The sequence below is a fragment of the Phragmites australis genome, chromosome 11 (genome assembly GCF_958298935.1).
Source record: "Phragmites australis chromosome 11, lpPhrAust1.1, whole genome shotgun sequence".
Taxonomy (NCBI): Eukaryota; Viridiplantae; Streptophyta; class Magnoliopsida; order Poales; family Poaceae; genus Phragmites; species Phragmites australis.
In genome coordinates, this window is record NC_084931.1 from 15,387,955 (window position 1) to 15,460,043 (window position 72,089).

Genomic DNA, 72,089 nt, shown 5'->3' on the forward strand with positions numbered 1-72,089 from the left:
AATTAGAAGAGAACGTGCACGATAATTAGACTATCAGGTGAACTCATTTTTCGCTGTTCATGCTTCATTGGATGGATTCCTATTAAATTCTTGTGATTTTTTATTACTTAGGAATGTGGAAAAAGCACCACAACCTTACCCGAACGTCACCACTTGAAGGCCAAGTCTACTCGGACTCGAGGCCGAGCTCTAGTAGTGGTCGTGGTCGAAGTCATGGTTGTGGTCGTGCTCAAGTCGCACGACAGCACGTCAGTAAAACAGGCATAACTCTCTCATACGAAGTCCGTTTTAGACAATCCTGGACATTCTAGAAAGCTTATGATGAGCCATTTCCAATGGATAAGGGCTCGACCAAATATTCCTTATAGTTTAGTTAGAGTCAAAAAAATAATGTGATGCACCACCATTTTGAACCTAGTTAGATCTTGTAATCGTGTCGGGGTTGGAGTCCAGGTTGTGCATACCTCTTTCCATGGTTGCACAACCCTAGGTTGACGTCCTCACGTCCTTCCTATATATACACAGTAGCCGTTGTAGTTTAGGCTTGGGTTTAGCTTAGATTATTCTGTTTAGACAGTTTCACCGTTTATCGGTTTGTTGAACCCCAACTCAAGCACTTTGTTGGTAATTAGCATAGATTGCATATACCCGTTCTTACTTGTGTTCTCGATTCACTTGCAGAAAAATCTTCTTGGCGAGGTCAACCGCGTCTTGGAACGGTTGATAACTACGGAGTAGTGGTGTAGTGGTTGCGAGGGTTCTTGATCGATCCTCGTTTGAGCCTTTGGATCATCAACGTCAAAACTCCACCAATCGACTTATCATATTACCTTCGAAAGATCGGGCAAATGCGCATCACTTGTTATATTATACTATCTTCCATTCTTATATTAAATATGTTCTCTTGTGCATTGTAGTCGGACACGTGTAGGTACATCGGCACGGAGCTATTTGACTTTTTAGACCACTGGGAGTTAGTCCCACCTCGGGTTGACCCGCCCGAGCTAATGGCCGGCCTACGTTGGCTCATGATGTGGGTTTGTTTGATCTTCTGAACGTAGTATGATAAGTTGATTTGGTGGAGTTTCGACGTTGATGATCCAAATGCTCCTAGAACAGATCGAGAACCCTCGCAACATCTACCCCACTACTTCGTGGTTATCAACCGTACCAAGATACGGTTGACCTCGCCAAGAAGACTTTTCCTGCAAGCGAATTGATAGCACAAGCAAGAACGGTAGATGCAATCTATATATTGCTGATTACCAATGAAGTGCTCGAGTTTGAGGTTCTACAAACCGATATAGGGCAAAACTGTTGAAAATAGAATAATCTAAATAAAACCCAAGCCTAAACTATGATGGCTATTGTGTATATATAGGGGGCAATATATGGAGGTCGACCTAGGGTTATGCAGCCGTGGATAGAGACGTACACAACATGGACTCTGACCTTGGCATGATTACAAGACCCAACAAGGTCTAAAATAGTGATGCAGCACCTTATTCCTTCTACTATGACTAAACTATCAGTAATATTTGGTTGAGACCAGATCCATTGAAAAGAGCTCATCATAAGCTTTCCAGAAAGTCTAAGAACGCCTCAACGGATTTCGCATGCGAGAGTTATGCCCATTTTACTAACGTGATGTCCTGGTACTCGAGTAGACTTTGGAGTTCGAGTAGAACTCAACATTGACTCTAAGTAGGCTTGGAACTCAAGTGATGATGTCTAGGTGAGTTTTTGGTGTGTCCAAATAAGGTTGTGGTGCTTCTCTCAAGTTTCTAAGCAACAAAATAACACAAAAACTTAGTAGCATGCTATTCTTTATGAAAAAAATATGAACAATGAGAAACGAATTAACCTTGTGTGTATCCGAGGGAGCCATGCCCTTATCATTCTCCCATTCTTTACAACAAATCATCCTCGATTTGCGTACATCATTGTCTTGTCCATAAACTTCTACACAAAGTAACATACGTAAGGAACTCTTGTTATGTAATATTATAAGTTCTTTATAAAACAATTATAATTTTCTTTGAAAGATTGTACCTGATTATAATTGGCCATAATAGATAACATTGGTATAATGTATAAACATATCAGTTCTTGCTCCCCTTCTTTAAAAGAAGTGATATTGCATTGCAACCTGGTATCAATTTGTATCTTCTGTACAGATGAAGTTGAAGCGATGGTTTGGTGTATAGTAGCAGCCAACAACTCTCTCATTCTTGTGAACTATTCAGTGAGTTTGAAATAGAACTATAAAAACTTGACATGATATTAATATTTCTACTGCAGTTCTCTAAATGATCACTTTGTGGTATAGAATTGAAGGTTTCAAATCTGAACAACTATAAACTCAATGCACTATATACTCTAATTTATCATTGTATTTGCCAATAACATGAAAAGTATTATGTGACTAGCATGGCAAATCAGAATTAAAATTTAATTTTTCCTCTAAACTATCCAGATCACAAAGAATATAAAATTCAATGTAACCTAAAGTATTTAAAGAAAATACCAATTTCAGCTCTTTGCTCACTAGAAATGCATTGAACATGTTTAATTTCAAAACAAGTATTCATTTGTAAAATAGAATTAACACCTTCATTCACAAGTTGTGGTTGTGATATTAGTGAAGCATTACCACACAACTCTTTGTTGTCACAAGAAATAGCAAGCAAATCATCTTTTGACAATGATAAATCAAGAATTGGTTCCATTAACATTTGTTATATATTAGAATCATTGGTGGATAATTTTTGGATATCAAAACAATTCTCACTTTGAGTGATTATATAGGTAGGTCTAATTTGTATGCATTGTCATTGATTGAGTGATTGTATAGGTAGGTCTAATTTGTATGCATTGTCATTAATTTTCTCAATTATCTTAAATGGTCCATCAGCTCTAGACATCAACTTTGATTTTCTTCGTTCTGGAAACCTATCCTTCCTCAAATGCAACTAAACTAAATCACTCGGTTCAAAATTTATTTCCTTCTTACCTTTACTTCCAACAATCCTATACTTTTCAGTCATGCTCTCTGTATTCTTTTTAGTTGTTTCATGCAACTTAAGAATACATTTAAACACGTTTCTTAGATCTAAATTAAGTCTTTCAAAAGTAGGCAAAGGTAGTAAATCAATAGGAGCATGGGGATTAAATCCATACACTACCTGGAACGAACTTACCTTGGTGTTGGAGAGTGTACTAACATATTATAAGCAAATTCAATATATGGTAAACACTCTTCTCATATCCTCAAATTTTTCTTTAGAACAGTTCATAACATGGTTAACATGGTCGATAATCTACGGTTGACAACCTCTGTTTTACCGTTAGTCTAGGGATGACATGTAGTAGAAAACAATAGCTTCATCCACAATTTATTCCAAAGTGATCTCCAAAAGTGACTCAAAAACTTTGTGTCACGATATGAGACGATAGTATTTGGCACTTCATGTAATCGAACGATTTCTCTGAAAAACAAATCAGTTATGTTTGTAGCATCATCGCTCTTATAATAAGGTATCCACAACTACAAATATCCTATCCCTTCCCCTCATTGTCCTAGGCAGTCCTAAAATAAAATTCATAGAAATTTCCTCCCATGGTGCACTAGGAATAGGAAGAGGCATATAAAGACCATGTGAATTTAAGCGAGACTTAGCTTTGTTGCAAGTGGTACAATGTAAAACATAGCGCTCGACGTGATGTCTCATCTTTGGCCAAAAGAAGTGGGCGGCCAGCATATCTTTAGTCTTCTTTGCTCCAAAATGTACCATCAATCCTCCTCCATACGCCTCCTGTAACAACAAAAGACGAAAGGAGCTAGCTGGAATGCATAGCTTGTTAGCATGATAGAGAAATCCTTTATTTAGCACATATTTATTCCATATTTTCTCTTATTTATAATGTTCAAGCACTTCTTTAAACGTCTAAATCAGCAGCATATAAGTCCTTAATAGTCTCTAAATAAAAAATCTTATGATCAAGTTGAGATAACATGGTATAACGCCTAGAAAGTGCATCGGCAATCATATTGTCCTTTGCTTTCTTATGCTTTATGATATATGGAAAAGACTCAATAAATTTGACCCATTTAATATTTTATTTATTCAATTTAGCTTGACTCTTAATATATTTCAGCGATTGATGATCAGAATGTATAACAAATTCTTTGGGTCATAGATAATATTGTCAAGTTTCAAGCACAACAATTAAAGCATACAATTCTTTATCAGAGGTAGAATAATTCAGACTTGATCCACTTAATTTCTCACTAAAATAAACAACATGTGTACCTTCTTAAATTAACACACCTCCAATTCCAATCTCGCTAGCATCACACTTTAACTCAAAGGTCTTACCAAAATCAGGGAGTTCGAGTAAAGGAGCATAGATAAGTTTCTCTTTTAACAACTTGAATGCCATTTCTTGTGCAAGTCCCTATCTGAAAACCACTCCTTTCTTCGTTAATTCATTCAATGGAGCAGCAATGGTTCTGAAATCCCGCACAAAGCGCCGATAGAAATCCACAAGACCATGAAAGCTTCTCACTTGAGTAACAGTTTCAGGGGTTGGTCAACTCTTTATGGCTTCAATTTTTGCTTCATCCACTTCTATTCCCTATGGAGTAACAACATAGCCAAGAAAAGAGACTCGATTCGTGCAAAAGATGTACTTTTCGAGGTTATCGAACAAATATGCATCCCTCAAAGCATTAAAAATGGCACGTAGATGATCAAAGTGTGACTCATGTGACTTACTATAAATCAAGATATCATCAAAGTATGCCACCACAAATCTCCAATAAAAGTACGTAAAACTTCGTTCATCAATTGCATAAAAGTACTAGATGCATAAGTTAACCCAAATGTCATTACTAACCACTCATACAAGCCAAACTTAGTTTTAAACGTAGTTTTCCATTCATCTCTAAGTTTCATTCTAATCTGGTGGTAACCACTTCACAAATCAATTTTAGTGAAAATTATAGAACCACTTAACTCATCAAACATTCCATCTAACCTAGGAATAGGATAAAGATATCTTATAGTAATACTATTGATAGCTCTACAATCAACACACATACGCTAAATACCATCTTTCTTAGGAACCAAAACAACAGAAACAACACAAGGACTATAGCTTTCTCGTACGTACCTATGATCCAAAAGGTTTTAGACTTGTTACTGAATTTTCTTAGTCTCTTCCGGGTTGGTCATATATGCAGCACGGTTTAGAAAAGTTGCTCCCAAAATTAAATCAATTTGATGTTCTATTTCTCGAATTGGTGGTAATCCCAGAGGTACTTCAGTTGAAAAAATATCCACAAACTCCTTCAAAAGGTTAGAAACAGTATGAGACAAAGAGTTAGATATATCATCGAGTAAAACTAAATCATGTTTGCATATCAAAGCATAGCATGACAGCTCATTGTCATAAATTTTAGCAAGGTCAAATTTTGTAGCAAGCATAACACACCCTTTCAATTTAATTCTATTGAACTTAGAAGTTGTTGTCACCTTCTCCTTTTTGGGTGGAAAAAATTGTTTTGCTACTTGTTGATTTTCATATTCATGCTTATGCTCTTTTATCTTATTTTCAGTTATCTCTTTTTCACATTTCACAATTTCAGCAGGGGTTAAATGTAGAAAGGTTATTTTCTTTCCTTTATACATAAGGGTATACTTATTACTTCTACCATGATGTGTTGCATCTGTATCAAACTCCCATGGTTAACCTAGCAAAAGAGAGCATACTTGCATGGATACTACATTAAAATCAATATGATCATGGTATGAACCAATAAAAAAATGCACCCTAGCCATTTGCATTACATTCACCTTATTGTTGTTATTGAACCATTGAATATGGTAAGGGTGAGGATGAGTTCTTGTCAATAAGGCTAGCTTCTCGATCAAATCTAAACTTACCAAATGGTTACCGCTCCCTCTATCAATAATGACACAAACATGGTAATCCTTGACTATGACGAACATCTGAAATAGATTGTAGCGTTGTAGCTATTCCACTTACTTCATTTGAGTGCTTAACACTCATTGCACAATGAGGGTCCTATAATTCTCCATGGCAACAACACCGAATTCTTCCTCATGGTCGATATCCATCTCGTGTTCGTCCTCTTCACCTACAAGGTTAGCCGCAAGAGCATATTCATCCTCAACATCACTAGCACTTACATATCCATCGTCCTCTGCTGCAATGTATGCTTGCTGACTTGGGCAATCCTTTGTGACATGGCTCATTCCCTTATATCGGTGGCAAATAATCCCAATTGTGTGACTAGTCGAAGCAACCAAAGAAGAGCTCTTCGTTGGAGCCTACACACTAGCAGATTTGCTTACCTCAGTAGCATGTAATGATATCGAGGATACTGCTGAACGCGCCATACTCAAGAAGAGGGTAGTAGACCGTGAAGCTGAACATGGAGCTATTTTGTCTAGACCCGACATTGACTTTGAAGTAGTCGAGCTTCCAAAATTATTCCTTGGCCTATGTTATCGCCTCCGCAATTCTTTTTCTGTCAAACATGCAAGTTGGAATAATCTAAGAATGCTATCATATTCTTTGTAATCGACTGTGTCTTAAATTTCACACCTTAACCCTCCATAAAAACATGCAATTGCAACCTCTTCATCCTCAATAATATCATAATGCAGCATGCTAATTTAAAGTCCCTTCCGTCTGATATGTGGACAAACATCGTTCTAAGAGGTGAAAGGAAAGCTCTGCTTCCCTTATTATGTCAGAAGCAAAACCAGCTTCTAATAATACTCTTCCACGTAACTATCACCTTAGTTTAAACGCTATAATTTCTTACGCAAATCATGTTTAAAAGAAGGTGAAACAAATCTGTTACACATAGCAACTTTTAAAGCACTTCATGTAGTAGGTGCTAATCCGTCAATGCATACCCTATTCCACCAGATAATTACAAAATTTTTAAATTCACTAGTAGCTTACCTAACTCTATGCACTTAAAGAACTAAATGAGCATTAAACTTATATCCTATAGTCATCTCCCAATCTAAATACCTTTTAGCATCATAAGCACCCTCAAAAGATAGTATAGTAAACTTAACCTTAGCAAATAGATTATCATTAATACGTTTGTTATGTTGCTGAAATTTTTTACCTCTTATACCTTGATGGTTGAAGTTCAATCGGTTCCTTTGTCGTTCACCAAAGACGTTACGTTCCTGCCTCAAAATTTCATCATCTGCGACGGACTCCTCTTGTTCATGAGTTACACCATGAGGATCCACCTGACCATTGTTCGGTGGCGGATTAACCAATCGATCAAAGCGTGTATTTAGCATTGCAATGCTTTCATTGTCACTGTAATGCGGTATTGATTCCTGCAAGCTTCTTATCAATGTCGTCATTAATAGTTTGGTAATGATCATTTAACAGTATTGTGAGTTCTTCCCTTAAAACACTCTTTCGCATTCGATATTTCACCTGCCATGGTTAGTAGGAGATAGAAGATAACAAAAGACATTATCCCTATTGACTACTAGGTGGTGAAAAATGAAGTGGAGTCACACACTCTCAAGCATCTTACCATGCTCTTTCAAGTGTTCTTACCAATCATAACAGTTGGCACTACCGGTGGCTGATTCCTGATACCTTATCGGGTGCGAGTGAGGTAGTTGCAAGGGAAGAAACCATTCTGATCGAGAGAAGGTGTAGCTTGGACATGCAGTATTTGGTAGCAAGGAATAGTAATAATTGAAATTATGTTAGCAAAGCTGAATAAGAGTCCATAGTACTCATCACAATTGTTGGTCTGAACACGTTCCTAGAACTAGCTTAAGCAAGCTGGAAACTATAATAGATACAAGCACAATGGAATAAATTCGCAATGAAGACTAATTTTTTTGAATTCTCTCTCTTTTTTTGAAACTCTTTGCTTCTTGCTTTTTTTGAATATGACACAAACTCAAAACTCTTCTACTGCATTTTTCTAAGACCAGTGAGAGACATGGGTCACAAAGTTTTTCCAGAGAGCAGGGGTATAAAGGTAATAAAAAGATATTATCTCTCTAAACTTTGGCTATCTCTATTTTGGCTATGGTGGTCAGATTCGAGAAGGTGGGCGACTCCGACTAAGTGGCTACGGTGATTAGATGGTCGGACCCCGAGTGAGTGGTCAGAGTGACTGGTCGAATCCCGAGTGGATGGTCGAAGTGACTGCTCGGCTATAACAGATAAGAACTCAACGTTAAAAAAAAAAGACATGATGACTTGACCAGCAACAAAGATACCGACGATGGACTTGAACTCAACAACGTGAAAATTGAAAAAAATTATGAATGGCACATAGTGGTTTGGACATCGGAATAACTATGATTTAAATCTTTTTATGGGGCAATTTTATGGACTCTAGGTAATGGAACAAAACTAAAGAAAAGGGATAAATGAGATTACCTAACGGGCAACCGAAGCTCTGATACCACTTAATGCGGGGATGCCTGATCTTCTGTAGGTAATATGATAAGTCCATTTGGTGGAGTTTCGATGTTGATAATCCAAAGGCTCCAATCAGAACAGATCAAGAACCCTTGCAAGCACTACACAACTACTTCATGGTTATCAACCGTGTCAAGACGTGGTTGACCTCACCAAGAAGGCTTTTCCTATCAGCGAATCAAGAACACAAGTAAGAACACGTAGATGCAATCTGAATATTACTGATTACCAATGAAGTACTCGAGTTGGGGTTCAACAAACCGATAAACGACAAAACTGTCTAAAACAGAATAATTTAAGCTAAACCTGAACCTAAACTATAATGGTTACTATATATTTATAGGGGGACGTGAGGAGATTGACCTAGGGTTGTGCAGCCATGGAAAGAGGCATACACAACCTGGAGTTTGACCTCGACAAGATTACAAGACCCAACTAGGTCCAAAACAGTAGCGCAATACCTTGTTTCTTTGACTCTGACTAAACTATAAGGAATATTTGGTCAAGCTTATATCCATTGAAAAGAGCTCATCGTAAGCTTTCCAGAATGTCTAAAATCGGCTAAAATAGACTTCGTATGAGAGAGTTATGCTCGTTTTACTAACGTGTTGCTTTGAGACTCAACTACAACCATGACTTCGACCACGACCATGATTAGAGCTCAGCCTCGAGTCCGAGTAGACTTGGCCTTCGAGGGGTGACGTCCGGGTAAGGATATGGTGCTTCTCCCACATTCCCAAGCAATAAAACATCACAAGAATTTAGTAGTAATCCATCCAAGGAAGCATGAACAACGAGAAACGAGTTCATCTAGTGGTCTAATTGTTGTGCACGTGCTCTTGTAATTGGACCGTGTATGATTTGAGGATTATTGGAGGTATTGATCATATCCGAAGGAGCCATGGGCTCATCATCAGAGGGGGAGTGAATTATAACACTTAGAAACCTAAATGGCTCCAAAAACTTCACATGATAAATCTATATCAATTTCTATCTAAATATAATATTGGTTTATCTTATGTGTCTATTCTACCGCTCAAAAGAAATTGCAACCTATTTATGAAGGTAAATTGTAAGTATGTAAATGCGGAAACGTAATTTGGGTAGAGAGAACAAACCTCGGCACAAGGGATTTTTATCCTGTGGTGTCGATGGTACAAACGACACCTAGTCCACGTTGGAGCTTCACCAAGGATATGCTCCTGGTCACCAAGACTCTTCAGGTCACATCTCTTGAGCCAACAAGCCATAAAGGCAAGGCTTACACCAAGTCTCTCTTCTGGTCACTTATCATCATCTTCACTTCAGAGCTCTAGCCATCAAACCAAGGGTCTTCGCGTCCCTGTACAAGCTTCTTGCCACCACTCTACACTAAGTCGGAGGATCAACAAGCTTGAGCCACCAATGACCTAAGATGTTGACGAGTCACCAAGACTCTAAGGTGTTGGCGTATCACTTAGTACAATATAAGATCAATCTTTGATCCCATCTCTAGGCAACAAACACCTAACACTAACTCTCTCTAGGCCTATAAGCACTCACTCACTAATCATGTGCTTAATTGCTTTAAATAATTACTTTAAGTACTATGGTGGCTTTGATATTTTCATAAATGTCTATGAGCTTCCTCTAGACTCCAGCACATTACCACACATTTAAATGATCGAGTGGATGGGTATTTACAGCCTCAATCCTACAAACTAGCCATTGCCCCAACGGTTCAACTTTACTATATACACTGGATGATCCGATGTAAACAATATTGTACTCACTGGACTATCTGGCGTGTACATCTTTCAAAAACTAGCCATTGGATCTCCACTCAAACCTTCTATGAACATTGTATGTTCCGACATGTTCACCAGCTCTATCGTCAGATCATCTGGCGTATACACTTGAGCTAGATCGAGCCACTTCTTCTCTATACAAAATACTCTGACGTGTTGATCTTCAAGGCATCAGATCATCCGGCGTGTTGATCTTTATTCTTCTTTGCATAGAATACTCCGGCATGTTGACTTTTAGAGCGCTAGACCATCCGATATGTTGATCTTCGCTCTTCAACACTTGTAGCCTTCTCTGCAAGAAATACTCCAATGTATTCAATTTCATATTGCCGGCCCTTCAGGCGTGTTCTTCGATTTTCTTCCCTCTGACAGAAATACTCCGGCGTTGCCAACTTCAAGTGCCGGACCATCTGGTGTGTACAAGTCTCATGACCTGAAAAGCTCCGACGGGCACATTTTTCCTGTGACTTCTCTAATTCAACTAATTTTTGTTCCTGCTCCAGTAGATTCTTCATATATCATAGCTATGAGACCTACTAAAGCATATACTTGACAAACATATTAGTCCCATTGACTATATTATCATTAATCACCAAAATCATATATATACTTAAGGACCATGTTCGTTACACGTGTAACTAGCCATAAGATACATAATTGGTTTCTTTATCAATACCAATAGACCTCAATAATAACATGTGCTAACTTATTTTGTTTGGATGCACTGTTCATCATACATTCAAGCACCAAGCCCACTACATACATCGTATTTGCACATATCTAGCCCTCGTGTATAAGCTAGTGCTAGGACTTGGGTCGTGCCATGCCGGCACATCTCCGTCGTATCTCATGCCACGTTGTGTCATGTTCACTAGGCGTGATCGACTCATTGTGTCATGCCGGCATGAGTCAACTCCAGGAAGATCCAAGCACAACCCTCGGCGCCTGTCGTTGTGAGGTACGGCCCTGCTCTATATCACGTGAGAATACTTACATGTTTATCTCTTATCATCTAACACATGTATCTCTCATGCTCACACATGCTTCATGCCACGTGACAATGCTTACATATTTATCTCTTACTATCTCACACTTGTGTCTCTCATGCTCACACATTTCTCTTAGTGTCTCACGCTTTATATCAGGAAGATTAAAAGATAAGCATAAAAAAATAGTTATACAGATTATGACGTGTCCTTTTCATATCGTGACGGCACTTGAAAAACCAAGCTATCGTATCGTGCCGACACACTTACCATGTCAAGGTCCTAAGCATGACACGACTCTCATATTCGTGGTGTACCATACTTTATGCCGTACTAAAGCTGGTATCGTGAACAACAAAAAATGACATTTCATAAGTCCCAGCTTTAGTCTAAGCAAATGGAGAAAGAATAAAAGTCTAAGCAAATGGAGAAAGAATAAAAGGATGTGATATTTGCAAATACCTTTCTAGTTTTTTATTTTTTGCAAGGATGTCACTCGAACGATAATTTTAATGGTATTTTTTAATTTTTTAATGACAAATTTACAATAACACCAGAAGTAATGATTTTTTTTACAATTATTCCTAAAAGGATACAACTTATAGTGACGTGTGTAACTAGCCATAAGATATATAATTTGTTTCTTTACCGGTGTTACCTTGAGCGATAAAGTTTATAATCATCGCTTCTCATTAAAATTGGTATATCTATTACCGACAACCAACACGTCGTACGTCTGTTGCAAACGTTATACAAACCACAACATATGTGTTTCCTTTCTCGGTTCACACATGCCACTGGTCATACACCTCCTTGCTACACCTAGCCCGATGTGCATGACACCTTGCGCACCTGGTCTGACGCGTGCCCACTTGCTCACACGCTCGTTCATGTATCTCGGACACCTAGCTCTTCACATGTGATACAATTTGCAACCCTTTGCTTGCTGCATGTCCATATACAAAAACGTGCCTTCGTCCCTCCCTCGAGCCTGAAAAAAACTATTCTAGTTTCCATAATATTTTTCAGGCTGGATGCCTGGATGGCTCATCCTGCCGTCCATCATATTTTAACTCCAAATTCCAAGTACAAAAAAAAAAAAATCCAATCTCCCCTAACCTCGCCCATCCCCGACTCGCCGACGGCAGCGCCCCGCAAACCCTCGCCGCCGCCGCCGCCGTCCGAACAGCAGAATTCCTCATCTACCCCGCGGGATTCCATCGAACCCAGCCGGTGGAACCTTGGCGGGATTCCCGAGCCGACCCCTCGGGGCCTCCAGGCCGGCATCGGCTGGCAGCGTGATGGGGGCGAACGCCGACCCCTCCGGGTCCCTGGGCGGGCCCCACCGCCACCTCCCCTCCCCGGTGCCCGCGCCGCAGCATCAGGGCGTGGCGGCGAACACCGTGGCCGCACTGCGGCACGACCCAGGGCTCGCCGTCCGGTGGTCGCCCGAGGAGCAGATCCTGCTCGACAACGGGCTAGCCAGGTGAGTTGCCTGTGCTTCTCTTTTTTTTCTTTTCTTTCTTTTTGTTGGGTTAAGTAGTGTGACGTATGATTGGAACTCGGACGAGCGTTAAAGTCAAGACGTTCTTGGAGCTGTTCTTGTAGTGTGGAAGTGGCGGCTAGTTTAACTATTTGACTTGTTGGTATTAGGCTTCATTTACTGCATGTTTTTCTGACTAAGGGATTAGTTATAGGTGAATGGTTGTTCTTGGTTAGATTACTTCTAGGATTACTTTTCTTCAATGAGTGTAACTGTGTAAGACAACAAGGTATTTTTTCTCATTTATGGACTAGTGCCTTGAGATGATTTTCTGTCCTTTTATGATAATCTATACTTTTGGATTTTGTAGCTGCTACTCTGTCATGCTCACATCTAGGATTGTGTCCCTTTTGTCATAAATGGCTATGTTCTGGGCTTCAGCTCGTGCTAGATGCTGCATAATTGTGAAAGCCACGGGTAAATTGGTAGGTTGAAAGGAAAAAATTAACGCCCCAATTCACATTGTAGTGGGTCCTGTACTTGCACACAACTAGTGGCTTGTATTTAATTACCATGTCATTAGATTTTACGACTTGTTATGTAATGTGTAATGGTAGTATGATTTGGAAAACAGAAAGGAAATTAACACCATGATAGGTATTTCCTAGTCTCTTGCTGGAATATGTAGGCTTGCATTTAATATCATGCTGTCAAGGTTTTTGCCTCATTAGAAGACTTGTGAAACGGCGCAAAATCTGGAATATGAAAGGAAAAATAAGCATCCCCATGTGCGTGTGTGCAAGTGCGTACTACTTACTCGAGTGCACAGGTTCACATTTAATATTAACTTGCACATGAATTGTCCTGAGTATAAATGTGCTGGCTAGTTCTGCATTATGTTTTACTTGGAGCAAATTAGTAAATGCTCGCTAGTCATTGCAGTAGTTGTAATAAGATTATATAATTAGTGAATTTGCGATGTTGTGCTTTACTAGTTCCTAAACTAACTCAAATCTTCCAATTGAAGGAAATGGTAGCAAAATTAATGAATCCATCTCATTTTGTAACTGCACTCTGTTGTAGGTATGCGGGTGACGCAGCTATAGTTCGCTATGCCAAAATTGCTATGAGTCTGCCTGACAAGACAGTGCGAGATGTGGCACTGCGTTGCAGATGGATGGCTGTGAGTTGGATGCTGAGCATGTCCTGTGTTTCTTGTTAATACATTTAATGTTTTCATGAACCTGACAAATCTAAGAATGCAGCTTTCATCTTCTTGTGGATATGTAGGAAACTGAATAGCCATTGAATTTGTTTGCACTCTATTTTGGGTTAGTTCATCATTATACAGATTACGCTTGCTTAGAGGATGAGCTTATCTTTTGTTTCATCAAATAATACGTCTAGTGTTCTTAGCATTGTGCTTTTACATGAAGCAAGTGTTGTCTGTTGATGAAGCATATTGATATTCTTTATTGAGTAGTTAATGCTGAATTGCTGATCTGTCAGATTGCTATGCTCACTGTACTGGTACCCCTTTACTTTTGTAACTTGCTTTCTCTAACCATAAAATTTACTTTTGGCAACATCACCACAACACCACCACCAATGACATTCCCTGTTTCAAAAATTGTTCTTCTCTAGCAAATGAATTTGAAGTAATTGCATCGTAGTTGTTCTGAATTAGTTGAATCAGAAGTAGTAGCCAGGCAAAGCGATCGGCAATTGTGTCAAGAAACAATGTCTGATGGAACTTTTCTAATATCTCTTGCTTTCCAAAGTTCTTTGTGATCTACACACTGGATTTCTGCTGCCTAAAAAACTAACTGTGATGTCTCCACCAACATTTGTTTCCTGCAGAAAAAGGAGAGTAGCAAGAAAAAGGAGGAATTATCTAAGAAAAGCAAAGAAAAGAAGGTTATCATCTTTTTCTCCTACCTTTTCTTCTAATTCTTAACTTTTATCTAGGTTATTTCTTTTTCCTTGATAATTCACATGAAATAAGGTGCATTACATGAATTTTTTCAAGAACAAATTTGGTGTTTGTTAACTTAGTTCTAAGAGAATTTAGAGAGGTACAGTTGGATATCAGCGTTTCATTTGTAGTAAACTCTCCAAAGGTAAATCAAATTGGTGTTTACCAGATTTCAGTGGTAGTTTTGACCATCTCTTCAAATCTAAGTGCCGAAGAAAGTCACTAGTTTACATTTGCAAATACTTTGACTTTAGATCATCTTTGTCTTTGTTTGTGATTGTCATTTTTTTTTCATGACTGTTAGGAAAGAGTTGGTGACTCTTCATCAAAAGGTCCGGTGCAATTGGTAGCACGACCTAATGCCCCACCATATACTCTTCCTGTTCTTCCTATGGATGATGATGATGTTTCATACAAAGGTAACATATTGTTGAGATTAGAAATCATACCTTTTGTTTTTATGTTAATATTTCCGTTTTTGGTGAGTTTTTTTGGCTGTTTGATGTTGTGGGCTCTTATGATCATTGATTATACCTTTTTTTTTTGTTTTACTGCAAATCTTCAGATCATACTTTGTACTGCTTTATTATGTATAATCAAGATAATAAGTAGCAGATAGCGGGGTGGTAGCGGATTGCGGATAGCAGGTGATATTGCGGACACTAAGTTCCAATAGCGGAATTTTAAAAATACTCATAATTTTGAGTATAGATCATGATATTTGACTTAATAATATGGTAAAATAGCAATTAGCAACTAGAAAACAAATAAGTACGAAGTTACGAACATATAAGTATATAACTTAAAAGAAGAAATGGAATTACGAACATATAAGTATATAACATCAAGTTTCCCTCATAAGTCTCAGTAATGGAATTGCTAAGTCCTAAATCCAAAGCTGTAAAGACAAAGCAAATCAACGGCATCCAGAGGCTGGAGCTGACCTGACGAGCAAGGCTAATTGCTATTGCAGCCTGCAATAGCAGCCTGCTAAATGCTATTGCAGCTGCTAAGTTACAAACCGCTATATTTGGCCCTCTACCTTGACACGCTAGTGGCAGAGGTCCACTACCGCAATAGCGGGCGCTATAGCGGCCGCTACAAACGCTATTTGTTACCTTATGTCTCAGGTCTCTTGTTTAGTTATATCAAAGAATTGATTTATTGACAGCTGAAGTTGCTCCAGAACATCTATCAAATCAAAAAGGTAGCATAGGAAGATAACATCAAAGTTTAAATTGCTAGAGCTTGCCAAATGGCTCTGTAGTATCATAAAGTTGTTTTTATTGTTTCTATACATCACATTCTTTTTTTTCATGTGTACAAAGAAAAGATCCGTAACTTTTCTAGACATCTTCAATAAAACATGCTACCATTCTGTTGACATCTTAAAGTTTGGACTAAGCAAGTAGTTCTGTTATTTTTTTATGGCATAGTTAATGTTTTTCTTTGTTTTCTTTTATTGCAGCAATTGGAGGTCCAACTGGACAACTTCTAGAGCACAATGCGCAGATCTTAAACCAAATCTATACAAATATTTCAAACATGCAGGTTTGTCCTGTCTTCTGTGTCGACTTTCCAGCATTCAGCTCTCACATAACAAGATAGTTCTTATTACTATGCCCCTTTTAATTTATTGGTTGTGGCTTAAATTGCAAGGTCATCAAAGTTATGACATTTCAGCTGTGCCTTGTTGCCTTGAAGTTGTTATATTATACTGATACTATATTTCAAACATAGTAGGAATCATGTTTGGTAATAGAACATGTAGGGGAAAAATCAATGCTAGTTTCCAAGGGAATTAATTAGGTATGTTTTTCAGAAAGGTCCAAGTTTTGTTCCTCGATTCATTGCGGAGTCTACATTTCACCTCCAACTCCAAAACCTTTTACACAAGTGTCAATTCATTATCAAATAATTCACTGTGCTTAGTCCATTATTTTATCTGACATGGCATCTTCTGGGATTCTCCTTAGCATGAGGTCAGCTCGGTAGTGGTAAGGGAAATTTGTCTCTCTCTCTCCCCCTCCCCCCCCCCCCCCTCCACACCAAGGTTATTAAAGTTATGGTGTAATGGGGAAAAGACGATGTTCGAGCAAATGGTGTGGATGTGGAAGAGAGAACATGAGGAGGATGCGGAGGTTTTTTTCCTCGTAATCTTGCATTGGCACAAGGAGTGCCTGGTTAAAATATGTGTTATCTTACTTGTATTCATTACATATTCCTTGTGAAGCTTGTTGGTTTTTTTAATTCTGTAAAGTAGGCCTGCCATACTGCCATATTTGTTTTATACTTTTGTGTTTCTGATATTCACTCACTACATTTTATTTTTGTAGGTACAAGATAACCTTTCTCTTTTATGCCAAACAAGGGACAATATACTTACAGTGCTGAAAGAGTAAGTTTCTCCATTTTACCTTTTTTTCTAAGAGCTTTAATTGACATGGATGTGAGTGAAATTCCTGAATGCCTGTCTATAAATGTGTTTCCTCTACCTGTAAAACACAGAAACTTAAAGAAGATTGCGACCAAGTTTAGTCTTCCCTTCGCTATTGTTTGTTGATTTTTCTTTTCTTCTTGGTAACCTATGGAACCAAACACATCCAGTCTATATTTTAACACGGTGCATGGCATGGCATGTCATTATGCCCCTTGGTTTAGGATATGTAGTTGTATCCATGCAATTTCTGTTTTCGTTGGGGTGCATTTTGCAATTATCCCTCGTTATGTCAAGCTTGTTTTCTGTTAAACCATTCTTAATAGTTAAACACCTTATGTTCTATCATCTTAAAATACTATATATTATTTCTTGAAAATTCGTTGCTTCCCTGCAATGACCTTGTGCTTATCCAGTGAAATTGCAGGAATATAACAACTGGATTCTTTTTGAATTGCAGGGTAAGTGATGTTCCTGAAATAATGAGGCAGATGCCACCCCTTCCTGTAAAGTTAAATGAAGATCTGGCCAACTCTATGTTGCCAAGGCCTCCGGGCACATGATGTGTTCTGCAACCAGCTGGCTCAATCAGCCTTGCTTGAAGATCAGTGTAGAAAGCTTGGCCGTTCGCTTCTGGAAAGTCGCTATAGATACAAGATACCTGTGTCTGCAGTATACCTTTGTTCTATTTGTTCAGCTGATCATAGATGTTCGATGTAAAAAGCCGTCAGTTCCAGTTAAACAAGTTTGTTACCCCTTAATTAGTCCTTGTAGAGAAAAATAAATAGGGTTAAAGTTCTGTACAGTGAACCTAAAGAATAGCAGTTTTTTTTTTCGTTTCAGTAATGTGTAGCGTTGTTCCATTCAGCAAAGATGCAGATATCGTGGGCACCTAAAACTATACAAAATTTGTTGAATCGCACAAACTGTTGCGCTTTGCTCCATTCGGCAACACCTGATCTTTCCACTTTGATTTCGTCAGAAATCGGTCTATAACATATACCAGTGCGCCTCCACCCTCGAACAATATTTTGTATGGGGTCAATCTGGGGTTTTGCCTTTTTTCTTCTTTTTTTTTTGTAGATTAGGATTCAGGTATGTCACGCGTTGCTACATCTGATGATATTCTGCCCACTGACATGGACCTTGCGAGCAGCAGAAGTACAGCGAAGAGAACTTCTACGTTAATTTGCAAGCGATACATGCGAATGCGATGCAACTAATCTACATTACTCCTTCCTATATATCTTAATAGATTCGTAAATACCAGCAAGGCAGCAACACATATTCTATATGCCATCTATTAATTATTATCGTGTATCCAGAATAATTATTGGCCACAGCGTTCGCAGATTGGTGTTCAAATTTTTAGTTTGCTGACATCCAAATCTTGAGTTGTATCCTTCAAAACCAAATCCTCAGCTGGTAGCTTAATATGAACAAGGGTTCCCGATCTTCCGAAAGGTTCTGGTAACTCTCGATTTGGTGGAAACGAGACACAAGTCGATCCGGCTTCCGAACAACACGATCCGAAACCCCGCAATCGCAGCACCACGTCTCCTCTGGTTATCAACCGGCGTTGCACGGTTGACCTCGCCAAGAAGGCTAAAATCCTTGCCTGCGAATCGAAGAACACAAGCAAGAACAAGGAAGAATGCAACCAAATTGCAGATGAATGATTAATCTCACGAGTTGGGGTCTCACAAACCGACGAAACGGCGAAACTGTTCTTGACAGAATAATCTAAACAAAACCCAATCCTAATTAGGGCGTCGGCTACTGTATATAAAGGATTAGGGTCGGCCAAGGACCCCTGGACGTGTCCCTAATGGACTCCAACACGATACATGGCCCAACGGACCAAAAACGGTGACGCAGCACCGGGACAGATTCTGGACGCTGACTTGTTTCGACGTTTCCCGTTGACTCAGAAGGAATTTGGACCTCAAACCAACGCCATTGGTTTCCTTATGAAATTATCTTTCCAACCATATGTGAATTGTCGAAAACCGAGTCCGGATGCGTCCTGGACGTCCGTTTTACTGCTCGCTGGTCCTGGAGGTCGAGGCTGATTCGGACTCGAGTTGGGCTGGACCTCCTGCTGTTGTTGGACGTCCTAGCTGCTCCTTCACACCTCCAAGCCTTCCTCTATGTGTCTCCTTGTCCTCTTCATGATTTCTAACCAACACATAATCATTAGGTAGTAATCTATTCTCAAAATTATATAAAGAGTTGCTTAGGAACGAGCTCACCTCTAAATTTAATTGTCGTGCGCGAGCTCTTGTGATTGGACCTTGAAAGTTCAATGGAGGATCATTGTATGTATCCGAGGGAGTGATGTCCTCATCATCCTCCCCCTCTTGAATTGGAGTCGTCCTCGACTCAAGCTCATCATCGGCTCCCAAGTAAGGTTTCAAATCTGCAATGTTAAAAGAAGGACTAACCCCGAACTCGGATGGCAACTCAAGTTTATATGCATTATCATTTATTTTTTCAATTATCTTATAAGGACTAGCAGCTCTTGGCATTAATTTAGACTTACACAGCTCTGGAAACCTATCTTTTCTTAAATGTAACCACACTAAATCACCTGATTCAAGTTTGACTTCTTTCCTACCTTCACTACCAGCAATTCTATACTTTTCATTCATCTTTTCGATATTTATTTTAGTTGTTTCATGCAACTTACGAATAAAATCAGCACGTGCACTAGCATCACTATGTGTTCTTTCAGTGGTAGGTAAAGGCAAAAGATCAATAGGAGCGCGAGGGGTAAAACCATACACTACCTGAAAAGGACTTACCTTGGTGGTAGAATGTGTTGCCCGATTATAAGCAAACTCCACGTGAGGCAAACATTCTTCCCACATCTTCAAAATTTTCTTCAAAATAGCTCTCAACATGGTACCCAAAGTGCGGTTCACTACCTCCGTTTGGCCATCAGTTTGTGGGTGGCAAGTAGTAGAAAACAATAGTTTTGTACCCAACTTATTCCATAGAGTGCGCCAAAAGTGACTCAAAAATTTAGCGTCGCGATCTGAAACAATAGTAGAAGGCATACCATGCAAGCGAACAATCTCTTTGAAAAAGAGGTCAGCAATATAAACGGCATCATCACTTTTATGACAAGGTATAAAATGTGCCATCTTAGAAAAACGATCCACAACAACAAAAATGCTATCCCTCCCTCTCTTAGTCCTAGGCAATCCCAAAACAAAGTCCATCGAAATATCTGCCCAAGGAATAGAAGGAACAGGAAGAGGCATATACAAACCATGTGGATTCAAGCGAGACTTAGCCTTTTGACATGTGGTACAGCGTGCCACGAACCGCTCAACATCTCTCCTCATCTTTGGCCAAAAGAAATGTGTGGCCAACATAGCCTCCGTCTTCTTAGCACCAAAATGTCCCATCAATCCTCCTCCATGTGCTTCCTGCAACAACAAAAGACGAACGGAACCAACTGGAATGCATAGACGGTTAGCTCTAAACACAAATCCATCATTGATCACAAACTTGTTCCATGTACGTCCCTCTTTACAGTTCAGCAATACATCTTTAAAATCAGGATCAAGCACATATTGTTCTTTTATTGAGTTAAGTCCAAAAATTCTATAATCAAGTTGGGACAACAAAGCATATCGTCTAGACAAAGCATCAGCAATTATATTATCCTTCCCTTTCTTGTGTTTGATAACATAAGGAAAAGATTCAATAAATTCAACCCACTTAGCATGTCTACGATTCAGATTATTTTGAGAACGAAGATACTTAAGCGATTCATGATCTGAATGTATAACAAATTCTTTAGGCCACAAATAATGACGCCACGTCTCTAAAGAACGTACAAGTGCATACAATTCCTTATCATACGTAGAGTAATTAAGAATAGGGCCATGCAATTTTTCGCTAAAGTATGCAACGGGCTTACCTTCTTGCATCAAAACACCTCCAATGCCAACTCCACTAGCATCACATTCTAGCTCAAAGGTCTTACCAAAATTTGGAAGTTGCAGCAATGGCGCGTGCGTAAGCTTGTCCTTCAAAGTGTCAAAGGATTCCTCTTGTGCCTTACCCCAATGGAACACCACACCTTTCTTTGTCAACTCGTGTAAGGGGGCAGCAATGGCGCTGAAATCCTTCACGAAACGACGATAAAAACCTGCAAGTCCAAGAAAACTTCTCACCTGTTTGATGTTTTGGGGCACCGGCCAACTCTTTATGGCTTCAATTTTCATCTCATCCACCTCAATTCCCTGTGAAGTAATAACATAGCCAAGAAAAGAGACTCGATCCGTGCAAAAGATGCACTTCTCAAGGTTACCAAATAAACGTGCATCATGTAAAGCATTAAAAACAGCACGTAAGTGATCCATATGTTCATCCAAAGACTTGCTATAAATCAATATGTCATCAAAGTAAACCACCACAAATCGTCCAATAAAAGTTCTTAAAACCTCATTCATCAAACGCATGAAAGTGCTAGGTGCATTAGTTAAACCAAAAGGCATTACTAACCACTCATATAATCCGAATTTAGTTTTGAAAGCTGTTTTCCATTCATCTCCAAGTTTCATTCTAATTTGGTGGTAACCACTACGCAAGTCGATCTTTGTAAAAATTACAGAGCCACACAACTCATCAAGCATATCATCAAGTCTAGGAATAGGATGGCGATATCGAATAGTAATGTTATTGATGGCTCTACAATCAACACACATACGCCAAGTACCATCTTTCTTAGGAACCAAAATCACAGGAACAGCACAAGGACTAAGGCTCTCACGTACATACCCGCGGTCCAAAAGCTCTTGAACTTGCCGCTGAATTTCCTTAGTCTCCTCGGGATTGGCTCGATACGCAGCACAATTTGGCAATGTTGCTCCCGGGATCAAATCAATTTGATGCTCTATCCCTCTCATAGGTGGCAGTCCCGGGGGTATCTCAGCTGGGAAAACATCCTCATACTCCTGCAAAAGGTTAGTGACAGCAGGAGGTATCGAACTAATAACATCATCAAGCGAATACAAAACTCGTTTGCAAACCAAGGTGTAGCAAATATCATTATTAGAAATTTCAGCAAGGTCACTTTTTAGTGTAAGCATAACACCACCCTTCAATTTTATGCCCTGTACCTTAGAACTAGGTGCAGACTTATCCTTTTTAGGTGGGTAAAGAGAATTAGCAACTTGCTGATTTTCAGATTTAGTATCACGCAAATTAGTAGCTCGTTCTTTATCAGCTTGTACAATTTCAGCAGGGGTCATAGGAACCAAAGTAATTTTCTTTCCTTTATGCATAAAAGTATATGTATTACTTCTACCATGGTGTATAGCATCATTATCAAATTCCCAAGGTCGACCCAATAAAAGTGAGCAAGCTTCCATAGGTACCACATCACAGTCAACATAATCAGCATAGGAACCAATGGAAAAAGAAACTCTGCAAGTTTGTGTTACCTTAGCTTTTCCAGCATCATTAAACCACTGAAGATTATATGGATGGGGGTGTTGGCGTGTGGTCAAGCCAAGCTTCTTGACCAAATCTGAACTCACCAAATTATTACAACTACCTCCATCGATGATGACACGTGCTCGCCGATTTTGGATGACGAAGAAAATCTGGAACAAGTTATGGCGTTGCAGCTTCTCTGGTTGTTGTACCTTTGTGCTGAGCGCCCGCTGCACAATGATGCTCCTATAGGTCGCTGTGTCATCACTGCCCAAGATTTCGTTGCTCTCCTCAACAACTGGTTCTTCTTCTTCTTCAATGTCAGAGGCGCTGATGTACCCATCTTCCGTTGCAATGTATGCCCGCTGACTTGGGCAATCCTTCTGCACATGACCGAATCCATGGCAGCGACGGCATTGAATGCCAGAGGTGCGTCCCGTTGATGCAACAGAGGAAGCACTCTTGGAAGGTCCCTGCAAAACAGAATTTTTACCTGAGCCCGAAGGTCGTGTAGTGACAGGATTTGGTGCCGTAGCTGCTTGTTGCTTGCTCGCTGGTGAGGGAGCCCTGTAAGTGGATGGTTTGGACAGTCCAAATGATGGTCCTGTGCGCGGCGTGTATGTGGTGCTGGCCTTGTACTTGCCCTGCTGCTCACGCCCCTGCAACTCCTTCTCTGCAAGCATAGCAAATTGAAACAACTGGTTGACATTGTTAAATTCTTTATAATCAATAATATCCTGGATTTCACGTCTCAAACCTGAATAAAATCGACAAATAGAATCTTCGTTTCCCTCTACTATGCCACAACGCATCAAGCCCTTTTGAAGCTCACCATAATAATCCTGCACAGATTTATCTCACTGTTCTAAGCGCATCAATTTCTTACGCAAGTCTCTATGATAAGATGGGGGAACAAATCTATCACGCATAGCAACCTTAAGCTCTTCCCATGTACGAGGTGTGGCACCATCTGCAGCTAAACCAGTCCACCAAATAATAGCAAAATCTTTAAACTCACTAGTGGCTTGTCTAACTCTATGTTGTTCAGGTACTTGATGGGCACTAAATTTTTGCTCTACTGTCATCTCCCAATCAAGATATCCCTCAGCATCATAATGTCCCGAAAAAGAAGGTATAGTAAATTTAACCTTAGCATAAGGATCTTCAGGAGCTCGATTATACATACCTCGATGGTGGTGGTGATGTGGAACGCCACCCATACCTGTGGTGTTAGTGCGAAGACGACGCCGTAATCTGTTTTGCAATGTCGCCGCTGGATCAACATTAACATCGTCATCATACAACTCATCACCGGTGTTGCTTCCATTCACATCTTCGTTGTGCACAGGACGGTTTTCCAAAGCATTTACCCTGTCGGTGAGCTCGGATAACCGTTTGTCCACCCGCTCAACCGCGTTTGCGAGTTTCATCTCAATTATCGCTTCAGTGACAGCCTTGATGACTGTCTCCCTCATCTCCTTCTGAGCATTGTCTACAATAGCTTGTAGCTGCTCTTGGCTGACACACTCCTTGAAGTCCTTTGGCGTTTTATCTCCTTCAACTGACATTGTGGAAACAAACACAACAACAAACAGTGAAGGTTATCCCTAATAATCGTACTACAAAGATGGAGTGGTGCATCTCAATCAAGATCAGCAAAGGTAAACACCTTACCAAGCTCTTACCAGGGTTCTTACCAGCAAAGCAAAGGATACCTGGAAGGCGTGCGAGCGATTGCAGGGATGCAAACCAGTGCTGTTCAGAAGAATCTGTGGGGCTTGGAAGGCACACAAAGAGAACAAATATGTATATGTGGAACACAAATCAGAAACAGATAGTAATGCTGAATTATAGTCCCAAGTACTTGTTCTCGTTGCTGGCCTAAAGTGTTGCAAGTACCAAGTATGTGTGTTAAACAAGGTGGAGAAACAAGTATGATGGATAGCAAGAGCAACAGAAACAAAGAACTAAACAGCACACGCTAACACAGCTCACTTTGCCCTTCTCTATGTGCTCCTCTAGATATTGTTCCTCTTTTGCCCCTCTCTTTTTTCTATTTTTTTGGGCTGTCGTTGTTTTTTTTGGGAAAATTTGACTTTTTCTTTTTATTTTTTTGATATTTTTTTCCACTTAGGAGCACACAAGAGGGAACCACAGAAAATTTGAGCTTAAACAAGTGAAAGACGTGGCCTGTAGAATTTTCTGAAGTTCAGCCGAAAAAAGAGAAAAATATTTGGAAATTGAAAACTCAAACTTCGGAGGCGAATTTGGGAACTCTGATTTCGCCGAACCCGGCAAAGCCGGGGACGAACGGATCCAAAATGCCGTTTCGATGCGAAAAACTCTGTGACTTTTCTGAAAACGGAGTTCGTACGCGAAAGTTATGCCCAATTTGAGAAATGACTCCGAATAGAGGACAAAACGGGAAGAAAGTGGGGAAAATATGCGACAGAGGCTAGGGTTTGATGGAAACGGTGGGGGAAAACACACGAACTGGACTCTAACACGACCTAACCAGCAACAAGACCTTGACCAGGACACAAACTCAACACGACGAACTCTGAAACTGAAATATGCAAAAGCTAAAGGCGCGGAAGGGTTGTAGGACAGGAAAAAAAAACGATATGGCAGTGGACTATGGAACGAAGGCGAAAACACTCGAAACTAAGGGTAGATATGAACCTGACGGTATACCTGAAGCTCTGATACCACTTAATATGAACAAGGGTTCCCGATCTTCCGAAAGGTTCTGGTAACTCTCGATTTGGTGGAAACGAGACACAAGTCGATCTGGCTTCCGAACAACACGATCCGAAACCCCGCAATCGTAGCACCACGTCTCCTCTGGTTATCAACCGGCGTTGCACGGTTGACCTCGCCAAGAAGGCTAAAATCCTTGCCTGCGAATCGAAGAACACAAGCAAGAACAAGGAAGAATGCAACCAAATTGCAGATGAATGATTAATCTCACGAGTTGGGGTCTCACAAACCGACGAAACGGCGAAACTGTTCTTGACAGAATAATCTAAGCAAAACCCAATCCTAATTAGGGCGGCGGCTACTGTATATAAAGGATTATGGTCGGCCAAGGACCCTTGGACGTGTCCCTAATGGACTCCAACACGATACATGGCCCAACGGACCAAAAACGGTGACGCAGCACCGGGACAGATTCTGGACGCTAACTTGTTTCGACGTTTCCCGTTGACTCAAAAGGAATTTGGACCTCAAACCAACGCCATTGGTTTCCTTATGAAATTATCTTTCCAACCATATGTGAATCGTCGAAAACGGAGTCCGGATGCGTCCTGGACGTCCGTTTTACTGCTCGCTGGTCCTGGAGGTCAAGGCTGATTCGGACTCGAGTTGGGCTGGACCTCCTGCTGTTGTTGGACGTCCTAGCTGCTCCTCCACGCCTCCAAGCCTTCCTCTATGTGTCTTCTTGTCCTCTCCATGATTCCTAACCAACACATAATCATTAGGTAGTAATCTATTCTCAAAATTATATAAAGAGTTGCTTAGGAACGAGCTCACCTCTAAATTTAATTGTCGTGCGCGAGCTCTTGTGATTGGACCTTGAAAGTTCAATGGAGGATCATTGTATGTATCCGAGGGAGTGATGTCCTCATCATAGCTATCAAATCTTGTCAGTTCAGTTCTATCCGGCCAGATTATAAATAGCCTTGAGCCTAACCAACCTCCACTCCATCGTCTCATGCTCACCTCCACCGCAACCTATCACAGTTGGGGCAGTGATGGCAGTGGCAATGGTAGATGTTTTACTATAAGAGCATGTACAATAGGGTATTTAGAGGAGATGCTTATGATTTTTTTCATAACTGTACTGACAGAGGTGCTTAGACAGAGGGCAAGGTGTTTACTTAAGCACTGTTGTTTATATTAGTGCTGACAAAATAGTTAATTATATTTAAGTACATATAGTCTTTGTTTGCATTGAAAATTATAATTTTTATGTAGGCGTTTAACACTCTATTTTCTTAAGCACCTAGTATTGTTCATGAACTAATGGGGGTGTTCGGATCAGGGGTTATTTCATCAGAATTTTTTTAATAAGTTCATATTAGGACTCGACCCAAATGCTTATCACGGCCTAACCATTACACATCAACTCACTATATGATAATTATGTAGATATTCCCTTAGTCCCCATTTCAAACATTACAATTTTACATGGACTTTTACGGTGCAGTACAATCCCAAGAAAAATTAGGATATTCTCTCGTTCAAATAGAGAATTCACATAGAAATTTTGATGAGAACTGTATTGTTTCATATAAAGTCATTGTGGGATTCTAGGGTTCCGAATGGACCCTCAAATTGAGTTTAAAAACGGAACATTATTGTGATGTGAGTTCGGTGCATAATAGACGGGTGAGTGCAGTGTATTGGATTGGATTTTAACGATCACGTACAACCCCAACAAAAAAATTGGGAAAACTCTAATTCAAATAGGGAATTCGCATAGAAATTTTGATGGGGATTGTATAGTTTCGCACAAAATCATTGTGGGGTTCTGGGTTTCCAAATGGAACCTTAAATTTATATTAAAAGTAGAGTATTATTGTGAGCTGAGTTTAGTGCAAAGTAGATTGTTGAGTTCGGTGCGTAGAAATGTACTTTTAAGATCTAATGCAACCCCAACAAGTTTGGGAAATTCTCTTTCAAATAGAGAATTTGTATAAAAACTTTGATGGGATCGTATTGTCTAGTACAAAACCGTAATGGGAGTCTAGGGTTGCAAATGGATCCTGAAATTGAGTTTAAAATAGAACATTATTATGAGGTGAGTCCATTGCATAATAGATAGGTTGTGTGCTCACATGTAACGTCCTAACTGGATTGTTGTGTTAATGAATATAATGGTGTAATTAATTTTTATAGGAGTTTTTTTTAATTACAACACACGTGCTATACTTACCCGTGCGCACCCGCATCCCTCTAAAACTCGAACACGGGCGGGTCACATGGTGCCACGCGACGCGACCAACCGAGCTGTTAGCTTTTTAGAGGAGTTTTTGATCCACGTAGAAGCAAGGATGGGAGGAAGGAGGTGTAAGTTGTAACCCGTGGTTCTAGAAAAATAGTAAATTGCAAGTTGGCTTGACCCCAACTCAGAAACGGCGCAGCGAACCAGCGCTAGCCCTACCGAGCAGCCAGCAGCAGCAGGACTGCGGGTGGTGCAAGGCAGCAAGCCGGAAGCGACTGACCGCCAGCGGCAAAGGACGCCGCTACCCGCTAGGTATTGTCCTGCTCCTCTTGGGATCCGGATCCCTGATTTTATCGCTAACACATGGGCTCTTCGTCGCTGACGCGTGGGCTCATGTGTCAATGACGGTACGCGTCGTGAGGGCATCCTTGTTCTCCTCTTGGCCTCTTCATCTCGGCCTCTGATGGCTTGATACAATGTTCGTCTTTTGATTTGGGGATTAAGATTTAGGAATTTGGCCTTTTAATTAGAGTTCTAGAATTAAACTAAACAAAATCGATGTGATTGTAGATCTGTGATATGAGGGGGAGGGGGGATATCCTGTCATACAAGCTGAGAAATCATATATGGGCGATCAACTCTTGAACACTATTGTTTGGTGACATCTATAGAGGACATAATCAATCGCTTACAAAATATGAGAGAGCACATTTTCTTAAGGGTAAGCTCGATGAAATGCCCAGCCAGTGCCTTGTCACATTGACATGCAGGTGCTCAGCTCCATGACGCACCCAATTAGTGCCTTGCCTCGGAGCCTTCTCCTTACCAAATTTATGCCCTTTTGGTGCCCGTGTCTAATTCCAGGCTCTCGGTGTGCGATACCAAAGGATGAGGGAGTTTCCACCGTTACTCCTTACCTGGGTTCCACTAGATCAAAGTAAATAACTAATGGTTTTTTAGTAGTACAGTGATCAAATCCAACTAAACTACTTTTCAAATTAGTGAGTCTCAATTTTTAAAGATGAAATAATTGGATGAGCAGACTGGACCAATTTTTGCTGCTTATCAAGAGTAAGTACTTCATTTTTTTTACATGTTCCTTTCCTTGTATTATTGTTGGAGCAAAAGTTTCATCGCGTTGTATAGAAATTGATGGAGAATTGCTATAATGCATAAATTCACAACTTTCAACTGCTTCCTTTGCATTGTTTGCGGAAGATCACATATTTCTCATGGGCTATGAACGTGTTAGTATATACTAAGAACGATTAGGTTTGCATTTTTGGTAATTAGTGGATAGTGCGCCTTTTCTCCTTCCTTAATGAAATCATGTTAATATTGGTATGCGAATACAAATGTTGTCAAACGTGCTGCTTGGCCTAGTATTTCTGTTACTTTTTTCCGTGACACTTGAAATTAGAAAAAGAAATGGGCATTTACAGTCGCACAAACTCATTAGGATGGGGTTAGAGTAGACACTCTGACAGGACCAGTTACAAACATTACTGATGCTTGAGTGCCATACAGAAAGAGCTTTGAGCATGGAAAATAACACCCTTCAAAAGCATTACAGTTATTTATTTAAATTTGTGTTTCAGGGCTGAGAGGGAGAAAAATCAAATAACTGAACTTATCTGTAACAAAACGACAGGATATGAGCTGAATCAGATCATGATGGGGTATTGATCTTCTATGATGTTAGATCCCAATGCAGTAATGATCCATATTGGAAATATATCACATCATGGTAGGATACTATTTGATCATAACTCTGCAACCTTGATGGAGATCTTATTCATAATTGTGGTCTTTGATTTTATTGATTTTATTATTTATTTTTTGCCTTACAGTGTCTTCCAGTAGTTGAAGCACAGTGTGTATGATACTTCTTTCTAATTGGGTTCTGTTTGTTTGATGATACAGTGATGCCATGGCTTTTCTTTTGGATTTAGTGTGCATGATGATATTCAGGTGTCATTCTGCTCTTCAACTTGCCAAAGGCAGCAAAACCAATTGTAGTACGGTTCCTCTCAGTTGCAAGTGCAGAATGCTTTGGTCGAGATGTCTCTCCTATGCATTTTGCATCCCTGTTAAAGGGATGCAAGTCTGTGAATACAGTTCGTCAAATTCACCAGAAGATAATTGCTTCTGGTCTTCTTTCTTGTCCAACATCATTGCTGTCAGTCTCACTTCCACCATTGCCATCTCAACCATATTTATCACCAAAATCTTTGGGTACTGGTGTCGTAGCTTCCTCTCTTGCTTGTGGTGCTACGAACGATGCTCTCTCAGTGTTGGAACGTGTGACACCATCACCAGCCGTATATTGCAATGGATTCGATTCTAATGTCTTTTTATGCAATGCATTGGTGGCAATGTATGCCCGCTGTGGTTCTTTGAAGGAAGCCAGTCTGGTGTTTGATGAAATAACTCAGAGGGGAATTGATGATGTTATCTCATGGAATTCAATTGTTTCTGCTCATGTTAAAGGTAGAAGTCCGTGGACTGCATTAGATCTGTGTTCAAAGATGACAACGATTGTCCATGAAAAGGCTACAGATGAAAGGTCAGACATCATTAGTATTGTCAACGTCCTTCCTGCATGTGCTTCCTTAAAGTCATTGCCTCAAACTAAAGAAATTCACGGCCATGCCATTCGGAATGGTACATTTCCTGATGCTTTTGTATGTAATGCCCTGATTGATACCTATGCAAAGTGCGGGTCAATGGAGGATGCGGTAAAGGTTTTCAACATGATGGAATTCAAAGATTTGATTTCTTGGAATGCAATGGTGACTGGGTACACCCAAAGTGGGAAATTTGAGGTAGCCTTCAAGCTTTTCGAGAATATGCGCAATGAAAATATCCCATTAGACGTGATAACATGGAGTGCTGTAATTGCCGGGTATGCTCAGAGGGGATGCGGCCAAGAGGCCCTTGATGCCTTCCGACAAATGTTTCTTTATGGAGCAGAGCCAAATTCTGTTACAATCATCTCTCTGTTGTCTGCCTGCGCTTCCTTGGGAGCATTCTCTGAGGGTATGGAAACTCATGCCTACTCCTTGAAGAAATGCCTTCTATCCTTGGATAACAATTTTGATGGTGATAGTGGTGGTGAGGATCTGATGGTTTACAATGCATTAATAGGTATGTACTCAAAGTGCAGAAGCTTCAAAGCTGCACGTTCCATATTTGATTCCATACCTCGAAAGCAATGTGGTGACTTGGACTGTCATATGTATGCCCAATACAGGGACTCAAATGATGCCCTCAAGCTTTTCTTGGAGATGAATTCGAAACCATATGCAGTTGCCCCAAATGCTTATACAGTTTCCTGCATTTTGATGTCCTGTGCACACTTGGCAGCGCTTCGTCTGGGTAAGCAGATTCATGCATATGTCATTCGGCACTATAGATACGAAGCATCTGCCGATACAGCTAGGAATGTGTTTGATAGCATGCCTAAAAGAAATGATGTATCTTGGACTTCGATGATGTCAGGATATGGAATGCATGGTCGTGGTAATGAGGCCCTGGGCATATTTGATGAGATGCAAAAGGCAGGCTTTGTTCCTGATGGTATTTCCTTCCTGGTTTTTCTTTACGCTTGCAGCCATTCTGGCATGGTTGATCAAGGTCTGGATTACTTTGACAGCATAAGTAGAGATTATGGTATATGTGCCAGTGCAGAGCATTATGCGTGTGTTATTGACTTGCTGGCTCGCTCTGGGTGATTAGATAAGGCGTGGAAAATAGTTGAGGAGATGCCAATGGAGCCTACTGCAGTAATCTGGGTCGCATTACTTAGTGCCTGCAGACTACATTCAAATGTGGAACTTGCTGAATATGCTCCGAACAAACTGGTTGAGATGAAAGCAGAGAACGATGGATCCTACACGCTTATCTCCAACATATACGCTAATGCAAGGCGGTGGAAGGATGTTGCAAGAATCAAGCAATTGATGAAGAATTTGGGGATTAAGAAGAGGCCAGGATGCAGCTGGGTCCAGGGAAAGAAAGGCACTGCATCTTTCTTTGTTGGAGATCGATCACAGCCTCTATCTCGAGATATTTATGCTCTTTTAGAGAGACTAATCGACCGCATCAAGGCTATGGCTTATGTCCCTGAGACAAACTTTGCATTGCACGATGTTGATGATGAGGAGAAAAAATAACCTTCTTGCTGAACACAGTGAGAAGCTTGCTCTGGCATATGGCCTCCTCACGACTTCCCCTGGCTGTCCTATAAGAATCACAAAGAACCTGCGTGTTTGTGGTGATTATCACTGTAATACCGAATTTTTGGAGAAAAAATAAAAAGAGATTTGACCGAATTTTGACTTTTTGATCCGTGGCTCGTATAGACTATCGGAGATAGTGGTTGCGTTTATCTCGTCGAGACGAACCCATTTTGCTATTCATATGTCCGTTCTTAGCACTTTGTGACCCGTAGCAAGTCCAATAAATTTAGATCTTTAGTTGTTTTGAAAAAAAAAGAGATAAGTACTGAATGGATCGGTCCTCAATCCGATCCATCCAGACTCTTCAGCGCTCACGCGTTTCTCTCTCTTGCGCGCGTCTCTCTATCTGTGTGTGTAGCGCGCCGAGCCGTGCTGCGCGCCGGTCCGCCGCCGTCGAGCCGGGCGCCGCCGCCGTGCACGGGCCGCCGCGCCTGCTACGTGCGCCGCGCGTTGCCGAGCCACCGTCGCCACTGCTGCTGCTGCCGCCGGCGCCGCCGCTGCTCCGCGCCCGCCTGCCGTGCGCCGCCGCCGGTCGCCGTGCCTCTGTGGCCTGGCCGAAGCAGCCATAGCCGATAGGAGCAAGCAGCAGCCATCGCCGAGCGAAGGAAGCCAAGAAGAAGAAGGAAGAAAAGAAAAGGAAGAAAGAGAAAAGAAAAGAAAAGAGAAGAAAAAAAAAGAAAGAAGGAGAAAAGGAAAAAAGGAAAAAAAAAAGAGATGAAAAAGGTGGAAATTTCGGAATTTCGTCGGATTCGTCGTCAATCTTTCGAAGGTGAATTCTCGGTAATTTCTCGACGTTTGTGGTTGGATTAAATCAAATCAAGCAATTCGTGTCGTATTATTTCATGTGATCAATAGTTTGATTTGTTTTGATAATCGTTGTTGATTCGAAGATACGACATCCGAGTCAAAGTATTCTTTTCGTTCATCAGAGCGAAGTCTAATTAGTGAGAAGTTTAGTTCGACTCTGAATTGGAATTAGTGTATCATTTCATGTGATACAGTTTCTGTTCGGTTTTTCGAAATATAGGCGTATACGCGACGTTTTCTGACGTAGGGTTGATGCTTCATATTTTATGTGTTTTAAATGTGCTTTAGTGCTAATAGCATACCTGTACAGGTGGTACCACTTCTGAGCGTTCTTGATCGAATTTTCTTCGTCGCTTTTGGTAAAAAGCAAGTAACATGGGGGTGTGGTTCCGTGCTATGTTTATATTCATGTCTTACTTCTTTTGCAAATAAAATTGAAGTATGTGGTTTTCTTTTCTAATCCATTTAAATCATGGATGACGTTGTGTTTGATTATTTAAATCAATGCTTTTCTTATTGATTTGGATTGTACCTTTGTCTTCATGAATCAGTTTGCCTTCATGAATCAGTTGTGGTTTTTATCATGAGCTATTCAAAAAGGAATAAAGAATTGATGTCAATTCACATGCATACATATGCATTTATGCACTTCATATGGTGATAAAGGCCGATCATTGCCATCGCGCGTGATTCGTACCGGTACATGGAGTTGCATGAGATGTTAGCGTCGTCTAGCTCTCAAATGGAGTTGCATCATGGTATTCATACATTTCTTTTTATGATATTCGGAGAATACAGAATTCTGGAAGTTGAATGCTATATTTTGTGAAAGACTGGGTTGAAGTTTGTCATTATTTTCTCGATAAATATTTTGAAATGATAATCTCTTTAAAACCATGTGTTTTTCTTGATGATGTGAGAAGAATGTTTATTTTCCAAATACTTTTGAACGAAGTGAGGTATGTTTATATTCATAGCTGTTACTTGCTGAGCTCGTCTCACCCCCTGTTAAATCTTTTACAGGTATGTTTAGATACTGACGTGCATTTTTGGGGATGGATCTGGGTAGTTGCACACACTACCTCCTCACAATGTCGATAGCTCACCCGGTGCTTAGAAGTTGTGCTTTTGATAGTTTGTCGTTTGCTTGGTTCATGTTGTGGTACGACGCTGGTAGCGTCATGACGGTTTCTATATATATGCTGGTTATATCTGTTTCTGTCTGCGTGTGATATTTCTTTTGATCAGTTATATCTCTTTATAGAGAAAATGTTGTCAAAATTTTCTATTTTTTTTAATTAGACTTAGTTGTAAAATAGGGTGTTACAATCACAGTGCATTCACTTACATCTGGAAGATTTTTGACCATGAGATCATAGTGCGAGACTGCAGTCGCTTCCATCATTTCAAGAATGGCTCTTGCTCCTGCGGTAGCTATTGGTGATGGCTTGTCTCACGAAAGCAGCAGTGGCAGAAGCATAAGCTAACTGTACTGCAATATGTATCCCCACAGAAAGGAATACTAATGTACTCATGATTATGTTCTACTGATTAATTTCTTACAAATAAACAGTCACAGTTGTACCGTTGTATTCCTTGTTTTGTAGTGCTTCTGGGATATCACCTGATGAGACCAAAGATGCAATACATTTTCTATACAGCTTGGTTCATTTTCTTTTGAGGTGAAACAAGGCGAGTTGAAGGAGAACGAAAAGGTTGCTGCTGTGGATGTTCTGCCGAGCAAGAAATTATTTGCCGGAGCTAACTTGCACAAGGAGAAGAAACTGAAGCCATGCATTCAGATTGACTCCATGCATATTGAATAATATTCGAACAGTTTTTTTTCTCTCGAATATATAAGAGAGCTATATATCATTATATTAAAAAGAGGAACTTAAGACCAATTACAACAACCCGACAAAAGAGAAAGCGAAAACCAAACCCAAACAGAAAGAAAGGAAAGGAAAATCAAGAAAAGAACAGCGGGCAAGCCCCGGTACACACGCACAGATCACAAAGGAAAACTACAGCAACCAGCATGCATCCTGCAGCGACCTCAGGCCCTTAGCACCAGCCGTGGACCACAAAATGGCTTCATCCAAGATGGAGCACTGGACGACCTGCAAAATGGGGGTGATACTATTGAACACGCAATCATTATGATGTTTTCATATCCACCAAGCACCTAGAATCACCAAAAAGTCGAAACCATCTCGCCTTTGCTTGTCTACTCTCCTGACAGCCTTATGCCACAAGAACTGAAACCAATACCAAGATGCAAGGGTGCGACTTGCTACAAACCCACCGTGCTGAGCAAAGAGAGCCAAATTTGACAGGAGAACACACATCCGGTTAAAAGGTGGTTAAGTGTCTCTTCTTGATCACAGAGGCTGACCAAAGTGCTGCAGAACGACATCGTCATGAACATGGGCACAATGTCCAACTCCAACGTCATCTTCCATAGGATGGCTATGCATGCCAAGGAAGCTCAAATTTCAGTGTCTATCAACAGCTACCATGTGAACGTCCTCGTCTGCTCAGGAGACAGATGTCATGTATGTGCTGACCTACACCTTCCTTTGTATCGTGCCCAAACACGTCGCGTTGGCGTTACAATCGTTCACCAACATGGGGATTTCTAGAGCTGCAACCATAGCCACTACCCTGCAGCTCGAGAACGAGTTGCTCAAAAGGAGCGGTGTAATATCATGTGCGAGAGTTAAGTAAGGTAGGAGATAAGTCGGTTTAGATAAATTAGGAAATAAATAGATTAGAATTAGAAGTCCAGATTGAGATAAGTTAGGGAGTTCGGATTAGTTAAGACTGGAAAGAGTTAGATTTAGTTCGGAATTGAGAAGGAGATAAGTAGAGTTAGATTAGGATTGGGACTCTATTAGTTAGCTGGCTATATATAGTTAGGAATAGCTGTGTATTAGGAATCAAACAATGAGAATTAATATATGTTTGATCCAATATTCTAAGTCTCCCTCATATATAGCATAAATATCTCGTTCGTAGCAGCTGACACCGCCCGGTTATTCTCTTGACAGATGTTTGTTCTCATTATGATCTAGGATCATGATACTTCGGTTTCCACAAATGCTAATTGACTCTCTGTACCATAGCAGTAGCATTAGTAATTCAGCTTCGTATGTAAGAATCTGTTGGAAATACTTCGTAAGGTTATGTAAGAAATCGCTTTCCTATTCGCAATGGAATATCACTTTTTGTGGCAATGGCTGTATCATTTTGAGGCAGATACGGATGCTCTCCTACACTAGCATGAACAAAGCACAGGTAACATGATTTCCACTTCTGCAGATAGTGCAGTAAAAAAATACATATGTGCCTCCACATAGTGCATACAAGCAATTAATCATCCATATGTTGCACATTACCACTTCTGTGCCCTTTCCAGTATGCACTCTAGCGCTCCATGTCATTTTTAAAAAGTAATAGTTTTTATATCCTTCTCAAGCATATCGAATTTTCAGATTTGGATATGTTATCTCATTTCTATCAGTGTTTGATCATGTTTTGGTTAGACAATTTTGTCCAGTTATGGTATCACCAATTTATTTAACAAATCACAGCTTCTAAGTCGGTGGCAATGGGATACAAAAGCAAGCATGCCCTTCTGCTCTACTTATTGGCCGCTCTCATTTTTCTCTTTGCAGAAATTCTTGCTTTCCTTAGTTTCTGCCCATAGCATCAATAGGATGGTGATCTAAAGTATCAATCAAGAAAGTCATTCTAAACTATTTCTTTTTTTTTCTTTTTGCAACATTGCAGGTCTACTTAAAACAAGTAATAGAGGTTTCTTTCAGTAGCTCTTATGTTCGAATTCTGCACGAGAAGATGTGAATGGCCATAAAAAAACCTTGTTTATGTTCTGAGAAGCTCACTCACACAGTGCTGTCAAGGTAATATCTACGTGCAAATTACATTTTCTTAGACGAGCCCTTCAACAATGAGTAAGCTTGAAAAGCCTTTTTTTTTTTATCTCGAATACGCATAAGAGAGGCATATCATTGCATTAAGAAAGAGAATTCGAGTACAACACACCCCACACAAACACACTCACACCCTAAAGGTTTATATTACGCGTCACATACGCCAAAAGAAACAACCACAAAATCTATTCATGACTCTATGCTCAACTCACTGCTAGTAGAGACAGCATCACACTAGACCCGTGCCTCTTCACCGGCCAAGCTCAGAACCCTCTGAACAATTGGCGTCGTGCTGTTGAACATGCAATTGTTACGATGTTTCCAGATTAGCCAGGCACCCAGGATCACCAGCGAATGGAAGCTAAGCTTCATTGGTTTGGAGATCCTGCTGCTTGTCCTAATCCACCAGTCGGTGAACACCATGTCGCCGAGCTGTGGTGAGACATCATGTAAGCCGAAACGCCTGAACAAGAAGAACCACACCTGCCTCGCGAAGACACATGAGGTTAGGATGGGTTGGAAAGTTTCGTCACCTGATCACAAAGCAGACAGCTCTCTGGGTGTGGCAGTCCCCTTCGGTTCAGCCCGTCCGCCATCCAACATCGGTTGTACACTGCCAGCCAGAGGAAGAGTTGGCAGTGCTTCGGAGCCCATGACTTCCACATGTGCCTCCACGGCTCAAAGCGGGTGGCACCAATGAAAAAAGCCCTGTGCCGACTTGGCCAAATACTGTTATGTAGCCGATAGCTTCCATTGGTGCTCATCCTGCAGCGAGGTCGACGATCGACTGTCCATGTAGCCATCTGTCAGCCTAGAACAAAGTGTTGCTCCTATGACACCAGAGTAACCACCGTGACGGAGAAGAGAGCCTTGACACTAGCATGAACCGGCACGGTGAGCGCCACCCATGGCTTGTCAGGTTGTGTCTTTAGCAGCCATAGCCATCTCATCCTCCATGCCCATCCAAGAGTCATGAGGTCATGTATGCCGAGTCCACCGAGCTGGCGTGGCCGGCACACTTTTGGCTAGGCAATCAAACAGTGATCTCCGATGGCCTGCTCCTTCCCCTAGAGAAATGCATGACTTATCTTGTCAATTGCCCCGAGTGCCCAGTTCGGTAGGTCCATAGGAATTGCATGATAGACTGACATGGACGTCAGGACAACCTGCACCAAGATCATCCTACCAGCACGGGTCATTAGTTCTGCCTTCCAAACTGGCAGCTGGTCTGCGATTTTGTCAATGATCGGTTGTAGCTGAGCCTTTGTCAGTTTCTTGATTGATAGCGGCAGGCTGAGATACTTGCACGAGAATTCTTTGATCTCACATGGGAGGCAATCTTGGATCAAGTTGAGCTCATTCTCTGTAGATCAAGAAGCTTGAAAAGCTTCTTGCACCAAAAGAACGAATCAACCCGGAGATGTAGTTCAGAAATTAAGGATTTCAAAATTTCAACTGACATATGCCCTGAAGAGGTCCGATTTTAGCTGTTGATTCCGTTATTTTACATATTATTGGCAATCATCAAATTCTACCTTCTACCCATTTATTTATGTGTTGGTTAGAACTTCAGAACTAGTTTCCACATGTGTATGTTATAAATTGCCATTTCAGAGTTCGTTACCTACTTTATACATTTATCTGAAACTTTCTTTTATCATACTCTTCCAAACAGGATTTGTGAGGTGTACGTTCTGGTGCTTTGGCTTGTACTGGTTTTCACTGAAACAAACTCTTCCATAGAGAAAAAAATTAGTTTCATCAGTTAAGGGAAGGATGTCCTCTAAACATAAAATCAAATCATTTATACTTTTACTCCTTATGTTTTTGTATGGAAAAGAACTGCTACGGCACCAATTGCCCTTCAGGTGGTTCCAGAAGATTGAGTTCATAACTTAAGAGGCTATCATGTTCAAATGCCAATTATATCAGCTGCACAAGTTCTTTGAACACTTTAATGGATCCGTTTCTGGTGTGCAACATCGAAAACACTACTTGGATACAAATAGGCTGGAATCTCAATCATCTGTTGCATTTGTAAATTCAAGGATTTGTCCAATGCAGTCTACGAAACGGCCTATTCAAGTATGCTCTATACAGCTAGAGATGCATCTGGCCCTCTGTTCACTTCAAATAGGTTATTTCCATTCGTAATTAGTACAACCATTCCTTTTTTCTTTCTCTTGCAATTTTCTGGCAATTTTTCCCTCAGCTTCGAGAAAATACGGTTGTATTATTCAAAAATATGCAATCTTAAGAAATATCTTGGTCTCTGGTTGCAGCTGCTGTAACACGCCAGATTCCAACGAATCTGGATGCTACCAACTCCAGTCTAAACACCTAATCAGTTCGAAAAATATTAGAAATTTTGGCAAAATTTTACCTGAAATTATCGTTTCCTTGCACAAGTAAAAATACAAATACACCACAGACATAATATTCATAAGCGGAAAGTAAGCATAATGTCTCAAACTAGGACCCGATACATTTGACAAAACAACTACAAATTGTTTAACTGAGCAATAGCCAGTTACGGTACTAAGGTATTATGGAGACAACTAGGTAATGATTTGAGTGTGATCAGTTGCAACTACGTGATGCTAATTCTCCTTTCGAACATGCCATGACCAATGGTACCTAAAAATTAAATGAAACACAAGAGTGAGTAAATATACTCAGCAAGTACGGTGTGGAACTAGAAGAATAGACGCATCAACAATATCAATGAAGAACGATAAAGAGTGAGGTTTTTCTTTGTCCTTGAATATAACAATGAACCAATAGTATCCGTTTGAAACGAACAATCTTGAATACATTCTTAGCATTCACCGGTAAAAATGAGCAAGTGGGACCATCACTTACTCATAAGAACATGAATATAAGAACCAAATTGCACATCCAATTTCCTCGGAACATGAATGGAATTTAAAGAAAATAATTGAAACTTGATCACACGACATGATCATAATCGTGAACTTGAATCATATGAACACAGGAAACTACGAATAATTGAGAGAATTGTTAGAGTTTATCTCTTTCCCTGTTTAGGTGATCCCCTTCTCTATTTAGATGGCTGGCGGTTGAGTCTTTCCCGCCTAGCCTTTCCTTATGTGCCTGATCTCCCGGATCTCGTCCCTGATCTTGTTTCTATAAATCAGGTAGAGGAAGATCCTCGGTAGAGGTCTATATATATTGTACTCCTGTTATTCAGTTGAATGCAAGCAATATTTGCGCTATCATGGTATCAAGAGACCGTCACGATCCCGTGACAACTCGCTTCCGCTAAACCTCACCTGCCTGCGCCGCCTCCCTGGTGCCCAGCAGCGCGCCGAGGACGCGGCCGCGCGGGAGAAGGCCCGCCAGGACCTGGTTGGCGCCGCCGATGAGGCTACCAAGGCCGCCGCCGCCGCTCAGGATCGCGTCTGCACCGCCCAGGACGTTCTCGCGACGGAACGCCAGGCCGCTGCCGATCTCGAGTGCGCCGCGGCCGCTGCTCGCGGCGCTGCCTTCCCACCTGGCGACGGCGGCACCCACGACGACGCCAGCGCCATCGACGACCTCGACGTCCACAATTACGAGGCCGCCACCATCACCAATCTCCACGCGCAGGCGGCGGGCGTCCAGAACATCCGTGCCCTCGTGCCCGTGGTTCTGGACCCCCTCTCCTCCCACTACAACCGCTGGCGCGACCTCGTCCTCCTCACCCTCGAGCGGTACGCCCTCGCCGACCACGTCCTCTCCGACGCCGCCTTCCCCGCCGTGCCGTCCTGGCGGCGCATGGACGCCGTCGTCCTATCGTGGGTGCTGGGCATGCTCTCCCCCGAGCTGATGGAGTCTGCCCGCACCCGCAACGGCACAGCACGCCACGCCTGGATCACCGTCGAGGCGCAATTCCTCGGCAACCGCGAAGCTCGCGCCCTTCGCCTCGACGCCGAATTTTGTGTCTTTATGCAGGGCGACCTCTCGATCGACGACTACTGCCGCAAGATGAAGGGGATGGCCGACGCTCTCGGCGACCTCGGCGAGGTCATCCGTGACCGCACCCTCGTCCTCAATGTGCTGCGCGGCCTAAACGAGAAATTCGCCCACATGAAGGCCCACTTCAAGCGCTCCAAGCCGTTCCCCTCCTTCGATGAGGTTCGCAACGACCTCATCCTCGAGGAGATCGACTCCAGCACGCCAACACCACCTCCGACGACCGCCCTCGTCGCTGCTCCGGCGTGGCCTTCCGGCGGCTCTGCTCCCCCCGGCATCCCCTCCACTAGTGGCCCGGCGGCGCCCCATGGCGGATCCACCAGCTCCACGGTGCCCTCCGGCAGCACTGGCGGTGGCTCTGCCGGTGGAGGTCGCCGGCGCCGTCGTGGCAACGGCTGCGGCGGCGGCAAGGCCACGGCGCCATGGCCCTCGATCTATAACCCGTGGACCGGGCAAAGCAACATGTGGCCCGGTCCGCAGCAGCGCGGTGGCCAGGCGCCGCGTGCGCCCGCGCCCCAGGCCGCATACCAACAGGCCCTGCTGGTTGTCTCGGCCCACTACGCGCCTCCGCCGGTCCACTTCGCCCAGCTCGCCCCTGGGCCATTCCTGCCGACGCCGTTCGGGCAGGCCCAGTAGTAGCTTGGGCCACCTCCGTAGCCCACCACGGTGCCTGCTGCCTCGGCTCACCAGGCCTCACCGTGGACACCGTGGTCCGGATCTTGGGATCAGCAGTCCCTCGCCAGCAACTTCAGCACCATGACCCTCAATCCTCCCGGTGCAACTGATTGGGTCATGGACTCCGGCGCCTCCAGTCATATGACTCCCGACACTGGTAACATCTCCTTGTTTCGCCCACCACGCTCCTCCTCCATTGTAGTTGGCAATGGATCTACTTTACCTGTTACAGCGTCTGGCCACTCTGTCCTACCGGGTCCCTTTTATCTCAATAATATCCTTGTTGCCCCTGATATCATTAAAAACCTCATCTCTGTTCGTCAGTTCACTATTGATAATAATTGTTATGTCGAATTTGACCCGTTTGGCCTCTCTGTGAAGGATCTCAATTCCAAGAGCGTGATCGCCAGGTGCAATAGTTCCGGGCCCCTCTACACTCTCACCGCCCCAGTGCATTCCACGGAGTCATGCGCCCTTATTGCAGCACCCCCCTTCACCACTTGGCATCGTCGTCTTGGGCATCCTGGGCATGAGGCTCTGTCCAAACTCGCTAGTACCTCCGCCATCAGTTGGAATAAAAATACTAGTGATTCTCTTTGTCATGCATGCCAAGTTGGGCGTCACATTAGATTACCTTTTGGAACCTCCTCCTCGCGAGCTCTTAAGAATTTTGATTTGATTCATTGTGATCTGTGGACCTCCCCTGTTACCAGTGTATCCGGTTACAAATATTATCTTGTTATTCTTGATGACTGCTCGCACTTCCTTTGGACGTTCCCGCTTCGGCTCAAATCCGAGACGTTTCCCGCCTTGGCTAATTTTTTCTCTTATGTGAAGACGCAGTTCGGTTGCACCATTCGGAGCGTTCAGTGTGACAACGGCCGCGAGTTTGATAACTTCTCAACTCGCACCTTCTTTCTCACCAATGGCGTCTTGCTTCGGATGTCGTGCCCCTACACGTCCTCTCAAAACGGTGAAGCCGAGCGTATGATTCGTTCCATTAATAACATCATACGTTCCATGCTCTTTCAGGCCTCCCTTGCTCCGTCATATTGGGTCGAAGGCCTTCACATCGCCACATACCTCATCAATCGACTACCCATCACAACACTGGCACTCGGCACCCCCCACTTTGCCCTATTTGGTTCCCATCCCTCCTACGACCACCTCCGTGTGTTCGGCTGCGCATGTTACCCCAACATGTCCGCCACCGCGCCTCACAAGCTTGCTCCCCAGTCGAGTCTTTGCGTCTTTCTTGGCTACTCCAGTAACCACAAGGGTTACCGCTGCTTGGACCTCTCGTCCAACAGAATCATCACTTCCCGCCATGTGGTCTTTGATGAGACATGCTTTCCCCTCGCTGGCTCTCGAGCATCGTCCACTGACCTTGACTTCTTGTCTAAGTTTGAGGTTTCGGTCTTTCCGATCGGTCCCTCCCCTGCAGGTACTCGCCTCGCCTTGCCTGGCACCTCGCCCGCCGCAGTTGCTGCGACCAACGTCGCACCCGCTACGGCTGCTGACGCCCCGGGCCTGCAGCGTCTGGTGCCGCACCTACCCACCGCGCCTCCCACGGTCTCGACCTCGACGACAGCGTCCGCGCCACCCACGGCCACGGTGACATCGCCCGCGCCACGCGCGGCCACGGTGTCGCCTTCACCCGTCGCGCCACGCGCGGCCCCGGCGGCCCCGTCATCCCCCACGCCACGCACGGCCCATGGCCCCGACATCCCCCACGCCACGCGCGGCCCCGACGGCTCCCGCACCACGCGCGGCCTCGTCACCTGCGCCCCGCGCGGCCTCATCACCGACGGCGCTGGCGCCTGCTGCCCCCCGTGCGCGCGCGACGACTGCGCCCCTGCTGGTGTACAGCCGCCGTCCACGCCCTGTCACTGCTACGCCCGTCCCGGTGGCACCCTCTCCTTCACCGCCCGTGGCTCCTGCACCTGCCCGGCTTCCACCTGGTGCTGTCCCCATCGCCCCGGTGGTTAACCAGCACGGGATGGCCACCCGCGGCAAGTCTGGCTTTCGTCTGCCAGCCGCGTTCAGTGCCATGGCCCTCTCGCCCATTCCGAAGACCTATCGCAGCGCCCTCGCCGATCCACATTGGCGACGCGCGATGGAAGAGGAGTACGGCGCCTTGCTCTCCAACAACACGTGGGATCTCGTCCCGCATCCTTTCGGCGCCAACATCGTCACCGGCAAGTGGATTTTCCGCCACAAGTTCCATGCCGATGGTTCCCTCGACAGATATAAGGCACGTTGGGTCCTCCGTGGCTTCACCCAGCGCCCCGGTGTGGATTATGACGAGACTTTCAGTCCGGTGGTCAAACCTGCGACTGTTCGTACTGTTATGTCCTTGGCGCTCTCTCTGCACTGGCCGGTTCACCAGCTCGACGTCAAGAATGCCTTCTTGCATGGCACTCTCACTGAGACGGTCTACTGCTCACAGCCCACAGGTTTTGTTGATCCTACTCAGCCACATGCTGTTTGTCATCTCAATAAGTCCCTGTATGGTCTGAAGCAGGCGCCTCGTGCCTGGTATAGTCGCTTTGCTGCGCACTTGCTCACTTTGGGATTCACTGAGGCCAAGTCTGACACCTCCTTGTTCATCTATCTCCACGGGACCGACAGGGCATACTTACTGCTATATGTGGATGACATTGTCCTCACTGCCTCCAGCCAGGATCTCCTTCATCGCATCATCACTGCACTTCAGAAGGAATTCTCCATGAAGGATCTCGGTGTCCTCCATCACTTCCTGGGTGTGGCTGTTCAGCAGTGTTCTGAGGGCCTCTTTCTTTCACAACGGCAGTACACTCTGGATGTGCTTGAGCGAGCTGGCATGACCAACTGCAAGCCGTGCAGTACCCCCGTCGACACTCATGCCAAGGTCTCCTCCACAGTCGGTGCACCTGTCAGCGACCCCACTCAGTACCGCAGTTTGGTTGGTGCATTGCAGTACCTCACCTTCACTCGGCCCGATATCTCTTATGCTGTTCAGCAGGTGTGTCTCCACATGCATGATCCTCGTGACGTTCACCTCTCTGCAGTTAAACGCATCCTGCGCTATCTGCAAGGGACAATTGGTCATGGCCTTCTTCTGCGACTGTCAACGACCTCTGCTATGCTTGTCTACACCGATGCTGATTGGGCCGATTGTCCGGACACACGCAAGTCTACTTCAGGCTACGCTGTGTTCCTTGGTGACAACCTGGTTTCCTGGTCCTCCAAGCGGCAGAACACGGTGTCCCGCTCCAGTGCCGAGGCTGAGTATCGGGCGGTCGCCAATGGCGTGGCCGAGGCTTGCTGGCTTCGACAGTTGCTACAGGAACTCCACAGTCCCCTGACGAAGAGCACCTTGGTCTATTGTGATAATGTCAGTGCTGTCTACTTATCAACCAACCCTGTTCAGCATCAGCGAACGAAGCATGTCGAGATCGATCTCCACTTCGTCCGCGAGCGTGTTGCTATTGGAGATGTTCGCGTTCTCCATGTCCCGACGACATCCCAGTTTGCTGACATCTTCACCAAGGGGCTTCCCACTTCTGTTTTTTGTGAGTTTCGCTCCAGTCTTAACGTCTGTCCTGTGGACGTTCCGACTGCAGGGGGGTGTTAGAGTTTATCTCTTTCCCTGTTTAGGTGATCCCCTTCTCTATTTAGATGGCTGGCGGTTGAGTCTTTCCCGCCTAGCCTTTCCTTATGCGCCTGATCTCCCGGATCTCGTCCCTGATCTTGTTTCTATAAATCAGGTAGAGGAAGATCCTCGGTAGAGGTCTATATATATTGTACTCCTGTTATTCAGTTGAATGCAAGCAATATTTGCGCTATCAAGAATTAGTAAAACATTTGTGGAGCACAATTCGCCATAGTATGGGTTTGTCATGCACTTGCCTTGACTATGGCGGGAAGTCGGCTTCGTACCGTTGGAACCGACACTCCCGAACCCTGAGAAACAAGATCGTACTCCCAAAATATCCACGTGACTAAATAGTGGATGTCTAAACTACTCTCTCTAGCTGAACTGCAAAACCCTCGATTTCGTCATTTTCTGAAAACTCGACCAAGGTTCTGAGTTGCTTGTTGATCGAGTCATAACTTTTATTCTTCTTAATCTAGGATGGCAAATAAATACCTCTAAAGCATCTACGGGAAATACACTACAACTTTTGCTTTAATCACATAGCAGAATCTGGCTCCAATTATTTCTAGCTTTCTAGTGTTCTCTTGCTACTAAACGATCAAGCTTCCAATCACGCGTCCAACGACAAAATCGACCACCAAATTATCTATAAGCATCTCGAGGATGTTACCCTTAATGCGTAGACAACGAACTGACCCTCGATGCATAGACCACGAACTGATGACGAAATCCTTCAGACCTCTCCTTCCTTCTTTTCCTTTCTTTTTCTTTTCTCTCTTTTTCTTTATTTTCTTCTTTCCTTTCTTTCCTTCTGTTCTTCCTCCTGGTGCTTGCTTCTACTCGGCAACACGACAACAGCCGGAGGCGATGGCTCTGATGGCCCAGTCATGACGGCACCAAGTGGTGCGATGGCAACAGGGATGGCGACTGGCAGCCAGGCGCGACGGGGATGGCGCTGGTTTGGCAACAGCGCGGCTAGGCGACTGAGCAACGGCGCGATGCAGGTAGGATGGTGACCGACCAGTGCGACAGGAGATGGCGCAATGGAGCCGAGCCACAGCAAGAATGGTGGCAACTTGCAGTGTGACTGGCCGGGCGAATCACGGTGCGACGATGGTGTCACAGGCGACGACGGCGTCACAGGCGACAGAAGGCGGCGATGCAGAGAAGGCGACGATGCTAGGGTTAGGGTTAGGGTGTGTGTGGCCTTTTGCGACGGCCAGGTCCGGCCCGAGGCCCTTTTATGCGGCAATAGACCAACTGATCAAGTTGGTTGGTTGGGATATTTTTTTTCTTTTTATCCAATAGTCTAAATTTATTAGACTCGTTATGGATCCACTGGGTATCCAAACGGGACATTTGAATAGTCAAATAGATTTGTTTTGACAAAGCTACAGATAAAAAAAAATAATCACTTTTCGCCCATTTAAATAACGCGCGGTCAACACCCTTTCTTTCATAATTTCTGTACTAAACTGTTCTCATTATATTTCCCAAAACTCGGGGTATTACAGCTGCAGGATCACTTTTACCCTAGACAATGGGAAAACTCTTCGGGCCATGAGAAAGTGGAGTCAGTTGATTTCAGGACGAAGTCATCTAGTTGATGAACAGAAGCCACCAGTGATGATGCAGTTGACCTCTTAGTTGATGAATGACAGAATCCTTCTTTGTAAATTAGCTGCATGTAACTTCTGTGTTTGTAACTCACCTTAACTTTAGATGTGTAGTTCTATTATTATTTTCCTGTAATGCTTTCACTATTGTATGCCTTCTAATTATGAAGCAACCAGAAATTGTAGACAAACACCTTTTATCAACCAATGTTGCTATATTTTACTGCAACAGAGACACCAATAGTGCTGTGCACAGCTTTCCCTTACAGCAGTGGACCTTTTGCACTTTTGAACACTATATTGCATCTTTGCTGTTTTTACATTGAATCCAGCTGACAACAATAACAAATTTCTGATCAATTTCATACAGTGCACAAAAGAGTAGGTTCGTGAATTTGTTTTTAGAGCATGATTATTAACGAATCCAATTATTCTGATAATTCCTTGTCAAAAGTAAATTTTTTGACCATTCAATCTCATTGCTTCAATATTTTCTTGTGCGAGGCTTGAATCTATTTTACTTAACATCGCTCAAGTCCTGAAAATCTGAAATAATTTCCTCTATCTTATTCTATAATATGAAAAAAGAGGAGCTGCAAGGAAACAACAGCTCGCTTGAAATATGACAAAAAAGTTTAGGTGTTTATACAAAATTGCAGGGATATAGTCGTACAATAGGAGCAAAATATACATACTGAAAAGCTAAATTGTTTGTGAGCAAAAACATAGTAAATAAAGAAGAGCCGTGTAGAACAAAAGCAGAATTTTGCACTTCTGTATATATTGTGATAGAACAAATAAAGCAGAACTTTGTATTCTTTTCTGTATACTGTGAGTAGTAGCAACTCTTCAAAAATGTCAATGATGATCATGAACTTTCAGCTGTATAAAAGATCCTTCACTCAACTCTGCTCACCTTTCATCTTCGCTTCGAGATCCTTCACAACATTAGTAAGAGATCTTGTATCCCGAGCTTTAGCCAGTTTACCAAGGTCATCATTCTGCAAAAGTAGACAGTTCATTTAAGCAATCAAATTATTTTTTGCGGGGAGTAATCAGATCAGATTGGCCTATGCATCTAATACATTCACAACTGACAATAAATAAGAATGCAGATATTTCAAATGAATAGCATATGATGTAAGTTAGAAAGATTAAAAGCCTAACCTTTTCCAGCAGTAGAGCACACTCCTTCAGCTCTTCTGCTGTAAGGCCTTTCTTGTTAATCACCTTAAGGACCTTAAGCAAATGTGGTTGAAGAAATTCCAAACAGTGGTCCTCAAGATTACGCTCTGGGAATGAGGAATCACAACCAAAAGGGCACTTCATGGGCCTCATGGGACAGACGGTGACACAGTGCCTATCCATATCACGCCTCAAGAGGTGCTTCTCGCAGTTCTGCTCGCAGAGAAGGACCTTGAATGGGCAACCTGAATCATGATTTTGCATGCAACAGACAGAAACTGTCGCCCGGCATCCATCATTTGGGCAAGTAACTGGTCTGAAGCTACATTGTCCCTTATGATCAGCAAGCCGCTCTTCATTTTCATACTTCTCAGGGCAGTGAAACTTGGTCTTCAGGTCCACATTCTTGAGGAGGACCTCAGCGATAACTTCCCTCCTCTCCAGCGGCCAGAATCGGGTCATCTCCATCTCCTGAACAAAGTCATCGATCTTGTCCTCACGGCTGTCGCTCAACAGCCACCCAGAGACATGGCCAATGATGTTCCTCTTCATGCTGCTGAAATCATCCATAAATATCGAAATGATCTCAAAAGGGTCCTCCGGCATCTCGTTCTTGGGGTCCTGATTCGCCTCTGATTCAATCAGAGCGTCGGAAATGAACGTCTCGCTCCTCTGCATGACATAGTCCACCATCTCCTTCCTTAGGTCGACAGCGACAATGGACGGCTTCCTGAACAGATCACCCGTCGTGTTGTCGACGCACACAGCAGCCAGGCCGGGTAGCAAGATCTGTGCCAGCTTGTGCATTGCCTCCGAATCGCAGTAGGGGCATTGGAGGAGCGAACCTTCACCTCTTTCTGGTCCCGGATCCGCAACTGGGAACTCCATTATGCCTTACGATCACAACCTGCAAACAGAAGCTGTCAGGCAACTTAGCATTCTGAATCCACAACGAAAGAAACCTACGTACATTTGAATGTCAACGAGAAGGTAAAATTGCAAAAGGTACACTTGCAGTTCCAATTCTTTCAGATCAAGATGTGAGACGAAGCTGATAGACCTTCACACAGCAAAATACATACATGATTCCGATAACTCTACGGTTGCTCCCAGGGGCGGACGCAAGGAAATCAAAACAGATATTAGTTGGATTTGAGAGCTCGAAGCAAAGAAAATCGTAACCAGTTGGACTGGATTCCATCCCAAAAAGGGATTTTTGGATTCGGATGGTGTCTGGTTCAAATAATGTCAATGGAAGCGTAAACGTAATCAAACTGCAGCGCATTTGAAGGGTGATATGGATCATTATCCATCCACTTTGTTTGGTTGTCATATGGAATGCCTTTTTAAACCATAACGATGTCTAATTAGAGATAGACAGGTAGCCGGCGGTGGTTGTCCGTCGCGATTGACCGGATCGCCTCGCGCATGGAGAAGGGAAAGCGTCAAGGAAGCGCCGGCGGTCGAGAATGTGGCCGCCGCCGCCACCACCACCGGACGTATCGCCGGTGGGGGAAGAAATGCGTGCGCCGAGGAGTGGATTGAACTCGCTCACGGCAAAGAAGAGAAACAATTCTAAGCAATCCATCCAAGAAAAGGCAGGCTTACTTACCTCCCTCAGGAAAGATTAGATCAACCGAAGTCCGGATAGGGTCCCCGCCGGCGGCGTCCAGGGAAGGTGGGAACCAGGACACCTACGGGAGAAAGAAGAGGAGACGCGGCGGTGGGGTCTGGATCGAGGCAGGCAGCGTGTTCTTGGGTGCGGAGGGAGGTGGAGAAGAGCCCCGCCTGTACAAGTTGGGTTGGGCCGTTGGGGAACGAGGATGCCTGGACTCGGAATGGGCTCGTCGGTGAGCGGTCAGCCGAACATGCAGGGTGCCTCTGGCGCGGTTAGGGTTCCATTTACCGCCGGCGGTAATCGAAAATGCGCGATAATCGCGGTTATCGGTCAAAAATTCAAAAAAATTCGGAGAAAATTCATTTGACAAATTTTAAATTTTTGCGAAAAAATCATGTTTTTCCCTCTCGGTAACCGAGCGGTTTGGGTCGGTTACCGAGCGATTTTCTCGCATTTTTGATTCGGTCGGTTACCGAGCGGTTTGGGTCGGTAATTGCTCGTTTTTCTCGATTTATCGAGCGGTTTTATCGAATTTCAGCGCAGTTCAACAAAAAAACCTAAAAAAGGGTTCAATCTTGTAAAATCAATAACTAATTCATCCGAGCTTCAAATCAAGTGAAACAAATTTTGTTGGCTTCCTTGTAACATGATCTACATGATAAAAATATTTATACTCATAAAAAAGTTCAAAATTTTCTGTGAGAAATTTTATTTGTTAAACCAAGGTAAATGCATAGTTTACTCTTTGCTAATCCAAAAATCATGAAACTAATTTTGTTAGTCTTCTTACATGATCCTATATCTTTTAAAAATATATGAACTCATGAATTAGTTATTGTAACATGCATGATTGTGTAAGTGTGTTGCGACTAGATTAATTCATAACTGACCCATCACACTGGGGGATGCCCTCTAGTAGGTAGCACGTAGATCAATATTTATGTAAAAGAATTAATGAAGACTCTAAAATGAAAAACAAAACTGGTGTAAAAGAAATTCGTAACAAGCTGGACTAGATTCCATCCCAGATAAAATGCAAAGTTTTTTTTAGGAAAGGGTGAGATTTTATCATATCGCAATAGGGTTACAATCTGCCACGACAAGCTGGGCAGCAAAATCTAAAACATGCTGGAGCTGGATAGCCAACAACATGTCTTACAAGCATAATTTGCTTATAAATGAGCAACTCTATTATGTTCCTTAGTACAATGAATAATCTCAACCTCTTGTAGCTCATCAACGAGCAATCGCAAGTGTGGGATCCCACCTTTGGGTTAACCTATACAAACAGTATCAGACTTGGATTAGTAGCTGATACGTACAATTCCAATAGAAATAGATATCACAGACGCACTTTAAATATTATACATGAATTAAACATTATGATGCAGCGGAACTCAACAGATAGATCACAAGCCCTACATACAACTTGGATGCGGACGAAACTTTAGTCTTCTACTCTTCATCACCATGGGCGTAGTCTTTCTCGAGATCATGAATTGAAGTTCAACAAAGTAAGGGTGAGTACATAAGGTACTCATTAAGTTCTACCTCAAGGGGAATAAGTAGATGCATAGAGGTAGAACAAGGAAAATGCTGAATAGTCTTTAGGTTTTGTGGAAAGCCAATTTTTGATGCAAGGGTTTAGTTTTGCAAAGTCTTTTCAAAATAGTTGAGAAAACAAGGTTCAGTTTAAGATTACAGGGTTGTTGGCTCTAGGGGAGATGCAATCCGTCTCGCTAGTTCCTGAGTTTTATAGTTGGTGGGCACTGCGTCCCTGCCAACTAAGGCTCAAAGCCTGCATTTTCGAAACACGGGCACACTGCCCACTCACACATTAAGGAATACTCAAATCTTAGAGCTAATCATTAAGACCACACCGTAGCATTGGCTATGACCATGAGCACGGCTATTCGAATAGATTTTCACTCTATATAGAGGTACATCTTTACCCACATGCCCGACCTCCAACTGGGATCAACAGTGGAGCAGCATAATGAGGCTACTCGCTAATTGAACCTTCTGAATTCCCGTCTACGGGAAATCCGTGACCAGGGGCTTTTGGCTTTCAAGTCAGGTGCTCAAGGCTAGGGCCTCTCAGGGCTTATCCAGAATGGAAAAGCCTTCAGTCGGACCTCGAGCCTCCAATGGACAACTTGAGTCTTCTCCTGGCTCCCGCTGCAATGCCTGCCTTTCGTGGTCCCTCAGAAAGGCCAACAAGTGAGTTTCCAAACCCTTTACCCATTCTCAGGGACATGTGGTTGTACGGATGGTCACCAGGTTAGATGTCAAAATGAACCGGTCCTTATGCGACTGAGGTGAGTGTCTCCTAGCATCTTTCTCATCATACTTACCCTCGTCAAAACATCTTTGGGTTTTCTTTATTAACACACTCACTCACACCACGAAACACACACACATGCCACATTTTGCACATTTTGAAAAATCATGATTTAGGTAATTATGGTGATACCTTTGTTTAAACAGATCAGTCCTAAGCATACTAGTAGGCAAGGAATCATCCAAACAATCAGAATAGTTGATATTGGGGATCTTCTAAGGTTTCAACACAATAAATCAATAATAAGGCATGGCTATAACAAACTAGGTCATACATTTCTCAGCATTTTAAATTAGAGTTAATAACTTAAGCATGTATATTACTATAGTTTAAAACAAGGTTGTAGTGGTTGTGTTTGAAAACATGGGTGCAATATGATCAACGGTGTAGAACTTACCTTTGTTGAAGTCCTCGTCTGCTTCTTCTTTGTAGATCGGTCCTCGAGGTCTTCTTTGAACACTTCTTCTTCTAATCTACAAAAGCGAACATCGATAAGCGTTTGATCGGAAAAAGTCTACACGGATTTCTAATGAGGAACGAACACTAAGGAGAGCGGGTCTAGCGGCTCTAGAGGGATATGATCTATTGCTATCTACTGCTATGGGAACTTGAGCCATGAGGTCTAGGTGATTACTCTACACTATTAAGTGCATGTGTGTCATATTCCCTAATTCATATTTGTGTGGCATTTTTACCTAATTAATAGGTATTTACTTATTGATTATTCTTTTTAAGCTAATATTTATCCTAAAGGAAAATTACTTTTAATTATTATCTACACAACTTAAACTAGCACAAACTAGGTAATAAGATTCCCCATATAGCATAGGTCATGGTTGTCTAATTTATCCACATCTAAAACTACGGTAAAGTAGCTAAAGAGCTAATTCTAGGTTTTCGGCAACGCATAAAAGATTTAATAAATTATATTAAAAATTAATTAGATTACCAAAAAATATGAAATTGATATGGTTGGATAGATCTTGAATTTAGATCAATATCGGTGGAAGAATTGATGGAAACAGAGCTAGGACGGAGAAGAAATGGGCTTCAGAAGATTTGTTAGGAGGTTAATTTAGAAAAAGGAAAAGAGATATTCTTTAAATATTCCTTAACTCAGCTTGGCTCTGGCTCGCTGGCACAGCTGGGTGGCTCGGCTCTCTTTACTGGCGGCTCAACTCGGCGGAACTTTAGCTTGTGGCTTGGCTAAGTTGGTGGGGCGTACAGGGCGACAGTGAGGCAGACCTGCTCTCTCGGACATCTATCTAGCCTGTTGTTGACAGGCGCGAAGATGACCTCCAAACTGCCAGACTGGCGCTGCGAAAACTTGACGAACTGAGTGAGGCGGAGGGCTTGTCTGTTCTCCCTACAGAAAACAGCCAAAGACTAACGAGTGGTGTCCTCGATCCTAGCCTCGATGGAAGCTCTGAGGGAGACAACAGAGTGAACACAACGAACCCGGCGAAGACTGTCATCAGTGGGCTTCTCGAACATGGTCACCTCCACTGACCAGGAGTAACCACAGCTTCCAAGCGAAACTCTAACTCCCTTGTAGAGTGGAGCGTCGTGGTAGCCCAACCCTGAAGCAGGTACCACAACATGCGGACGAAGTAGCCGACGAGCTGTCCGTCGGAGTAGAACTTAACAGGGGGTTGGTGCGCCCAGACAGCACCAACAGGGATCTCCTGATCAAGAACCAGCACACGCTTATGCGGGGTGATCTTCGTGCAGGTCATCTAATTTTTTTGAAAAAGACAGAAAATTAGTAACAATTTTATAAAGAGCAATAGACAACGAAATAAAAAATTGAAAGGGAAACAATTTTACAAAAGTAATTTGTACAAAGATAACTCCTTAACAGGTCCATTCTATCTAGGCTGCATCCTACGGTCAACATGGTTGTGATACCACTTCTGTAACACCCAGTTTTAAGGAAAAAAACTAGGTAAACCACATGTATACCAGGATCAAGTTTCATACATGCGTTACATCATCAGTATATCATCACAGTGCCACGATTACAAAAGGATCCAAGGGTCTAGAAAAAAAGCATAAAAGAAAAGGTAAACTGCAGTGCCAAAGGGTCTTCCATCTTCCATAGGCATCAACCGGGGGCACACCAACCTAGAACAGGAGCTCTAGGTTGAAGTTATCTTCATTGAAGGATGCAGCTTTATTGACCGCTCCTGAACAACAGAGGGATGCAAGAAAGGGACAACTGATGTGAGTACAATAATGTACTCCGCAAGTGTAGAAAAGCATGATATGAGGCTTAAGTCAAGAAATGGTTAGACACTGGTTAATGGCACTAAGCAACCTTAACCTATGTCTTTATCAACAGGCATCCTATTTACTAAGTGTGAAGACATAACTATAACAAAAGGAATAACTCATCAGATTCCATCCGACTACCAGGACTCACCAGGTAATTCCATTACCCGACCACATGACTATCCATACCAAAACCCTGATCCCGACTAATCAAGAAGAAGTCCAAGCCTCTCTTGACCGTGAGCACGACTGGTCGATCAGTTTGACATTCTACAGAGTTTGCACTGCTTTCCCTATAAGTCATGATTCCCGTATTGCTTCACACTTCCGGGGTGTGGATTCAGGGTCTCACTACAAGGCCTTTACAAAGCTCCCGCTAACTTACAGGCACCCACTGAGGTTTCACCGCTAACTATGATTCCATCACAGCATAAGCCCCTCTTTTGCCACACAACCATCCGCTGGTGCCCACATAATTGGAGGGGTGGCTAATTAATTGGCCATGCCGTACCCATATAAGCCTCATAGTTATGCGGTTTTGCCAGGTTACATGCTTCAAGAACAGGTCCCTAGGATTCCACATAGGAACAACCACAAACTAACTGTGCATTACCCGCACACGTGCATTCCCACACCATTATCACACAAATATCCTGTTAGGATCCCTATACCATGTTGCTACAAAATTACCATACCCGGTTTTTTTTTGCATAGACATTAGTCAAGATTAATATTTACCCAACTATGATAGCACTAGCATAACTACTAATCATTACCCATAATTCATCAACGACAATAAGGATAATCATATAGAATCTAGTAAACCCTAACATGGGTTTCCAACTTAGACAAGCATGCAATGAAGAATACACAACTACATAAATATCATAAAATAAGAACAAGATGTTCAAGGATACTTACCTTCAGCTGAGGGTTGCTCGAACTCTTCAAAAACTTAATCTTGCAGATTTCCAAACTGATCACCTCCTAATGACAAACCGAAAAAGCATACAAGGAAACTATTAATAATAGTATACCAAACAGTAATAAAACTAGGTAAAAACCCTATAAAAAGATTCTACACACCGCTACGAACATTTGAGCATGAAAATCGCACAAATTGGAGCTACGAGCAAAAAGTTATAAGCTTTTGATGTTCTAGGGGCTTTTCTGTAAATTTTACTTGATTTCTGAGAATAAATTGATTTTTTTATACTAAAAATCTTATTTATGTCATCATAAATCAAAACTGAATTATTTTTTAATTGAAAAATGCATGGAATAGGTCCATGAACTCATGGACCATGGCCTGGATGCCGATCCATTGGTCCACAGCGGACCGATTACATAAGACCAAAGGGGGTACGCACTCTCGACCATTAGATCAAGATCAGACAGCTGGTTTTGTTAGAGGGCAGATAAACTTGGGCCAGGTGGCACGGACATGGGCGGTGGCCGGCCGACAGCGGCGAGTGGCCGAAGCCTTGTCGAAGATCATGAAATCGAGCATCCAACCACGGATCGCGACGAGACGGGGCACAAAAGAGAGAAGGGGACACGGGGAGCATTACCGAGGGCTTCACGACGGCAGAGAGAGATGGAGGGAGACTGGCGACATAGAGGGGTGGTTAGGTGGAGCTTAAACTCGGAGGCAGCAGCGCTCCGGGGGTCGGGTGACGCTGAGAAGCGGCCAGGAAGTCCGCCGGTGACCCTGCGATGCCATAGAGGGAAGTAAATGGGGTTAGAGATGGCTCAGCCACGGAGAAATGAGTGGTGACGGATCTTTTTACCCACAACGGAGAAGAATGGCATGATGACGACGCTAAAGCGAGGGAGAGAGGGAAAAAGTGGCCGTACGTGGTGGGAAACGAACGCGCGGTGCTCGGGATGGGTTTATATTGGGAGGAGAGGGCTCGGGGAGGGAGATCGACACAGTTAGAGCCGTTTCCAAAACAGCGGCCACCATGGCTTTAAATGTGATGGTTTCCGCATTTGAGATGGTAAAGGAGGGGGAAAACAGCCGAGGATATTTGATTGAGGGGCGAGGATCGTGGGCATGGCCTTTAATCGGCGTGAAATAGCTCGGGGAGGCACGAATTTGAATTGATCGACAAGATTTGGGGCAGATTCGGCGGCGGGAGGGAGGTGGAAGAAGATGACAGTGGCTTGGGCAGACGGCTCGGCACGCGGCCCGCTTGGCAGAGAGAGAGGGCGAGAACAAGCGGCTCGGGTGCTGTGGGCAGGCCAGCTCAGGCAGCCCAACGCAGAAGAAGGGGAGGCGGCCCACGTGGGAGGGGAAAAAGGAGATAGGGGGAGGGAGAAGGTTGGGCCTGGAAGGTTTTGACATTTTTAAAATACTTTTCTTTTTATGATTTTTGAACCAAATTCAAAAGAAGTTTTAAACGAGCGATTTCCTGCGATCTTTTGCAAACATTTTTCAAGTATAAAACCCTATTGCAACTACTACATCATGAATGCAACAAACTTAACTATAACCTATGGCAATTTAAATTTAGAAATTAATTTCCTTCTATTTGAACAAAATCTACAACTCCTATTTAATTCTAGCAAATTTTAAACTATTGTGAAAATTGAAAGTTTAGGGTGTTACAGTGATTACTCTACAATATTAAGTGCATGTGTGTAATATTCCCTAATTCATATTTGTGTGGCATTTTTACCTAATTAATAGGTACTTATAAATTCTTATTAAGGTACTATTTATCCTAAAGGAAAATTACTTTTAATTATTATCTACACAAATTAAACTAGCACAAACTAGGTAATGGTTGTCTAATTTATCCACATCTAAAACTATGATAGAACTAGATAAAGGGCTAATTCTACGTTTTTGGCAACACATAAAAACGATATAACAAATTATATTAAAAAATAGCCTAGGTCATGGTTGTCTAATTTATCCACATATAAAACTACGATAGAACTAGCTAAAGAGCTAATTCTACGTTTTTGGCAACACATAAAAACGATATAACAAATTATATTAAAAAAATAAAATTAAAAAATTATGAAATTGACATGGTTGGATAGATCTTGAATTTAGATGAATATCGGTGGAAGAATCGACGGAAATGAATCTAGGATGGACGAGAAACGAGCTTTGGAAGATTTTTTGGGAGGTTAATTGAGAAAAAGGAAAAGGATTATTCTTGGAATATTCCTCGATGCGGCTCGACTTTGGCTCTGGCTCTGGCTCAGCTAGGCGGCTTGGCTCGATTTACTGGTGGCTTAGCTCGATGGAATTTTGGCTCGTGCCTTTGCTAAGTTTGTGGGGCCCACTTGGCAGGTCGATGGGGAGAAGATGAGAGGGGGGGGGGGGGAGAGGTGGCTGACTCGGTTTGGGTGAGATCAAACAAGAGAGAGAGAAGGGAAACAGAGGGAGAAGGGGGTGATGGCGGTCGGAGGTAAAAGGGCGGCAAACTCCAGCGAGCGGCAAAATAGAGTGGTGACCTCGGGAGATGGCGTATCCAGAAGTTTGGTTGTGAGATCTGGGTGGTGGGGCACCAACAGCCTAGAAAAGGGGGCTGCTATCTCTGGTGTGGGCTAGTCGGCAACGAAGGAGGAGCTTGGCGACGGGCAAATCGAGACAACACCGGTTGGATCTACACTAGGGTGGGGGCGGAGCTCGACGAGGTGGCTCTAGTATGTGGGATTCCTCTTGGGTGTGGCTTTAGGTGAGAGAGGGATGAGAGAGATGGAGAGGGGGTGGTTTAGCTTACCGGTGGTGGGGGAGTGGACGATAGAGAGCTTAATGGTAGTGTTTGGTGGTGCTGTTGGTGAGAGAGGAGGGTATTTGGTGGTAGGGTGAATGGTGTGGGGCGACGATGAAGAAGGAGCGCGATGAGGACATGATGTGTAGTACCAAACTATTAGGGTGGAGCATGCTTTGGCCCTTGTACAGGTGTCTCCACATTCTGATACTATTAAGTTAATCGTGTTGGTGCCTATTGTCATGTAGTTAGAGTGAATTTTTTTTATGTTAATTTGGCTAGTTTAGGGTTAAAATGCTTATCTGCACTGGTACCGTTGTCTTCACACATTCAGGTGTTCATGGTTTCTAGAATTTTAAGTTTTTGAACCAAATTGGTTTATATTTTTTCATGCCTTTGTGTTCATTAGCTTAATAAAGGAAGTACTTGTGATGGCCTCAAGCAGTTGAAATTGTTCTAAATAAACTATAGTGTGCCCCCAAGTGTTTAGAAAAAAATGGGAAGGTTTGTATGGAGAGTCCTGCAGATGATCCATAGTTGGCAGATGGAAACGTATAAAACTTGCATGGCAGATGGTGTTGAATTTGAATAAGTGGTAGGGTCCATATTAATTTTGTGAGATGTTCTCTTTATCTTTTTGGTCACTCTCATAGGGCTAGGTGACTAAAGAAAATCAGATAAGTCATGTTTGTTGGATATCAATTCATTTTGATATGTTAGTTCCTGCAAGAAATTTGAATAGATGGAATTTTTATGTAAGAATGGAACATACAAAATCAAGTTGCTGCCCATGGACGTGCAACAGGCCCCTCCTTTGACCAGGATTTAGACTTGGATAATGCTCTGGAGCAAAGCGGTAGCTCTAGTGTATACCTCAACTTGAATCAATCTAACAATGATGCTCCGAAGCAAAGCGGTAGTCCGATCACTGATGAAGCGTCAATGGGTAAGTCATCGAAAGAACCAAGGCATGGCTGAGGTCCCTGCAAGATGCCTGAGGGATGTTTTCTCGTCACAGAGGTCGATTCAGCTGCGGAGCCCATAAAACTTTTAGATGTACTCGGGTCGTTCAAGACAACATGCAGGTGTCTCGTAAGGGACCACGTCACAATCACTTATAGAACTTGGAGAGACAAACGATTTGACAAGTGGGCAGTTTCCGATAGCATCAAGGAATGGGGCATGTTGTCATAAAAGTTCAAGTACCCCGAAGGATGCAACATGGCTATAGAGAAGCATCATGCCATCGTCATAATGGGTAGAATTTTTAAGAATTTTAAGGGTAAATTGTATAGAGATGATCACTTGAAGGGTTGAACGCCAGATTATGATGATTATTCGATGGTGAAATATTTTTAGAATGATTTTGTGAAGTGCAAGGATTCAAAGGAAGCAGAAAAGATAAGTGAAGCAAAAAAGACCAACTCCAAGATGAACTTATACCCCGATAGAACCGGCTCACGTGGGTATGCGAGAAAACTTGACGAGTGGGAGCAGATCGAAGAAGACACAACCAAAAGTAGTGTAACACATGTGACGGCTGAGTGGATTCCATGAGCGAAGAACTACTTGTATGGGAGAGAGGTGACTCTTGCGATTGATGCAAGCTTATGCTTCAAAACAAAACAAGAACATGAAGTCAAACATAAGATTAGAGATGCCCATATCTAGTGTTCCTAGGGTTCTTTCCAGGCAAATAGGGAGAATGACAAGCTAACCTTAGCACTGGGAAACAAAGAGCACACTGGTCGCACACGAGACAAGGGTTTGATGCCTTGGAAGGTCATATTCGAACAAAATGCTGACACCTACAAGAAACGAAGAAAAGAAAATATGTCAAAATTGATGACCCTTCTAAAACAAGAACTTGTAGAGGAGAGACAGAAGACATAGGCCAAAATAGCAGTAGCTATTCAGCAAGCTAGGCAAGACCAGTTTGTTACCACAGCTAATACTTTGATGATGAGCTTTGTTGGTAATCAGAGCAGATATGCGTCCACAGGGCTTCTAGGAAAAGCTTTAATCTGTCACCCTCTGGATGACATCACAGAAAGCACGCCATGCAAGTTTATCATGCCCACCTTGGGTGTTTCCACGACAGCGGCTAGGGGGCTGGTTGATCAATGAGTGGAAGGGATTCTTTTCAACGGTCGCCGATACCACAAGGATACGCCAGGGTACAAGTAGACATACATGCGTACAGTAAAGTAAGTGGGTTACCCTATAGAGGTAGGGGAAATGAGGCTCTCAAAAAACATAGGCCATTATGTCCTGTGGTGGAAGCGCAATATAGTGGGTTTGGGTCTAGCTCGAAGTCATCAGACCCACCCATAAGATTTCCACATGCTCCGTCATCACCTCCACAGCCATCCAGAAGATCTCCACCTCCTCTGTCACTGTCTCCACAGCCACCAAGAAGATCTCTAACCCCTTCACCGCCACTATCCTACTTCAAAAGCCGGTAACACCTGAACAATCTTAGAAGTCGATGTCATATCAGAAATCAACTTCATCACAGCATCGAGCACATCTAAGAAGCGGCCAGTAGCATCTAAGAAGCTAGCATCTCCTTTGCCTTATGATAACACTGATGAGAAAATCAAAAGGGAAGTGAACGCCAGTGTCACTGCACACCTAAAACGTATTGAGCCTAAGAAGAGTGCTATCGATCCAGCAACGACCACCAAGTTTCTTCAAAATTTAGCCAAACCTATGGACCCACCGCTAAAATCTAACTATGAGCACATCATGGGTAAAAAAACCATTTGAGGAAGGCATCGTGCTAGGAGGTAAAAAACAAAGAGCGCTAGAACAACATGAACAATAAGAAACAAACTTTCTTCATGAGTCCTGAATTACAAAAGAAGCACTAGATAATAAGTCCAAGGCTAAAAAGCAAAAACTAGATGCCAATTTAAGCTTGGTGAACCACTGGTCGAGCCTCTGTTAGAGCTAACAATCCAAATACGGTGATTCCATGCGTGGTACATGAAATAGTCGAAGGATGGTTGATAAATGTTTGCGCTCAAATACAATCTTGGTGATTTCTTCCACAGGGACGACGAAGTCCGGATTTGTTTTGATGAAATGTATCAACTATACCAGCAAGACACCTTTGACGTTCAACTCATGAGTTTGTGGACTCTGTAAGTATCTTATATGTATAATTCACACTATATATTCTTATACCTTTAGACTGAATGTCTTAACTTCTGTGTATGTAGAATAGAGATACATACATGCGGTCAAAAAGGCATCACTGAAGTAGGATTCCTCGACCCAATGAAAATAAACTAGGCGATGGTCGTCACCAAGCCACAAGTAGCCGAAGACTATGCACTTGATTTTATTCTTACGTATTAATTAAAGATATGCATATTTTTACCTTACAACTTTGGGTATGTGTTTTCCTTCATATTTGTTCTACTCTTTTTGAGCATCATGACGTTAGGACTTAGGACTAATTACCTATGGTGACATATGTGCAGTTTTCACTGGGCTCTCTTTGTCATCTAAACTGACCTTAGCACTATTATTGTCCTCGATGCGAGAAGAAATCCAGTAGATAAATACCAATCTATCATAGACTTGCTATAAAGGTAAACTAATCATTTCATTAACGCTTTAGTAAGCTTCGAATTGATTGAATCTAATTTAGTTATGGTCAATAATCACACAAGAACAAGGTGTACGTTGGCTATGTCAAGAGAAAATGATGTCACTTTCCGTATCGAAAATGAATGGAAAGTCGTAACCAACTTTTCTTGTAGGATTCAGACCTAGTGCAATAATTTATGTGGCTACTATGTATGTGACTTCATGTATGGATTCACCAAAAATAATTATAGTAGCATTACCAATATTGAGATAAGTGGTATGCATATTGATGATTAATTTTTATTTCCTACTCGTGTTCAAATAGATTGATTTCTTCAATTTTGGTAATCGTAGGAACTCGAGCTGGGAATAGGTATCCTCATACCTTAGAGAACCATCGCACTTCAGGAATAACTTTGCGGGTTCATCAATGACGAAGTCATTCCAGAGTCCGGCAAGTACCATATTTTCAAATGGTGCTGTTCGGATGTTGTCCCTTTACCTAGCCCGTGGAGTTCGTTACCTGATTCTTCTCAAGACAAACAGCGTAGTTTAGGGTCTTCAGTTAACAAGAAAACTAGAATGACATCATTTTTTACCTTTTTGTTATATACTTGTGTTAATTATAAACTTTTGTCTTAGTTATTAACTTTAGTGAATATCAGGTGAAAGAATTTGTTATGTATGCATGAATGAGATAAGATGTGAATGAATTGTGTATGTATGCTAGATTATATGTGCTGTGATGATTATATGTACATGTGAAACTTGAATGTATGTTTATCTTATTGTATGTGTTATTATTTATGCTGTTATCAGCAATGGCTAGATTCAATAGGCGAGAGGTGTCATCAGTGCCAGTTCATGATAAAAAGCCAGCATTGATAGTCTCTATATTAATGCTGGCTTGTAATAATAGCCGGCACTGATAATTTGAGTATCAGTGCCAGTTCTTTCTTATAGATCGATGATATTGATAGTGCCAGTTTTTTCTTATAGATCGGCACTGATACTCATTTTCAATACCGGTTTACAAATCGGCACTAATAGTCATGTGAACCGATATTGATAGTCCATGACTATCAATGTCGAGTAATCAGTATCGATTTAAAAACCGTTATTGATAACGTTTTTAAATTGATATTGATAATATTTTTTGTAGCAGTGACAACATAACATTTCTCTACACTTACTAGCTGCCCCGTACCAGCCTCAAAATTGTTCAGAATGCCAGCTGGTGCCCTTCTGTAAACTTTTATTTCATATATTGTTCCATTATTCTCCTCTTTTGTAATCAGCTTGGGCGTAGGCCTCGGGTGAAAGGTTGCAGGAGTTCACCGTTACAATTGATGCGGTAACGTACGGTGGCCACATATGGCCATGGTCGACCGAATCCACTCTATCATACGCAACTTATAAGCACAGTAACCCTCCTTTTCAGACCGACAGTTCTGCGTAGTATGAAGGCACACAAAAGCAATCAACGTATTATCAATAATTAATCGACCCGGGATGAAGGCACTCTGATTTTCGGAAATGATATCATTCAGAAGGGGCTTGAGCCTATTCACCCAACATTTGGATACCACCTTGTTGATGACATTGCACAAGCTAATGGGTCGATAATCCTTCAGGCTCGCCGGTTGCTGTTTCTTCCGAATCAACATGATCGAGGTATCGTTTACTCCTCGCATGTGTGCAGTTTTGGAAAATTCCTGGACAGCCTTTACAATGTCCTCTTGCAGCAAGCCCCAGTTGCGCTAGAAGTGACCTGATAGCCCATCCGGTCCCGGGGCTTTGAGCGGCCTTACTTGAAATACGACCGTGCTAATCTCTGCCGAGGAAAAAGGACCGCATAGGGCCTCATTCATGCTTGCTGAAACCACTAGGATAAAAAAGGGCTAGATTTTTTTCTACCCACATGATCCCTTAATCGTATTAGATTCTACTCGAATCTTAAATATAATTTTTTTTTATCGAATTGGATCTTAAACAGTTATATTAGATATCAGATTCGGATACACTGAGTCAGATATTTGTCGGATATCAAAAATAAAATCGTATATATCCGAAGACTATCCAACAACTATTCGTGTCTGTGTTATGTAGCTTGTAACTTTTCATATAGAGTTGAATAGAGACAATCTTATATAAAAATCGTAACTTTTGATGATATTTACAAATTTGTACTTGATATTTTTCATTTAAAATTATTAATATATTCAAATAATTAATAGAAGCTTCAGTCATTATATTAGGCACTCGTTACTTCTTCGATTTCACTGTAACATACCTTTTTCCATGGAAATATATTACTGAATTTTTGTTGTTGAACCACTAATGTAGTTGAATTTTGTATACGTGGAATAGACAAACAATCATAGCATATACGATATATATGGTTATTGCTTTTACTCAATATATGAATAAATATTTGTGACATATATTGTCTATATCTAACTTATCACATATTTGATCTGTATCAATCTGTATTCATGACCGAGACTATTTGTATCTATGTATGTATCTGACATCATCCGAATCGGTTCCAATTCTGAGGAAAAGAATATGAGATAAGATATAGGATAAATGATATCCGTCTGTATCTGATGTAATTACACCCTCAGAAGTCACTGTTGGTATAAAATGTAGCACGCGACTAGGATCAACTCCGGGGTCCCGATCGTGCAGCTTGTAGAAGGAATCATTTGCAATACATGGCATCTCATCCTTATGTGGCAATGGCCCGTTTCATCATTTAGCTTTTTTATGTGAATTTTCAGAGCTCGCCGCACTGCTTTCCGGTGGAGAAAGCGTGTATCCCGCTCACTAACCTTCAACCAATCAATCCGAGAATGCTGTAGCCACATCATCTCCTCATTGTATAAGAGCTCATTTAGCCCTGGAAACGAGTAGGTCAGGAGCGGATGTACCAAAGAATATATCTGATCGAAACCCGAATTGTAAAACCCGACTGAGCACGGAACTGCTAATAGGTAAAAATGCGCCCTCGGTTTCAAACCTGGTAGGGAACCGAAACCCAACAAAGGTATTACTACAAAAGTTATTTTTAGATATCTAGATTTCATTTCTATAGGAGATTTGTAGGATATATTGCCTGAGTAAGTGACTGCAGTCCCGTGTAGTTGTGAACCATTACAGACGGTTTCTTATGTGAACCGTCTGTAAAAATATTCCACAGACGATTCATATAAGGAACCATATGTGAAAATAACTCCATAAATAGTGCATCCAATCGGGTAGCTCTATTCAGACAGAGAGCTCTACTGTTCGAACAGTAGAGCTCAAGGTGGCGGTAGATTTGGAAAATAAGGGGGATATATTTTATTTTTGAATTCCTTGGAGGAGCCATCTAAGGTTAAGGTATCTCATCCCTAGCTAGAATATTTTAAGTTTATATTTAGATTTAAGGCTTAATTAGGGTTTATATGTGATCTAGGGATGCTCATGGTTCTTATCATTTAGATCATCGAATTAGCTAAAACTTATTGCCAATATTGATTCAATTGTATAGATTCACATGATTCTAGCATTATATTTAAAAAATATAGCTAGAATTTGAAATTTTTTAACCTTAAGAGGTTTCATCATGAATGAGGATTTTTTCTCTCTAGATCTACATCTATAGGGAGAGGGAGAAGGAGAGGGAGAGAGAGAATAATGAATTCACATTATTTTAAGCCATAAATTTGTGTCAATGTAGATTCAATTGCGTAGATATATTATAATCATAACAAGCCCATTTTTTCTTTTTTTTTTTAAAAATAATTTTAATTCTAATTTTCAAATTAATTAATTAATGTATCTAATTTCGTGGTTGAAGTTAAATATGGACAAAACATGGATGTACGATGCGCCAAGATGTGAAGAAATATACATCAAAGGACTTTCTGCTTTTATTGAAGCCGCAGAAGGACGTTTTTGACTAAGAAGATAAAGGAAATATACTATCCATATTCTGACTGCAAGAACTAGAAATTGTAGGACAAATCAAACAAAATCAAATCACACTTGATCTTGAGAGATTTTGTTGGGGATGCCACATGTTGGTCCAATCATGGCGAACAATGTACAAGCGAACCAAACGAGGACATTGCTACTGATCAAGTGGATGGTGATGATGAGAGAGTAGTCGAAGGTGACATTGATGTTATGATGGATGATGATACTAGTTTTGATTTGGAGGAAATGTTGCGCCACACAGAACCATATTTTTCAAGGGACACGCAAGGTTTAGATAATTTTGAGGCGTTACAAAAGGCATCAAATGAACTTTTGTATGAGGAATCGAAGGGCTGTGATAAGGAGTTTACAGTGTTGTATTTGGTGCTTGAACTTTTAAGGTTGAAGGTCAGCAATGGATAGTCTGGCAAGAGTTTCTCGGATCTGCTGAGTCTCTTGGAAAACATGCTTCTGAAGCTAAACTCCTAGCCCACCATCACTTATCAAGCGAACAAGCTTATCTACCCGTTGTCATTGGATGTGCAAAAAATGCACGCGTGTTTGAACCACTATATCCTCTACCGTAAAGAGTACGAAGCCTTGGATAGATGTTCAGTGTGCAATGCGAGTTGGTACAAGAGGAATGATGATTCTAAGGATGAAGATGCTTCCACCAACGCGAAGAAGAAGAAGAAGAGTAATGCTGGTCGTGGCAAAGAAGACACTTCTTCCAACATGGAGAAGAAGAAAAGAAGTCCTGCGATGGTGATGTGGTACCTACCAGTGATCTCCTGCTTGCAACATTTGTACTCGAACCCTAGAGGCTCTGAACTAATGCGTTGGCATTTCGATAAGCGCAAGAAGGATGGAACTAAGCTTCAACACCCCGTTGATGCTAGCCAATAGAGAAAGTTCAATGCCATGTATCCAAAATTCACTGAAGAACCAAGGAATGTAAGGTTCGGGCCATGTATCCAAAATTCACTGAAGAACCAAGGAATGTAAGGTTCGCGTTGAGTACCGATGGAATAAATCCTTTCGGTGACATGAGCACCTCACATAGCACTTGGCCAGTGGCCTTAGCCATCTATAACCTTCTTCTATTGCTATACATGAAGCGGAAGTACCTTATGTTGTCCATTCTTATCCAAGGATCAAAACAACCTGGCAATGATATAGATGTGTTTCTGGAACCATTGATGGAAGATATGGTGAAACTGTGGACGAGGGGGTCTGGGTGTGGGATGAGTTCCGACGACAGTACTTCACGCCGAAAGCCATGATTTTCGTTACCATCAATGATTATCCCGCCCTTTTTTTCCCTATCGGTACATATTAAAGGGAAGCAAGGATGTGTAGTGTGCTTGGATAAAACCGCGTCTGTGTACCTTCCGTACTCACAGAAGGTAGTGTACATGCGACACCAATGGTTCTTACTTAGAACTCACAGATACCGCAAGATGAAGAAACATTTTAACAATATGGGTGAGGAAGGTACTAGCCCAAAACCTCGCAACGGGACACTAGTGTTTCAAATGGTTAATAGCATCAATGTTGTTTTTGGGAAGCCACCGAAGGGTAAAAAGAGGAAGAAAAGTGAGACACCGACCAGCATATTGTGGAAGAAGATGTCAATTTTCTTTAAGTATTTGCCCTACTGGAAAGACTTGGATATCCATCACAGCATCGATGTCGTGCACGTTAAGAAGAAAGTGTGTGATAGCATCATTGGCCTCTTACTGGACATACCGGGCAAGACAAAGGATGGAATCAAGTCACGTAAGGACTTGGTGCATTTTAAAATCAGGGCAGAGCTACACCTTGAAGACAGACCAAATGGGAAACATTATCTTCACCCGGCTAGCTACTTTCTGACACATGAGGAGAAAAAGGCACTGTGCAAGTGCTTACATGGGGTGAGAGTCCCGACTGGTTACTTATCCAACATTAAGAACCTAGTCTCGATGAAAGATTTGAAGCTAATCGACATGAAGTCTCACGATTGTCATGTGATGATGACGCATATGCTCCCTATTGCAATCAGGGGTATCAAGCCAAGATACATAAAGGTGGTCATCACACGGTTGTGTCACTTCTTCAACGCAATTACTCAGGAGGTGACCGCTGCTGAAAAATTGGGTGCTTTACATAGTTATTTGGTAGAGACTTTGTGCCAACTTGAGATGTGTTTCCCTCCATCCTTTTTTATATCATGGTACACCTCTTGGTTCATATCGTGAATGAGATAATTGCACTGGGCCCTGTATTCTTACATTAGATGTATACGTTTGAGCGATACATGGGCATTCTTGAGGGTTATGTAAGGAATCGTGCTCACCCAGATGGTTTCATGATCGAGGGCTACAGTACCGAGGAAGTCGTTGAGTGTTGCATCGATTACATAAAAGGTTCTAAATCGATTGGTGTACCTGTATCTCGACATGAGGGGAGGTTGTCTAGGAGAGGGACCAAAGGAAAGAAAAGATTCATCGATCATGATTATAAAGCAGCGGAAGAAGCACATTTCACCATCTTACAACAGCTCCAGATAGTGGCACCGTACGTCGAGCAACACCTGAATGAGCTTCACACAGAAAATCAAGGCTGCTCATATGATTGGATCTTGAAAGAGCACAAGTGTCGCTTCACTACATGGTTCAAGAAGCAAAACCTTCTGGATGGTAAATCTGTAGATAGCAAAAATGTGAAAATGTTGGCTTGTGACCCATCAAGTTTAGTTACGTCATGGCAAGCGTTTGATATTAATCGGTACATGTTTTATACCAAAGCAAAGGACAAGAAGAGCACGACCCAAAACAGCGGCGTTCAGATAGAAGCCTATGAAACAACAGAGGAAAATGTCACCTACTATGGGTTCCTAGATGAAATCTAGGAACTCGACTATGGATTGAATCTGTAGATCCCCGTCTTTCGGTGCAAATGGATCAAACACCCAAATGACATGGCGATGGACAACTACGGCTTCACAACTATCAACCTTAGCATTGTAGGCCATAAAGATGACCCGTGGGTACTCACTGATCACGTCGCATAGGTTTTCTGTATAATCGACCCCGCGAATGAAAAGAAGCACGTAGTTGTTGCTGGAAAACAAAGAATCCTCGGAGTTGAGAATGTGGAGGATGAAGAAGAATACAATCAGTTCGACAACGTGCCACCTTTCAGAGATCCAGAAAAGATCAAACTTGTAGAAGCAACCCTAGATAGATTTGTGATGCCCTACATGCGCCTTGATGGTGTAGGAAAAACAGTTCAAGGCAAATAGTTAATAGAACATTGTATCCAAATATTCAAGTTGTATGCTTTAACTGTCAGAGTAAGTTGTTGAATACTGTACTATTTCTGAAAATGTCATTGTGACCAAACAAGTTGATGTTTTGTGTTATTTTACTCGAAATGTATCCGCAGTCAAGGACCTCCTCAAGCATTGTTAGAAAGCTAATGGAATATTGTATCCAAATACCCAAATTATATGCTTTAATTTAAGAAGCTTAATATGTAGTTGAAGAATATTTCCCGAAAATAATCATTGCTAGTTCTGGGGAAAAAGATACATTTCCACAGGCGGTTACTAAGGTCAACTGCCTGTGGAAATGACTACTATATATAAATCACACAAGGCCCCGAAAATCCTAGCCTTTTACTTAGTTTGCCCGCGTCGTCAAGCTGCCCAAATTATCCCCGCCTACCTTTCCGCCGCCTCTGTCCGCTGAGCCCTCTTCCTCTGTCCGCCGTGCCCTCTTCCTCTGTCCGCTCCGCGCTCTCCCCTGACATGGAGGGCAACCGCTCTCCGTCCGCTGCCCCCCTAACGATGAGCCGCACCCTCTCTGTCCGAGGAGGAGCTGCCACCGCCTGAGCCACCGAGGAGGAGCCGCCATCGCCTGAAGTACCGAGGAGGACCTCACCACCAAGGAGGAGCCGCTACCCGCCCAAGGTACCCCCGATCCCACGTGTGACCGCTAACCCTAACTGCTCGGTGAGTAGCCATCCCCCTTTCTACCCGGCCGAGCCGTCGTAGCCAGTGCTTCGGCCGAGCCGTGGTCCTTTCTTGTGCTCTGTGATGCCTAGCCGAGCCATCGTAGCTGGTGCTCCGATCGAGCTGTGGTCCTTTCTTGTGCTCTTTGAATATATGTTCTCAGCTCTGTAATGACAGCGGGCTAAGTTCATTTAGTGTTTCATTTGTGCTCTTGAGCTAGTCCGTAGTTGCCAGTTTGTGATCTTGTTTTATTTTTGCTCTCTGTGCTCTGTTGGTTGGCGCCCTTGTGCTTGGTCTGGTGAGTGCAGGTGCCCTTGTGGCACCTTGAGCTCTCTGTTTCCTTTGGCCTTACTGGTAGGCGCCTGTATTAGTGCTCTTGTGCTGGCCGTTTGGGGTGCCCTACTGTACTGTGCCGATTGGGCTCCCTCTGTTGAGTGTTGGAGGCCGGCTGGTACTGTGTAGTTGATTTTATCAGAGTTTTATACTTGATAATTAACTTGGGTAGCTCGGCCTAGCTCTCATTAATATATGTTCTCAGCTTTGTGATGATAGGGCTAAGTTCGTTTAGTGTTTCATTTGTGCTCTTGAGCTTGGCCGTAGTCGCCAGTTTGTGATCCTGTTATATGTTTGTTAATCAATTTTGCATTCACTATGTTGTGCTTTATTGGTGCCCTGTGATCAGTGGCTTGCACTTTGTATTAGTTCTGTTGGAGAGCATTTTTGCTCTCTGTGCTCTATTGGGTGGGCGCCCTTGTGCTTGGTTTGGTGAGTGCTGGTGCCCTTGTGGTGCCTTGAACTCTCTGTTGCCTTTGGTCTTGCTGGTAGGCGCCTCTGTTGGTCCTCTTGTGCTGGCCGTTTGGGGCGCCCTACTATACTATGTCGATTGGGCTTCCTCTGTTGAGTGTTGGAGGCCAGATGGTACTATGTAGTTGATTTTATCAGAGTTTTATACTTGGGCTTCCTCTGTTGAGTGTTGGAGGCCAGATGGTACTATGTAGTTGATTTTATCAGAATTTTATACTTGATCATTAACTTGGTAGCTCGGCCTAGCTCTAGACGTGATTTGTTACACTAATCGATAAATCTTAGTATATGTCGGATGGCTGTTAATTTGGTAACCTACACTGAGAGCAATCTCTTTGTTTTAACAGTTGTTCAGTTGGTTCCTATTTTAATACTTGTTACTGATCTCGGCTTAATTTGGGAACTAGCTTTAGTTAAGTTTGCACAAATTCAGCCAATCTTTAGTATATGACATAGACAATCTTAAGCTTGGTGTGAAACTGCAACATATTTAAGTTTAGTATTATGTTTTCTTCCTCTTTGTTTGCTGTGTGGGGATTTTGTTGTTGCATGGTTATCTCTTAATCAATCAACAAGCTTACTACTGCAAGCATAATGAACAAGTGAATTTTATTGCGATTTGTTTTTAATGTCTTGGTTGATTAGACATATTATGCTAATTTGATTGTTCGTCCTCTAAACATTGTTTATCCAATATAATATGAAATTCTCTCATTCCATTTGCTTAGGGTTTGTTTGCGGTTGTTGTGATTTATTTGTAGAATCTAGTTGGTTAGAGGAATATTTGTCATTCCTAGTGTGATTTTTGATGTTACACATCCTAAGAAGATGCTTCCAACTAACAATTGCATCTAAAAATAGAAATTAATAAGCACTTTTAAAAAACCACCGCAATGGCAAACGGAGCCTTATTCTGTGGTATAGTCCCGTCTACTACAAGCCTTACCTTTTACCTTCCTACCATTCAACAAATAAATTGACCGCGATGTCCAGATGGTATCTTGCGCAAGATTGGTATCTGTTCAATCTCCTGCTCTCTAACGAGGGAGTACGAGCTCGTTCTCCCTCGTTAGAGAGCAGGAGATCGACCGGAGATGCAGAACAATGGGGAAAAGGCCATGGGTTATCGTGTTGGTGTTGCAAAGCAGGCGAGAACTCCAAGGAAGGCGGCCAAGCACGACGTGCTGGAAGAGGAAGGAGAGACTACTTGACATTATCCATGGATCTCGACGTGTTGGATTTCGGCCTGGAACGAGCCGAGCCGACGGGCACGTGGCCCGCTATGTCCAGATTTCCTGTTATTTGCTAGTCACAATTCCTCCTTAGCATTGAGTAGAGAAGGCAACGACGTAGTGAATCTTTTAGGATCTATCAAAATGTCATCAAAATTTATCAACAATTTGTTTAAAACACATACATTGATTTCTTTTCTTTCCTCTAAAATAGTATTATTGTATCTTGCTTCACAATGGTATCTTTCTAGGTAACAATAATCCAGTGGTCGAGTAAGTACCATGAGGCAAGAAGAGGGTCAGATAGGAGCTTAAGCCCGCTCGCAATAGAGGGCGCCTTGGTACAGAGGATGCTCGCAATAGAGGGCTCCCCGGCACAGAGGCTGCTCCCAATAGAGGGCGCCCTGGCACAAGATGGGGCAGATGCAAGAAGGAGGTCGGATAGGAGCTCAAGCCCGCACCAGCCGTCCTCCGACAGCAGCGAAAGCTCAGGTTCGTATCACAGCCCGAGCCCTGTTCCGTGCGATAGGGAGATCCGACGTCGGGGAAGTGACAATGACTACGATCCCACCGAAGAGGTATTTAGTTGAGTCAATGCATTTTATACTTCTTAAATGGAGGAATATGTTTTTGTTTATGTCAACTCTCCTTTTTTTTCTCTCTAGAGGGTGAGGAAGCAAAAATCTTCGCATCGATCATCTGCGCCACAATATTCTGTGTGACAACCTTCTGCTCCCTCTATGCCTGAAACTTCGGGTCCCTCTGGGGGTACGCTGAAATGAAGACGGGGCGAGCGTAGAAGAAACAAGTTGCCGTCCAGCATTTATACAATAACACAGGTCGGTGTTGAAGGGGAGCCTATTGCACC

General features: G+C 42.5%; 2 protein-coding genes and 1 pseudogene across 3 annotated transcripts; 2 read left to right on the forward strand and 1 right to left on the reverse strand.

Annotated features, from left to right (window-relative positions):
• Nucleotides 1-12,195: 12,195 nt before the first annotated feature.
• LOC133885325 (uncharacterized) lies at nucleotides 12,196-18,120 on the forward strand. Of its 2 annotated transcripts, XM_062325023.1 has the most exons (7): nucleotides 12,443-12,767; nucleotides 13,848-13,947; nucleotides 14,625-14,681; nucleotides 15,044-15,158; nucleotides 16,208-16,290; nucleotides 17,076-17,137; nucleotides 17,637-18,120. In XM_062325023.1, exons 1-7 carry the CDS (start codon nucleotides 12,583-12,585, stop codon nucleotides 17,737-17,739), a joined length of 705 nt encoding a protein of 234 aa, XP_062181007.1. In that variant the 5' UTR covers nucleotides 12,443-12,582; the 3' UTR covers nucleotides 17,740-18,120. The 2 variants fall into 2 exon arrangements, with proteins under 2 accessions (XP_062181006.1, XP_062181007.1); XM_062325022.1 differs by lacking the exon at nucleotides 13,848-13,947 and having other exon boundaries at nucleotides 12,196-12,767.
• An 11,419-nt stretch (nucleotides 18,121-29,539) lies between these two features.
• Nucleotides 29,540-34,092, forward strand: LOC133884289 (pentatricopeptide repeat-containing protein At5g16860-like; annotated as a pseudogene).
• Nucleotides 34,093-38,989: 4,897 nt separating this feature from the next.
• LOC133883834 (uncharacterized) lies at nucleotides 38,990-49,499 on the reverse strand. Its single transcript, XM_062323217.1, has 4 exons — nucleotides 49,280-49,499; nucleotides 47,650-48,574; nucleotides 47,399-47,483; nucleotides 38,990-39,213 (listed from the first exon to the last, which is right to left on the reverse strand). Exons 2-4 carry the CDS (start codon nucleotides 48,553-48,555, stop codon nucleotides 39,167-39,169), a joined length of 1,038 nt encoding a protein of 345 aa, XP_062179201.1. The 5' UTR covers nucleotides 48,556-48,574; nucleotides 49,280-49,499; the 3' UTR covers nucleotides 38,990-39,166.
• Between the last annotated feature and the right edge of the window lie 22,590 nt (nucleotides 49,500-72,089).

Coding starts and splice junctions, on each gene's coding strand:
- LOC133885325 (XM_062325022.1), top strand. CDS start 12,324: ATGGCTCATCCTGCCGTCCATCATATTTTAACTCCAAATTCCAAGTAC. Junction 12,768..14,624: donor CTCGACAACGGGCTAGCCAG/GTGAGTTGCCTG, acceptor TGTTTCCTGCAG/AAAAAGGAGAGTAGCAAGAA. Junction 17,138..17,636: donor ATACTTACAGTGCTGAAAGA/GTAAGTTTCTCC, acceptor TTTGAATTGCAG/GGTAAGTGATGTTCCTGAAA.
- LOC133883834 (XM_062323217.1), bottom strand. CDS start 48,555: ATGGAGTTCCCAGTTGCGGATCCGGGACCAGAAAGAGGTGAAGGTTCG. Junction 47,484..47,649: donor GTGCTCTACTGCTGGAAAAG/GTTAGGCTTTTA, acceptor CTACTTTTGCAG/AATGATGACCTTGGTAAACT. Junction 39,214..47,398: donor TCTCGAAGCGAAGATGAAAG/GTGAGCAGAGTT, acceptor TTTAATTTTTAG/GTACCATTGGTCATGGCATG.